Here is a 72,089-nt window from a genome sequence, read left to right as displayed (position 1 = left end):
AATAAGAAAATAGGATAGAACTACCTAATTATTTCACCGTATGAAATGTAAAAGAATAAAAGAAAAAACAGCTGTGCTGGATAATCACTCGTCTGGTGAATTGAGTACAATAGTCCACACAAGGACATAGTAATAATGCCAATAAAGTTATATTATAACGATAATTAGTACTATTATTCCTACTATTCACTTGGGCGCGTAAGGGCTGGCCTACAAGGAGAAGACACCCAAAAGTAAAACTCAGTTTCATGTAGTACACCCCTTTAACTGCAGTATTGTAGGCCAACGAGGTTCTGGCGCCTTGTCCCACAGCCAGCTTAATTCTCTGTGGGACCGTGTTGTTGTGTTCTGAGTACCCATTTGCAGCCTTAGCTTTTAACTAGGGTATGGAGATCCTCAGCAACAGTATTGTTTAAGTTCTATGGCTGTATAGGTTTTAAAAATTGACTAAGGAAGCTTTTGACATTCATATTTAAATTTCTTGTAAGGGCCCTGTCTTGAGTTTTGTTTTAGTTTAGAGCCTTATACCCGTATTGTGAAACGGGCATTATAGCCTGTGTGATGATGTGAATCTATATATATATATATATATATATATATATATATATATATATATATATAAATGGATGTATGTAGCTATGTTTGTTCCGGCATAACTCTCGAACGCCTGGAGCGATTTCACCCAAACTTGGTACACATATGACTTACAATCTGGAAAGAAATACTGTGGGGGTAAGACACCCCTGGCACCCCTAGGGGTGGGTGTGGGAAGCGGGTGACATGTAAAAATAATCGAAAACGACCGATATTAGTGTGGAATCCATAGCTTTCGGAGTCGCTAAGATGATTAGTGACACTCCCAATGCCGTTCAATTTATTTATTCTTACTCCTGGAGGTGAAACTAAAAATGTTGTTTATAATCAAGTTTTGAGTTCAATTAATATTATAGTGAACGTCGGCTAGTATAATATAAAAATCAATCAATCCACTTTTCAATTCTATGAGCCCCTCCTTACGAAAACTCCTGGCAACCACAGTGAACAAACAAATATCATACATGTTGATTTCGGCTTTGTGCTTGAGTAATGGGAGGGAGCACGAGCGAGTTTCTGTTGAAAATCAGGCTGCCTCATGCCTCGCTGCAAGAGACATTAGGAAGGAAGAAAGTACAAACAGCCCACCTGCTGCATCTCCCACTGACCTAGAACTAAAAAAGTGAAAGTTGGGTTCGGGATCCGTTGATCAGGAAATCGAGAGAAAAGGACAGGGTTATTCGCCAGCCATAACATGAACTTTACGCTTCAACGCAAGGCGGTTGGACTTGGAATGAAAGTATCGGCGTCTCAAATCAACCAGAAAAAGACGTTGGGAGAAAACTGGTAACGTTCAAGAGGGCTGTGTCGTACAATGTTCAATAAAATGAAAGAATTTCCTACATATTCTACAATCAATGTTTTGAAATATTTTAAATGCACCAAGTCATTAAATATATATAACGACCAGTGATATCTTCTAAACATTGGAGTTTTTTAGATTGAGTCTTAAGTCCGCTTTATGCACAGAAAGGTTAATCGGGACTGGACCTACAGTTTAAAGAGGGATCCGAACGACTATGTGCCTCCATCTAGAAATGTTTGTTAGGGGGAGGGATCAGGCCATGGAATAGTAGAAATAATAATAATAAGCAAATAACACTTATTATAATTAATACTAATCTATTATTTTACTGCCATTTATTATTAATATTACTTCTGCGTAGAGCGCTACTCGATACACCACATAAGTGAATATCCAACAACTGCTTTCTTTAATTTTTTTCAGATTTGATTTCGCTAAAATATTAAAATGGGTGAAAAGCGTATATACTTATTATATTTTTTAATTAACTTTTGCACCACATTCAAGAAAAATCTTGTTAAAACTTTAGTCATTAATTTAATATAAAAAATTCTGTGTTTGGAATTTTGAAAACTCGTTGTGCCATCTATTTATTTATTTCGTTTTGTTTCTCATGGCAAGGTTAAGGATGTAGAGCCTTTTCTTCCAGTTAACAATCTTTTTGAACTGTAATGTAATAAATATGTAATTTAGGAAATTACACGTATTAAACCGTTAAATAGACTAAGGATTTTTTTTTAAATTGTGGAAAGCATAAGGAAGAAAAAGTTAATGCAAGAATAAATAAAAGTCTAACCTGGAGGTTTGAATTTATACCACCCCGCCCCCATACACACTTTCTTCTAACAAAATATCTCGGAAATCTCTGGAGCAAATTTCGCGCAGAAGGATAGGAAGGATGTTGGCGGAGCGAAGCAGTACACGCTTATACATACATCTGGTAGCTGCAGTTGGTTTCCCCTCCACGCAATCCTTTTCCTTCGGAGCCCCCTCGAGTCACTACTTGCACAGAGACTTTCTTTCCTTTGTTTGGTCCAGACAATTCCGGGACAGAGTATAGAATATTGTGTGAATTTATGTTATGGATTTCAATGTTTTCCTACAATTAAAGCATTTGTAGTCAGCTTACATTAATCCGAATTGATGTTAATTACAAGAAAATGTCTTACCTGGGTCTTAATCAACAGCTATTTCAGATGATATTGTTCTTTGGATTAAGTGATAGAGTATGAAAACATGACATTCTGACGTCTTGCATTTTACACTAAATATTTCGAGCTAGTATTTTCATTCTTCATTCTGCTGAAATTCAAAGTGAATGAACTTTGCTTTTTCTCTTGGCTAACAATATGTAAAATATTTTCCTAATAGCAAAACAAATGCAGAATTTGCAGGAAAGTGGAATTTGAACAAGCATTGACACACAAACATTTACTAATAACAGTCTCATATTCTTTTTAAAGTGCGTGATAAGGTTTGGATTATAAGAACCTACAATGTAAAGTAACGTGCAATGTTAGTGCAATTATTTCACGGTCTTTTCATATATCCACTGTCTTTCTTTTTACAGGAATGGTGTTCCAAAAGCTAAAGGAGGGAGGGTTAAGTATTACAAACCACTTAACTCTCCCCCACCTCGAGCACGTCACTGTTGCCTGACACAACATAGATTTTCTATTTAAATCCTTGTTAATCCGAGTCACACATTTCAAGCACACAGAAATCCTACTTAACGCCCATATGAATAGTGCTTGAAGAGATAGCGATCGCGTTCAAAATGTGGATTTTCCCAGCCTTTTTTGCGTAATCCCACTTAAATTCTGTGCAAGCATTTTAATTGCATATTTATGGAAATATTTTTCTTTAGCGTATGCGTTAGTGAGATCTCGTGTGACTTATTACGAAATCTGATTTATGCAAATTTCAGCATCCAGTCCTCTTGCCTCGATATACAACTGATGCGATCTGATATCAACCCCTGATGTTGAAGCTTATGGTGAATTTTCACACGACTCTCTTTAACACTGGGCGTTGAATTGTTAGATATGCCCCAATTTTTTTCCATGCTCTCATTTCTTCACGAGTCGTGTGAGCGCTTCAGATTTTCTTCAGTGTGTTCAGAGTTCACCCACAGTCACGTTCGATCATTAATGTTACAGGCAGAACTATAATGAACACAAATGCAAGACAATTTGTCACGTATCGGCATATCAGATCTGCTCTTTCCGTTGTAAAGGCTCGATTGTATATAATAGAACAATGCAATTTTGATTCCAGAGATCTCACCGTAATATAAAGACGACTATTCCGCTAAAATAAGCCTCTCTAGTAATCAAACACGCGTTAACAAGCTCGGAAAATTAACTTCCACTTCTGTGCAGAGTAACTTGATCACAGAGATTGTTCTGAATTAGCTAATTAGTTGTTATTTGTTTGTTTTTAAGCCTATTCAGAAAGCCTGGTAACGACGGTAATGAGACTGGAAGCGCTGAGAAAAGCTGCTTGACATGCTTTGGTCCTCAATGGGCTGTTCTTCAACGGAGTTTAGTTATACACAGAGTAGAACCTGCTCGATGATGTAGTGGTGACGGTCTCGTCTTGTAATCAAGGGTGTTCCGGGTTCAATACTCTGTGCAAGCACATAGTGGTTCAGATCCCTCTTTGAACTTTAGGCCCAGTCTCTGTTAGCATATCTGATCATAAAGCGGACTTAAACTTTGAGAAATTAATCTGGATTGAGCTTACAGATTAAAATAATATTTAGTAAGGGACACTTCAGGTGTGAAAACACATCGATTGCTTTTAATGGAATCCTTACAACCAAGAGGTACGAGTGACTATATCTCCGAATCGAGGAATCGAACCCTGAACCGAGGAATCGAACCCTGAATTATTTTGTTCATGTTGACTTCGTTTATTTTACATCGTTTTTTTCCCACTTTTGACAAATCGATAAGGATGAACAGTGATAAGAATAAATTAACGAATGGACAGATGCACTGTAAGAAATGGCCGTAAAATGTATAATATTCTACCGTTAAAATTCAACAGTCTGCTTCTTAATTTTTATTTCGATTTGAATATTTTAACATGCATAAAGATAAGACACATAAATACATTTTAAAAACTAAATAATTAAAATTACAAATTTACTACGTAACGGCAGGTAATTTTTTAACGGTAGTGGAACGGCAGAGAAAATTGACGGTCGTAGAACGTAATTTCTCTAGTCAGCTTTTTACAGTGTGAATAACACAACCCAAGCCCCACACAGGACTATACTGGCTGTGGGTCCAGTCGCCAGAGCATCGATAACCTGCAAAAAATGCAGGCCGCGGTGTACTACGTGGAAAAGAGGTTGATATTTGAATTTATAGAAGGAGACTCCTACGCCCCAATTATTCCTTGTTGTCAATTACTGTTAAGCTGTACTGTTTTAGAACCTTCTCCAAAACACGTCAAGAATAAGTACTACTCACTTAACACAAGTTATAAAATGAATTGTACCCAACTTGCAGCGCTCACTCTTTTAACAATCCTATAAAAATGGGATTGCGTATGATGACTTGGTGAAGTAGAGGAACAAGCACAATCAAATGCCCATTCCTTACCCCAGGATTCGAACCTAGAATCCCTAGGTTCATAGCACTATACGGTAATCAGTCCGCCGCGGAAAAATGAAACAGACAGTAGCACCTACTTCGAACAAAATAGGGATTGGGGTAACACTGATATATGAACGATAATTTACTGTGTGTGTGTGTGTATAACGTAATTCATGTTAAGGCTTGGTTGATTGATTTGGTTTATCTTACTTCGCTTTTATGCCACTTTTGGCTAGTCGCGAAGATGAGGATGATTTATGATATGATGAAATTGATTAAGGGACGCTCACAAGTAACACCCATGTCGAGGCCTGGATTCGAACCCAGGACCCCTGACGTCGTAGAGCGCTGTACTAACCACTGCGTCACGGAGATCCGCGTATCCCTATTAAGGAATGTCGGGAGGAGGCAGAAATTACCCCCCAAGAAACGGATATAGCAGGTGATTCTCCGCCTTGGCACGCAACTGATATTATCCTTTTATTTATGTCTCTTCAAATGCACAGCAAGGTACAAACAAGGAATTATAACGGAAGTGGGGGTGGCAACACGGAAGACATAGATGGTGGGATAGAATCACTACAGAACCTTGAATCAACAATGCAACCTTGCAAGATCTTGTCAGTTCTCGAGAGCATCACCTAGGAACAGCTTTGAACAAGCTCACTGATATACTTTTACTCACATCTACGTTGGTAAAATAGAGCAATTCAAGTACTTAATTCGGCACTAATACGAGAAACTGTGTGCTCTATCAGAAACAGTAAAAAATTCACGGGTATGCTGAAGACAATTGAAAGCTGTGTAGAAGTTGGTCATATGAAACATTCAAGTTTCTTTTTTGATCGATGTTGACTTCGTGAGAAAATGGAACAAGAAAACAATTATTTTTCTCAGTACCTTGAGGAGCCGTTAGTCACTTCAAAACATGCAAGTAGTTTTTTAAAAAAAGTTTCCTTGAATTCGTTATTCATTTCTCCCGATTCGCAAGGGCATTTCTGAGCTGTTTCCACCGTCGCCGTCGGGTATAGAATCCGGTTCTGCACAATGCTCACTGCAAAATCGGCTATTTTTTTACAAAATGCACTAAGTTTGACGTTTTCGTTGACTCTGTACGATTCTACAATGTCAAATAGTGCTCTCACGAGCAAGAAACAAGTATACGCGTAATTCAAAGTTTTACAGAAAATAAATTCACTCTTCGCAACTCAACACCTTATTTGTTCGCCCTGATAATTCAGTCCTGAATTCGTAAATTTGACAGCATAGCACTTCGGAGCCAACATATAGTAGCCAACTGCAACAGTTCTTCTTTCTAAAATAAAACGCTCTTGTGATTTTGAAAACTCTTTCACATTCCATGAAGTTTGAAACCCCAAACATAATACATAATTAAACAAAAATCGCAAGTAGAAGTACGAATGTTGAAAAAATTATGATTCTTTGTTCTGAAATTGAAAATATGTAAATGTATGTGCAGTTTGAAACACTGAACAGGTTCTCTCCCACCTGGAAAGAATTGTCGTCAGATTTGAATGCAAAGAGGTAACTTTCTGAAGATTTTAGGTGAAATTTCAGTGAAGATACTTGCACAACACCAGACGATTCTGCAAGGTGCGTGTTTTCCTTGATCTGTGGCGGAAATGGTTCGGAACTCTGGTACATGTTTGTTTTCAAACATATAAGCGTGTTTTTCAAAGTTTCAAATTAGTAATATCATGGAGCAGTTGGTTAGACGGTCATCCTCTTACACTTTTTCGTCAAGAACGAAACATTGTAGATTCGAATCCCACCCTGTCCTGCTCTTTTTTTCTTGTTATTACTGGGTACAAAGTGTCGTAATAATGTAATATAAGATTATAATAAATAACTGTAAGTATTCAAGGATTCCTCGAGGAATGTCTCTGCTCAGCTTGCTTGATTTTTCTTTGGCGCAGTACTCATCACAAGTTCTGCAATACTCAATAATTGGCAGGATTTTAGGCAACACCTTTTATTTCATTCAGCTCACAAAAGTTATGTTAACACACATTAAGAATTTATATGTCATAAATATTTGTTCTTAAAGGGGATGTTGTAATCTAGGGGTCCTGGTTCAATACCCGCTGGAGGCACATTGTAAAGTGGTTCGGATTCCAGTTGAAACTGTAGGTTCAGTCCCGATTAGCCTATCTGTGCATAAAGTGGACTCAAAACAGCAACACAAATAAATATATATACAAACAGTATGTTCTTTGTTATTGATATTCACTGCAGACCTAAAATGTAAGTCGGATTTTCCATGACGGCAACCACAAATATGCTATTCAACGTTTGAAACTTCCCACCTCAGAATTTACTTCACATGTTTCTGCGCATTCCACGTTGCATCTTGCTAACTACGATTCAAACGTATTTCAGATATACTGGATGTAAATTTCATAAATATCAATGAACGGTAATTTCCCAGAAATGTAGACAGGCATTCTCGTCGAAGGCCGTTTACTTTCCTGAAAAAAGTTTCTGAAAAGAAGGAGTTTGAACCCACGACCTTCCACTCCGCAAAGGAACACTATCCCCTTACACCACACTGCTCATGTTATTTTAGCACTCCGTTCGAGATTTGAAGACAACACATTTCTGTAGTAGTGTAGTGTGAAGTGAAAATTCTTATATGGGATGGGTGTGGGGTTGCTCGAGTCTTTAGGATAGCTGGGCCCAGCTTGTATGATTAAACATTATAGCCATTGAATACGTTGGAGGGATGGCGGCAGCTTACGTAAATCTTCCTTGTTGAGGGATAATACAAAATTTCAATATTTCCACTTTATAATACAGAAAAATCAGGTTCATATTTCGAAAATGACTTTATAGTCCAGTAAAAGTAGGCAAAATGTCATCAAAGAATGGAAAAAATTCCAACAGAGATAAAATTGGTAGATATCACCAGTATGGTATTTCAAACAACATACTAAAAGTCCCCGACAATCCAAGTTGTGCTCTGTCCGCCATATTCGAAAATGGCGGATGAACGGTGACGTTTGATCATAATTGCTTTATTAACTAAAAATGGTGAAGGTTGAGCCGAAAATGTGTTCAGACATAAATTAAAGAAAATAAAATTTCCAATAACTGTAAGAAGATAAATTTTTGTGATTTAACCAATCTATCTAATAATGTTAAAAATAAATTTAACCAATATAATCCAATAATGTAAAAAATAAATTTAACTCTGTGGAAACTTTTCCCATTATTTTGTAATCAAATTTTCCTGGTGTTGATTGAAGTTTTACACTTTTATTTCGCGACTTGTAACGATTAATATATATTACTGACCAAGCTTCTTCCAATCCGCTTCCCCTCATCATGTATCCTATCGCTCCCATGTACGACATAAGCATGTGGAATCCACCTAGACGACATATCTCCGTTGTCTAGAGAAGCCGAAACAATTTCAGAGGCTTTCAGATATAGAGGTTGGTCGAAAGTAACAATACATGTCTTTTGACCATGTTTCATGTATTCTTCAACTACGAACATAAGGGATGAGTATATGGCATCTGGACTTGTCGGCAGCAGCTTTATAAATGGTAATATACTTATTTCAGAAATGTGATATTCCTTGCTACCTTCAGTGGTAAGCTCCATATAAATACTCCAACTTGGACTTGGTGACAAGGTAAGGTGATTTCCACACATCTATACAAAATCAAGAAGTGATGCAACATGCACTGATGGTGCTACCTGTTTGGTGTATTCAATTTCTTTAATCTTGATTTTCTCCAGGCCACGGACAGCAGGCACAACGTACGTGCGTAATGGAACATTACCAAATTTGGCAAGGTAACATTCTGGTGGTTGCTTCTTCAATCGAACAATTTATTTTCTGGGATGAACAGATCTTGCAGGAGTAGTGCACATAATGTTCCCCGTATTGTGGAAAGTTCCTAGTCTGTCCAAGGTCCGAACATTGACGTCTGCATTATCAAAAACAAACTGATTCAATAATTCCTTGTCAACAACAATTTCCTCATCACTTAACATTGCAGAACTAAGATACAATACGGCTTCATTGTACGATGCACATAAACCCATGCTTGATAACATATCAATAATATTTCTTGAACCAAAATATGTGGATGAACTGCAAGTCCAATCTGAATCATTGAATTGAATGACCGTGGTCTTACTGCTGATATAATAGCATACTCAATACACACACATTTTCTTTTGATGGAGTCTTCATTTCCTTTTATTCGTTTCATAATCACACCCTCTGAAAAGACCCTTAATGTCTCTGGAACCATATCATCAGCTGTGTTCAAGCATTCATGTGGATTTGGATACATATCTTCGGCATATGTTTCAGATCGTATATCTTCCCGAATTATTGCAGGAGCAGTTCTAACAATTCTAAGTCTTTCGTTCTTTGGATCTTCTTCTTTCTGTGTGTACCAACTTTTGGATATTTTTTTATAACCTGTATCACGGAAACATACTGTAGTGGTTTGCCCTTTACGTGTTTTATTATCATGTCTTCTCCATAGTGATCACATAGGTGTTTCTTAAGAGTTGTTTCTGAGACATCAGTATCTTGTGGAAGATATTCCTTCATCTTCGTCATAAGTTGATTCATCGAGTACTGACACTCGTCGTTATCATTATCAAGGTAGCAGCATAACTGCAGAAATGCTATAGAAATACACTCATCTACAGGCCTACCACGTTTTCCCGATGTAGGTGAGGATGTGTAAAATTTAGTGAAACAAGGATGGTGATACCTAGCCTCAACTGCAACTAGATCAATAACGGTATGCATTCGATCAAGCACTGTCCTTCCCCAATCATCGTTCCTCTTGATGGCAGCTTCAATGATTTGATCCTTGAATGTTAAGTATCGAACTTCAAATATTTTAACTCGTCTGTTCACATTTTTTTTAAATTTCTGCTTGAAAATCACAAACTTCACTGCAAGACAAGCAATTACATTTGAAGTGAAATATATGTACTGCTGATCGAAGGAGTATTGAATTTTGTGGTGAACAATTACTTGCAGCAGTAATACTACTCTCACGAGTATAGTCTTTACGACACTTAATATATAACCTCACATTCGTCTCATTTTCCAATTTCTCAAATATCCATCTTTTCGACGTAAACTGCTGCTCTTTATAGCATTTAAGCCTTTTATCACAACCACAGTGTCACCTTCACTCAACGTTTGTTCACAAATAATACAATATTGGTTTATATCCATTGTTGCCTTGCCAAAAAGGTTATTCAGTTTGTTTTCTGATGATCAGATCCATTACATCGAAGTTCCACAACGGGCAGCACCCTTAAAGAAATTACATATATTATTAACAGTGAAATGGTAGGTTAAATCACAAAAATTTATCTTCTTACAGTTATTGGAAATTTTATTTTCTTTAATTTATGTCTGAACACATTTTCGGCTTAGCCTTCACCATTTTTAGTTAATAAAGCAATTATGATCAAACGTCACCGTTCATCCGCCATTTTCCAATATGGCGGACAGGGCACAACTCGGATTGTCGGGGACTTTTAGTATGTTGTTTGAAATACCATACTGGTGATATCTACCAATTTTTATCTCTGTTGGAATTTGTTCCATTCTTTTTCCTAATTTGCCTGGACTATTAAGACCAATGACGTTTTCCACCACGAAAATAAATCATTTGTAGTTCGTTAATATGAAGTTATAAGTTTTTCCATTGTTTAATTTCACACATATTTTATATTTCAGAAGTTGATTATCCCTTTCCTCTTTCTTTCTACAATCTTTGGAAAGGTTGAAGTTTCTTGGCAACTGGGTGCAGGTTCAACTGCCACCTTTTCGCTTTCGAAACCTACTTTGAACACACAAGAAAATACTTCGTAACCAATCGATTGTTTGCTCAAAACACTGCATTTGAACACCATTTACGAAATGTGACAACACACTAATAGAAATGTTCATCACTCTTTCCTTTCAGCGTTTATCGATTTTTGCCTAATACTGTACGTTTAGATTTTAAAAGATTGTAATGAGGAAATTATAGACATAATATCACGTGTGCATTGGCTTCTTCAAACTGGCAACTAATGTGAGCTACTTGGAGAAGTAGCGTGCCTGATTCTGACGAGGGTGGTCATGGATTCTATACTCCATCGAAGCAGGATTTTTTTCAGGAGTATAAAAAGTTTATCCACCTTTCTGGTAAATTAACATTGGTCTGTGTATTTCACGAGATGAAAGGAAAGAGTCTGAGATTCAGCATTTCCGGAAGCCATTTCGATGGTTGGAAGAAATCATGTGCCACGTGGAATGCGCAGAATTAAGTTACGTAGAGCTAAGTCTGAAGGTGATTGTTTTGAATTTAGTGTAACGTTTGTTAGATCTCATACTTTATGTTGAAATAAGACAAGTATTTTGGATACAAAGCAGTGGCAAATTAACAATCATTCTCAGGTTTTCCTTTTTTTGTCACTCACTATAGGCTATAAAATAGTTGTTAGTAGTTTTTTATCGCATCAGCTCCGTCGCAATAACCATTTACTTACGTTAATTGGCGATTTACTATTACTTTTAGACGCATCAGAAGATGGAGGTGAGGGGATTAACAACAGTCATTACGACGGAACGAACAAAACATAACCAATCTTAGCAATATGAACTCATTAAACTCTCGCCTTCATTACAGTAATGCGCTACGTCACTGCTTAATATAATTGTGTGTGTGTTAGTATATAGAAATAATAAATATTTTAGGTGACAGTGAAGAGTATAAACAATACATATACTAAATAGCATTATATACAGCATCCTGAATACATGTATGTGATTTGCCAATTAGTCATAATGTGTGTGTTTACATAACTTATGAAAAATGACTCCGACTGCGGGACGGCATGGGTTCGAGTCCACCTGGCTTCATTCTCTGGGTTTTCGGCCTGTGTATAGGACCGGTGGCAACCTACCATCGTAAGGAAACTAGGGAGCTACTTACTTAAACACACTTGTTTTGACTTGGGTATGGAACTAAGGTAAGGTAACATATGTCTGGAGCTCATACGTTTTGAACTGAACTATGTACTTCATTATTTTTTAGAAACAGAGATTAAAGGGCACGCTGACACACAAAAACAGAGTCGAAGGAGGTTAGATTTAAATACGAAAGCGTGCAGAAACTGAGGGAAAGAGTAGTAGCAAGGGAGGGAGAATATAATAGTTAGACAAAGAGAGAAAGAGAGTAAAGATGAAAGAGAGAGAGAGAGATCTGAACGCAGAGAGAAAGAAAGAGGTACAGGCAGGGAAAGTAGAAGAAAACGAGAGAGAGGCAAGGAGATGGGGAAGGTGATGTAGACTCAAAGACTCAATGATCGAGGGACAGAGAAACAAAAAAGACGTCAGAGAGGAAACCTGAGAGATTGTGTGTATATGAGAGAGAGAGAGAGAGAGGGGACGAACAGGAAAGCAGGGCTAAACAGAAAGATACAAGGGGACTGATTTATGATAAGGCAGGGGTACATGTAAACAGACCTAACTTCCATCGGAAAAGCACGGATGTATATAATGTCACATGCAGTCAGTGATCGGTTAGTTCATTGAACTCTCCAGCCTAATTATTGCCTATTTTTGTGGGAGCAGGAAAAGGTTTATTATCCATTTTGCCTTGACTCATCTCACTAAACAGGTCGCTAGGTGCCGTGGCTTGCTGCGACTTGATAGCTTCTTGGAGATGAGGCCTTGCTCGAAAAGGTTTATTGTCCGGATGTAGGTAATGCATCAAAGGTTTTAGAATAGGCAAATGAAGGGGCATTGTGTATAAGCTATTTACCTCAGATTTTCTTTAATGTGCGCAATGACGATTGCAGCTTCCCAGTACTGAAACTCAATAATATACAAATAACATAAGTATTGTTTCGACTGGCCAAAGCTGGGAAGCTTCCCTCCTTGAAATCCTCCTAACCTTTCTCGACACAAATTTAATTTCTTTTTCTCTTTTTTCAAGTGGAGTTGTAGACTATTGGCAATTAAGCCCCAATATTGCAAGATAGCTACCGTGAACAGGTTTGACGACACAGAGACAAGGACAAAAGTGTCGCCGAAGCAAAGCCATAAAACAACCGAACACCTGCTCAAGCTCTCGTCTCTCCCTAAGGCCACTCTGAAAATCCGGTCGCAAAGTGTGATATCTGCGGATGATGCGTCTGTTGAGGATTCACTTGATCTCTCGACGGGTGTGGTATTGAGCTCTGGATATAAATTAAGGCTGCAGCGGTCAGTTCATTTCATTTGAACATCGATGCCAAAAATATCGAGCTAGAAGGATAGGTGTCGCCAGAAATTTCTGTGGGGAGAGGGGTCAGGTCAATTCAAAAGTTATAGTACAAATAATAACAATACTAATAATTATTATCATGGTTGATTATTATTTTAAAATAATATCTAATAAAATTTACAAAAATAAACCTATTTTATTTAAATTTATTATTCTTATCATTATTGTATTCTTAGGAAGGTTTTTCTACTCGATCCACCAGATGACTGAGTATCCACCACAACTGATTTTTATTATATTTTTTTTATTTCACTTAGTGTATAGTTATTCTGTTTTCTTATTGACTTTTACATACTTCGTGCAAGAACAACCTTTAAAAGTTGGAGAAAATTTGGGCATGAAGTTAATGTTGTTTGATCTCTTAATAATCCAATAGCACTACAGCCCAATATTGGGCCCTGGTTTACCTACCGCTTTTTTGTACTTTGAAATGAACGATGCCAATTTCGAAGTGGGAAGGGAAGGTGGTCGACGAACCTGTTTCTTCCTCCCGACGTCTATGGCTAGATGACAGGCCTGGACTGGGGAATTTTGCTTCTGCCTTCAATCTATAAAAGAAGATCTACTGGAAATGATAAATGACTGAAAATAACTGTCAAATATTATATACTGGAATGAAACCAGGAATCGGATTGATAACGGAGTATCTGATATAACAGAAACGTTATAAATTTGCATTCCGAATTTGTTGTTGATTATAAACATACAGTCGCGCTTCTTATATTCGACGCAGTGACAATATCATAGATGGATTTCCCTCACTTAGCAACTGACCCCTCCCCGGGGATGGTTCACTTTCAACTTTCAGATTTTTGAATTTCACAATGTGCCCATGCGTAAAAAAAATGTGTGCAAGAATCGAACAACTTACTCCAACTCAGCGAAAATAAACTCCTAGTTAAATATATACGTAAGTCTCAGTGATCATAGCTGGTAAGCTCTTTTGCCCTTTCTTCCTTCATTTTGTTCCTTTTCTTTTCTATCCTTTCTTGCTCTGTTTATGTACAGCTATATCTCCTTATCGCTTCCTCTCTCTTCCTTCAGCATTCTTTCTATCTTATTCTCTCTTCCTCTTCCTGTCTTTTTCTTTTTATTTCTTCCTATTTTTATATATTTCTCTCTCTCTCTCTCCCTCTCATTCTTTCTACATTTCCTCTCTTTCTATCTTTTCTTTTGTCTTCCTTGTTTGTCATCTTTCTTCCTCTTTTTTATCTATCTCTTTCTTTGTTTATCTTTTTCTTCCTATGTTTACATACATTTTTCTATCTCGCACACACTTTTTCTCTCTCGCTTCCCCTATCATTTCTTTTTTTATAATTCTTTCTGGTTGTTTCTATCACCTTGTCTCTTTGCCTTTCTCTCCTTCTGCGGATTCTTGCTCTACTATCAATAATTTGAAAATTTCTCATGTAGACTCTTTCGGTGGGCTAGACCGCATCTCTGTCCACTCGGTGAGTGGCGCTTCTGGTCGACAATGAACAAACGTAGACTCTATGAATATTAAATTGTGCACCCCTTATTTTTCTTCCGCACCCCCTTCAGCACTCCCTATCCAAAACCTATCCTACCGAAAATATTACCTCTTACAGTGTCATATTATGTCATGTCGTTGTTATATTGAGGGCCGAATGTTAGGTGCTGACGTGAGACTGCTGTTATTATTTACAACAGGCAACTATGGATCCTACTCTCAAAAAGATTCCGCATTTAATTTCCTGTATTGTTGCCAGTCTATAAAGATCAGCGCCCCTTGTCTTTATTTCTTCAGAATTGTTGTAAATAATTGTTTCCTGTTGTGTTTCAAGTAGTCTGTTTGTGTACCTCAGTGTGAGTTGTATATTTTCCTTTGTACTGTTAATACACGGTTTTGTTGTCCGCTTACTTGTTCTTCCTCATCAAGTCGCATTGGAACAACAATTTTAATTGCTTTCAAATATCAGGTCGTTCTTGTGAAATTAATTAACGCGAGTTGTATTGTGACGGTAGTTTCCATGTTAATTCGTTCTATTTGTTCTAGTAAACGTACCATTTCAGATTTTTCAAAGACTGTTACGAAGTCTTGTTGTAAGAAATGTTATAATTCATTGTTGGGAGACAGTGTGGCCCAAGGGATTTTAACTAAGAAGTTGCTGTGCACTAAACGTTTTGTCCTGACACCACAGCATCTGTGCAGACAGAAGGTAGCCTATGTATTATGTAAAACGAACACATATGTAAAGAGAGGCAACAAAGCAACGGAACATTTACAGAAAAATGAAGTAGTCCAAAAAAATTGAATTGATAATCATATGAAAGTGACTACATGATTTCGTATTTATTGTGTTATTTTATTTTTCAAATTGCAGAACGTTAGGTTGCATAGTAGCGATCTCTTTCTTTTACCCAACGCACACCAACTGAACACTCAGCAGTTGTTGCCACCTATAGAACGTATTTGACATTTGATTAATAACTGAATTTCGCCTTGTAATCAAGGGATCCCAGGTTCGATACCCGGTGAAGGCACATAGTGGTTCGGATCCCTCTTTAAACTGTAGGTTCAGTCCCGATTAGCCTATATGTGCATAAAGTGGACTTCAAACAATGGATGTCAATCTAAAAGTGTACATTTCGGTCACGGTGATTTATGTTTATAATTATAAGAGCGTTGCAGGAACATGGTAACTTCAAACTGGAGATTTTTTTTTAGAGAGAGAGTGAGCAACTCTCTTAGGGTGGAAAATATACCTCGACCCCTCTCCGTGGAAAAATGCCTTGCCTTGCTCGCCTCACCATGGAAGAAAAAGTTCTCCAGTCGTTCATATATGTCATTGGCCTGTCTTGAACAAACTTTTCTTTCAAATTTCCAAACGTCGTCGTTGTGTTAAAATCAGGCAAAAAATAAGCAAGTCGTTTCTTCAGCTTCATTAGCATATTATCTTAGATGCCTACTAAAAGTTGATTGATATTTGATTTAGGGACTAAAACATGCATGCATATTTCATGTTTTCTTTATTTTCAACGTAGCAACCCCTAAATTTCATTCCGCACCCCCTCAGCACCCTCAGATGATTAATCTTGGCGCCGCCGCTGCTCTCCAGGTTTCCACTCTACGAAAGCCCAACATAATGTTGCACGATACCTGCCACTGAAACTGGAGTTAACTTTCAAACTTGTTTTGAGCTGCTTCATCGCAGACGAAATGCCGATTTCCTTATTGAGTCCATGTGCGAAGGTCACTGAGGTGCTTTCGATGGTTGGATTGTCTTGAGCAACGCAATCTTGTGAAACTTAACTGCGAGTGGAAAAGAACCTTATGGGTGTCAACTCACTTTCTCGGTGCTTGGGACGTCCCCTGTTAGAATCGTATGAAGAGCAGGTTGATTTTTCCATCTATGCACTTCACGAACTTTGAGAAAGTTAGAGAAGAAAAGAAGACACTATGTATTCTGTGCCAACTTGATCTGATATATTGATATAGTAGCAATTTCTCTGGTTTCGTCAAAATCTAGTTATTCATTGTCACCAACAAGAACAAGTATCCTCTTATACAAATAAACTTAAAGCCTATTTTGATTTTAATATTCAAGCTGTGCATGGCCGTATTTATGCAAAAATAATGGGTGGGCAAGTTACTGCAGCCCAAGGAAGGAATCGTTATAATTTAATTGTTCCTAATTATTTATTATTAATAAACATACTTAAACTATAACCAATAACATTTTTTTTAAGCGATTTAGATTTCATTATCAGAAGGCCAGTAGCCAGAATTTTATTTCGGGGGGGGGGGGTCATCCCTTATCAGCAGTCGCCATCTAAAGGTGAAAAAATGTTTGGGGGTTGAAGCCTTGAAGATATTTTTTTTTAGTATATTCAAACTTATTATATAAAATGTTTAATCCTGCTAAGGAAATAACATTAATTACCACTACACACTATTTTCAAAGAAACATTTGTAGGATTTCTGGGGGGGGGGGTTCACCACCAGAGCCCACCCCTTAGCTTCATATACATTAATTATTTTAACCACAAAAAATGTTTCATATTTAGCGTTGTTAGAGTTGGGATTAAAATAACTTTGCAAAACTCATCAACCAATGTAGAGTTTTGAATGTTGCTTCACAACAATATATATACACAATCTTTCTGGTCTACTTTTCCGGACCTTCGGGCATTACTTGCACTACAATCTTGTCAATAACATATTTGTAATATTATGATTGAATTAGGAGAAGTATGAGTGGGAGGTGGGGGGGGGGGTCAATTCATAAATTTTATAACCACGGTAATTGCCTAAATTAAAATGTTTTTTCCCGTCTTTGCGTACTCATCTGGTATTGCATTTGAGTGAAATCGGCAGATGCAAACCAAGTTTGGGGAACGAGAAGCCGATTTTCTCTGTGTAACCATCGCTCCAAATTTATGCATGTCTATACCATAGTCCTCTAAATTTTAACGACAATGGTTCTACATTAGCGTGAAATGTTAATTGGGCATTATCCATTGTCTAGTGCTATAAACTATACTTATTCTAACACTCTAAGACGAGAGAAGAGGTACTCTCTCGAAACACAGTGTTAGAATAAGTATAGTTTAGAGCACTAGACAACGGATAATGGCCAATTAACATTACACGCTAATGTGCATATCACATTTTTGATGAGTAAGAAACGAAACTTGTAGAAATTTTAGCCCATAACCTGAGCCATAATTTTGCAACAAAAATACTTTGTAATATAGTGAGTGGTTTATTTTTGTCATCACCACGATAACTGCAGTAAATGTATAGGTTTTGAACCGAAATACAGTTTATAAAAGATCATATATTGCGTTCCCGTCCCTTTGAAATTACAAGTCAGAAGTATCGAGAAGAGGAGAGACGAGACATACCAATCTTCGTCTCCTACCGAGTTGTGTAAATGACTGTATCGTTCTTGGTCTCTTCTCAAGTCTTGAGGGGTCTACAATCTCAACTCTCGGAATACTATATGCTAGTATGAACAATATATACAGCGTGTCATACCACAAACCTTCACGGTGTACACATGGGAAACAAATTTGAATGAATCAACAAATCACATTTGGTTAAGCTTTTGTGATAACCGAAAACAAAAAACTTGGTAACCTTTACTAAATTTCGTAAATTTTGATTGAATTTCTTAGTAACTCTAAGCAAATGTTCACATCTAACCAAACAAAGATTTGGTTATGAGAAACACATTTTTGGTCATTACAGAACCTACTTTTAACTCTGTGTATAAAGGTCAATAAGGCAAACAATTCTTCTTGATGTTTTTGTATTTAAGTCCTCGTTTCGACGCTACGAACCTTCGAGAAACAGAATTGTATCCTGAATGTATGCAACCACGCTGAACAGGCTCACAATTACCAATAATATTTTTAATTTGTAGTTACTACAAACAAAATAAATGAGTTATCATTAAGTAATTGGTTATGTATGAAGAAGTATCATGGTAAAGTAAATTTGGTTTAGGTACAGTCACCGGCAATAAAAACGGGACAACTAGATGAATAGATTTTAAGAGCAAATTTCCAATGGCAACTTCTACCATCGCCGTTGAGTTAGGCAACACACATAACGCCATGGTGTGAAGTGAGCATTTCAGAATCTAGGTGTTCCATTTCTATTGGCGGTGACTGTACAAGGCGTTTCGGCACCACACTTTGTCAATGGGGCTGTTGAAACAACTCAGGATGTCCGTATTTCCATGTCAATTTATGAACATCACTTGACCTGTCGCAGTACCTCAGAAACTGATAATACTGCCTAGAAAACATCTGATTTCCTAAACAAAGGCAGCAAATCGCAGATAAGCTCGTTACAGACATAGATTTGTTCCATAACAGTAAGAGTCAACAAACATTACCACTCGTCATTTCGAGTTTGATGTTGAGTTCTAAGTCCACAGATAGGCCAATCGAAATTGGACCTACAATTTAAAGTGGTATCCGAACCACTATGTGCCTATACCGGGAATCGACGACGTTACCACTACGACATTGGAGAAGCACGTGGCATTCCGATATTTAGGAAGCTAATAAAGAGAGCATTTGTACTGTAAATATTATCCCAAATTTTCCACAATTGATATCAATCAAAGTATTATTAGAAAGCAGAAAATGAAAAAGAGATGCGCTATAATGCATATATATGCATTTGTTTGGTCTTAGAAAATGTAACACATTATAATTTATAATGTCGAGGTTGGTACGTATGTCTAACAGGGCTAGTTTCTGCATGCTCTCTTTTTTACATGTTACCCACCATCTCCAAATGGTCGAGTGTAAAGTGGAAGAACTATTATTTTATGCAGGGTGTAAGGGGTGCTTCTTCCACATAGTGCACCCAATAGTCAACCTCACTTCCACGTAGTACACCCTGGACTGCAGACTAACGAGGCTCTGGCGACTGGCCCCATGGCCAGTATAATTTTGTTTGTGTTGTCCTGTGTTTTGTCCTTATTTGTGCTGAGTGTTCTTTGCAGCCTCGGCTTTTAACGAAAGTCAGAACATTTTAATATTTTAACATTTTATGATTTTAATTAAGCAACGTTAGAGTTGTTATGTGAAACGGTAAGGGGCTGGACCCCGTATAGTGTGACGGGTGCAAAATAGCCTTAGTGCTGACGCACCCAAAATTTTAAAATCAAATCAAATCAAATTATTTTATGCACGCAGTCATGGAAGTGTTGGTGCATATGTTCTTGCACGCTCTGCACATTACAGCCGCGTATCTCCTTCATGTTTATATTTTAAGGTCAAGGTCATTAAACTGTTCAGCTGGACTGGTTTGGATAGTAACCGCAGATTCCACTTTCTACGAGCAATAAAATCTGAATAGGGAAATTGCTATTTCCACGATTGTGGCTATTTCTAATTAATGACAATATAATCGCACGTGTACGGTAAAAGGTGCACATTCTCGACTCAGCCATTTAATGCAAGTTGTGTGGTACGTATTCCAACTGTGCGAATTAAGCTTTTTGCTTGGGGGGGGGATGCCACTCAGTGGCGTATTTGTAATTTCACTTCGGAGGGTAGATTTTTGGGAGGTATGCAAATTCCTACAATGTTGCCAGCCAGTAAAATAAACTAAGAGGGGAAAAAATAAGTTTATTTTGCCGGGGATAATTTTTTTTGTGGGGGGAGATCCCCGGCATATCTCCCGTTAATTCGCACACTGCGTATTCCTTTCAGACTTCTTAAACCTCATCTGAACATATTACAAACCCCTTGAGTAGTAATGACGAGGAATATTACCTGCACCTTTTATCCTTATATAGATCACATTATTATTTTTCTAACTAACTAACTAACTAACTCTCTAGCCTTCTTAAACCCGAAGGTTCATGGCTGCAGCAACACAGGCCTTCCATCTGTCCCTATCTTGAGCAAGATCTATATACTCTTTTCCATCCCTACCGATTTCCTTTAGGTCCATCTCAACGTTGTCCCTCCATCTTCGTCTTGGCCTTCCTACAGGTCTCTTACCATCTTGTTTCCCAACAAGAATCCTGTAAACTCCTCTTTCCTCTCCCATTCGTGCCACATGGCCTGCCCACCTAAGTCTTCTTGATTTAATTATTCTAATAATATCTGGACATGAATACAAATTATGTAGTTCTGAATTATGTAACCTTCTCCACTCACCTGTCTCCTCATCCCTTTTAGGTCCAAATATTTTCCTAAGGATCTTATTTTCAAATACTCTCAATTTATGTTCCTCTTTCAATGTAAGGGACCAAGTTTCACACCCATATAATACTACAGGCAAAATTACTGTTTTGTATATTTTAACTTTTAGTTTCTTAGATATTAAACGAGAAGACAAAAGTTTATGAAGAGAGAAGTAACATGCATTTCCTGAATTAAGCCTACTTTTTATTTCCTCTTTAATATAATTTTCATTTGTTAATATTACTCCTAAGTATTTGAATTTGGAAACTGGTTCAAACGAGTTGTTATCAATAATTAGATTTTGATTATTACCTAACACTTGGTTTCGGCCTGTAAGCATATATTTAGTTTTCTCTTTGTTAACTTCCAAACCTATCTCTTTAGCAGTTTTGAAAAATATTTTAGCATTATTCTTAATCGTATTTATATCATCCCCCAGTAAGTCTACATCATCTGCATATGCTAACAACTGAGTCACACCATTTAATTTTAGTCCTTCTTTAGTTTCTTTTACCTTCCTTACAGCATATTCTAAGGCAAAATTAAAGAGCAATGGAGATAATGCATCTCCTTGTTTTAACCCATCATGAATTATAAATTTGTCAGACATATTATTACCCACACGAATTTTACTTTCTGTTTCACTGGTGCATATTTTTATCATACTAACAAGCTTCTTAGGTATTCCAAACTCTACTAATATATTATATAATTTATCTCTTTTGACCGAATCATATGCTTTTTTGAAATCAATGAATAGCTGATGGACATTTTGATTATATTCCCACTTTTTTTCAAGTGTCTGTCTGATGTGAAAAATTTGATCTGTAGTTGATCTGTTACGTTTAAATCCACATTGATAATCACCTATAATTTCATTAGCATATGGGGTTAGTCTTGTTAAAAGAATGTTAGACAATATTTTGTATGTTGTTGAGAGTAGAGAAATTCCACGGTAATTATTGCAGTTCATTTTATCACCTTTTTTAAACACAGGAACAATTATGGATTCTTTCCACTGTTGAGGGATTTCTTCTTTATTCCATATTAAACAAATTAATTTATGAATTTGACATATTAATGAATTTCCACCATATTTAATTAACTCAGCTGGTATTAAATCAATGCCAGGTGCTTTGTTATTCTTTAGCCTTTTAATAGCATCTTTAACTTCAGTCAAGTTAGGTTCTGGAACTAAAGGTTCTGCTGTGTGTACTTCATTTACTTCGGATTTATCTCCTACATGGACATTTAAAAGGTCATTAAAGTAGTTCTTCCATCTATTTAGAATATCGCTTGGGTCAGCTAGAAAATCACCGTCTTTATCTTTTATCAAGTTTACTTTAGGTTGCCACCCCTTTCTAAATTCATTTACACCTTTATATAAATCTCTGATATTTTTATTTTTGCTGTTTGTTTCAATTTCGTTAATTTTGCTTTTCAAGTAATCTCTTTTTTTACTTCTAAACGTGCGGTTAACTTCTCGCTTTATTCTATTATAATTGCTTAGATTTGTATCATCCGAGTTATTTAACCACCCAAGTCTAGCCTGATTTCTTATTTCTATTAGATTATGACATTCATTATCAAACCATGGCTTACTCTTTCTTGGTTTATGGTATCCTATACTTTCTTTAGCTGCTGATTCTATTGCATTACGTATGTGCTCCCAATTCATATTTACGTCTGTTTCATTTATATGTTCATCATCATTTAAATCCTGCAAAACATCAAATCTATTTGACAGTTTAATTTGGTAATCTTTCTTAATTCTTTCATCAGTAAACTTTCCTGTATCAAATTTTATAACTTTTAGATTTTGTTGCTTATGATTTATCACTGAGAGTCTTTCTCTTAATTTAGCAATTACTAAATAATGGTCACTGGCACAGTCAGCACCTCTATGTGTACGAACGTCAATTATACTAGTATGCCTTCTCTTATCAATGAGAATATGATCTATCTGATTATGAGTTTTACCATCTGGAGAAGACCAGGTATATTTATGGATATCTTTATGTTTAAAAGTGGTACTTTTCACAATTAAATTCTTTGAGGTTGCAAAAGTAATCAATCTTATACCATTATCATTACTTAATTCATGAAGACTTTCTTTACCAATCGTGGGTTTAAATGTATCTTCTTTGCCAATCTGTGCATTACAGTCACCTAACAGAATTTTCATATCATACTGAGAAAATTTATCAAAGACCTGTTCTAACTCTGTATAAAAATCATCTTTAGTATTATCATCTTTATCTTCCGTTGGTGCATGTATGTTTATTAAAATAATTTTACACCACCTACCCTGTAAAACTGCATATGATATCCTATCATTAATAAATTCTACTGTTTTAAGAGCCGCGATAATTCTATTATTTATGAAAAAGCCTGTTCCAAAATTATGATTTTCAGTACCACCATAGAAAAAAGTATAATTTTTAGTTTTACAATTCCCTTCTCCTGGCCACCTAACTTCCTGGACAGCTACTACATCTAATTTATACTTGACTATCTCATTAACTGTACACTGAAATGCCCCAGGCCGGTAAAGGCTCAGAACATTCCAGGTACCTAATTTAATATCCTTATTCCTAACGTAGATCTTATCCTTAGTCCAGGGACCTCCCAAAGTAGTCCCCACCCGGAGATCCGAACGGGGGACTATTTTACCTCCGGAATATTTTACCTTGGGAACATCCATGGCCTTATATTTCTGTTTCTTGACATGTCTTTTTACAGTGCAGAGTTGTCAGCTCTACGCCTATTATTTTTCTGGTTATTATATCTTCTGCGATATGAAAATTAATATAAATATACTAAACACGTAATGGTCTTGGGTTCGATTTCTGGAGGGAATCCCCAATTGTAATTTTGACCCAGTATCGAGAATGTAATTAGGGAGTAATTTGAGAAGAAGTGGTAGACACAGTAAGGCTAATCGGGACTGGACCTACAGTTTAAAGTGTGATCCGAATAACTTGTTCCTCCACCGAGTATCGAACCCGGGACCCCTTGATTACAAGGCAACAACGCTACCACTGCGCCATCGGGGAGGCCCCAGACTTCCGTTTAGAAAAACAGATAATATCTATGGTGGGTCTTTGGCCTGAATGGACTGTTTTGTCACAGATTTTGGTTTTCAATTTATTTTGGGGTGCTGATGTTTGTGGTATTTGAGGGGGGATTCTCACCTTGTGGTTACTGAGTCCCATGGCCGTTGGCAGGAAAAATTTTCGGGGGGGGTTCATTCATAATTGTTCCCATGGGCATCGCCAGAAATTCGAATAATATAAATAATAACAATAATTATACAATAATAATTAAAATTTCATAATAATAAAACAATTTTATTCCAAAATAATAATAATAATAATTATTATTATTATTATTATTATTATTATTATGAGTGAATATCCAGCATAAAGGTTTTTTTTGTTTTTTTACGTTTCATACAGTGTGTACTGAAATGCCCAATTATTATACTTTGTTATTAAATTTTAAGATACCTTCAAGAAAAAGCTCTAAAATTTAAATGGAAATTTTAGTCATAAAGTTTTTGTTGTTTGACCTTAAAACTTAATTTTTGGAATTTTGAAAAGTGTGGAACCAGTTATTCTCTTTGAAAACTTAGCCTGGTGCATGGATTGTAACCTCAATCGTGAACGTAATGCGCTACGAAACTGAAGATCGTAGGTTTGAACTCCTATGAAGGGGGATTTTTGACTTTATCGGACAGGGAATTTAAAAGTTGGAAATGGAATATTGGGACAATCATAAGGGAATCTTCAGTCTATATTCCTTGTGACGCAGGAGCAACACTGGAAAGATGACAGCAGAAGTGATAATGGAGGGGCCGCGGGTGGGCTGCAATTCCGAGAATAAATCCTGTTTCACTCAACTTTCAGAATTCCAAATGTATGAAAATTCTAGCTCGCTCGTTTCAACATTGTCTCCTTGTATTTTTGTAATCCTTCAAAAAAATTTTTGAAAAGAGTTACAGATTTTGGTTTCTGAACTTCCATTAATAAAACATGTCAGATGTTTCGGGGGGGGGGGGTTGAACCCTAGAAACCCCCCCTCTAAATACGGCCATGCTGAGTCCCCTTTTTGATTGCAAATTTTAGCCTTTTGGGCTATATAATATTCTGAAGCTTAACTTAATAAGTTAGTGGAATTTGCCCTCCAACGGATATTTCTCAAATAACATGTTTGTCTAATGTGTTACCCTATCGCTGTGTACTCAACAGATACCGAGTTGGAAAAATTAAAGCAGATAATTATACCTTGTCTCTTTCGGAATTCAGATATTACTGACATGAAGTTTCTTCGAAAAGGAAGGTGTCAAAGGGTGAGTGTCTATGGCTTCCTCCGATGGGAAATAAATTTAAGGTGAACATTTTTTTTCAATGGCAATACCAAGGCCTGGGATATATATATGTATGTGGTGGCCAGTGGATAACACCATTGTGAGCCCATTCTATGTACAATTTCAGTTATAACTTTAGGCTCAGCTATGTCAGATGGTTATTTTTTTTTTAAAAAAAAATTATGCCACATTTCGAAGATCACATTTTTTCGCTTTTTATAGAATTGTTTGCTCGGAGTGTGCACAAGGCTGTAGTCCAAGAACCACTCTTGAATCGGAAACTGGGCATTACCATGGATTATTATAAAGAGCTGATAATTACAAGTAAGATTCAGAAAGGTTCCTCGCAAAAGAAAAAGAAACAAAATCTAAAACTTCATGCAGGTTTTGGTGGGCACCAGGGAGAAACGAGGCAGTACAGTTGGATGCATAAGTATTTACCAAGCAAATTGTTCACCACCATGTTCCTGCACTTACTTTACCCAATGAGAGCCTCATGAATTGAAACAAAATACTTGTATCAAACAAGCTGCTGTTTGATTTTTATTCTATTTTTTAAAAGCACACATGATGCAAGAGAAAACAATATAAGAATTTGCTGAGCAATACTTGTGCATCTCACTGTACAAGGAGGAAAAAATGCCTTTCCCTGGCAAACAATCCCGTAACAGGCACATGAGCATAATTCAGTTTTTTTTCCCCACAAATACAAAGTTTGCACATATGACAGGTATTAGATCAGCAGTATGCGATTTAAGTATCCCTGGGGGTTAAGTGGTCGTGGAAATCACACAAACACACACACACACACAAAAAAAGAGCAGAGCGTGAAAAGTTGGAAAGCTAAGGAAAATTTAGGTTACTCGGCCATCAGGATCATCGACTCATTTTTCTGGTAACAAAACGCCGGTGAACAAGCGTGTATTTCCTTCCCGAAACTTCCTATTTTTCCACGACATGATCCTGCTTGGCTCCTTCACACGCTTCATCATTGTCTTCCGAAGGAACAAAGATCTATCTCCCCTCGTTCTTGGTAACATCTTCCCGAAGTTCTCATCGTTGATAAATATCTCACAGAATACTCGCTCGCCACCCTTGTTCGTCCCAGTTTCTTGCACATCACCAACACACAGACGTCAGAGCTTCCTCGGCCAATGAGAAATCACGATCTGTGCAGTGAAGAGAATCCCTGCAGCTAGACACTACAAAACCAGTCGAGAAAGGGAGCTGGGTTTAGTTCTCGATCTGGTCACAGTGTGGCGTGGTAGGACGCCAAAGGAAAAGAAAAACAGAAGTTGAAGATTCAGTGGGGCATCAGGACAAGATAGGTGACCGAAGTATCTGCCTACATTTCAATATGGAGTTTAGAATGCTTGCTTTAGCCTTAGCGGCTCTGCTAGCCACAGGTAAGATTTTATAAATATTATTATTATCGTAATTGTCACGGAGGAAATTCTGCACTTAGGTTATATTAGGAAAAAAGGCAATATTCGAAATTCCTGCACACTAATATAGTTTTGCTGACAGTCTGAGATTTTTGACCAGTACTTTATTTTCCCAGTGTTGTAACTGCAACACACCATTCTATCTAAGAATAAGAACTTTGTTTTTAGCTTAGAATACTAGAGTATTATCTCTCTATATCTATAGGGTGTTCCCGATGGCGTAGTGGTAATATCGTTGGCTTGTAATCAAGGGGTCCCGGGTTCGATGTCCGGTGGGGGAACGTAGTGGTTCGGATCTTATTTTAAACTGTTGGTCCAGTCCCGATTAGCCTATCGGTGCGTTGTGGACTTAGAAAGTCAAACAAACTCTCTATATCTATAAATTTCGTGCAAAATCATACAATTTGCCTCTTCCAAAAGGAATTTGCAGTAACAAATATCAAACGCGAAATGTATAACGGATAAACTATTTCTGTTTTTATTTGAATTCGCTTTTCTATTTCTCTAGGATAATCACGACAATGAGAATGAGTTGATGAACCGATAAAATAGGATTGTGATACCCTGTCTTATACACAATTCGAACCTAGAATCCCTGGCGTCGTGGAGCTATACTCTAACCACTTCGTCACAAAAGAGCGGCTGTAATGACAAAATGCATTTCTAACGTTTTTAAGTGTACCAAAGAAGATAGAGAGACAATGATCCGAAAGTTAACTTGATGCTTATAAGGTAATGCCTCTTCTGATATAAGCCTTCCTACGTTTCCTGCTACATAAACTTATATTTACGTAACACCACTAGTTTACGTAATGTCAACCACATACCACGGGTTACAAATTAATACCGTCTCTCTCTTTCATGTAACACAACATTAAATCGCAATCAAGGGTATTTCCAGCTGTCACTTGATACATTTTATTGGTACAGGAGCAATACTAGGATTCGTAGAAATTAAGGGAACACTGTATATTTTGAAATTGTTAATGTATTGAAATAATATTACCTAGAAAATATTTTGTTATTTAGTAAAAACACTAAATTCATCAATTATCTGTAAATTGTATGTGCATTTGGTGGACCAGATTCGAACTTGGAGCTTAATTTTGGGTAGTCACAATCAAAAGTTGTCAAGCCCACAAAAATATCATCAATCACTATTTTGATAAATAACTGTTGCATTTGCAAAATCATACAAATTACTTGTTACTTTGCTCCTAGGGTTCCAGTAGGTTAAAAAAAGTACCATTAAGTTGTAAATTTACATAAACCTGAAAATTTGGGCTCCCTTGCGCCGACAAGTTACGCCTATGTATGTGGGAAATACAGAAAGATGGCAGTTAATATACTTAAGCTAAGGTTGGAACATTCCGTCATAGAAAAGTTCCTATGCCGCAGTAGAAACTATTTTCAGTTCACTAAACTTTTATCAATTTGTTCTTCTTCACTCAGAGCAAAGCGCTATGGATTATATCTCTTCATCTGCTATAAACTAACGCATCTATTGAAATATAAGAAATATGGCATAAATGGGTCATAGTAAGACTGATTTAATGGTGCATAAGTCATTAGCACATCGTTTACGTGAACTGTCTATATCATTACAACTTTCTCGATTTCGTGTTCTGATGTGCTCTGGTGCACATATTACGGGGACATCAAGCAGCTTGTATCTCACCATAGGTTCGTCTCGATTAGGTTGTGTGCATAAAGTAAGTTCTAGAAGAAACATAGAAACCTATTTGCCTTTGAGAAAGTGCGATATTCAGAAAGGTCTTATCCTAGGTTAAAGGAAATACTCAGCAATAAAGCTTCTTGTAAAAGGGATAGAACCTTTGCCTCGACTCTGGTTCAACTCCGCCGTGTTGTAGATTAGAACATAACATTATAAGACTGAAGAGTAGAAATCTAAGAATAAAATATTGCAGCACAGCATAGCATTGTTTGAACTCAATAAATTGTTATTCCTACTCAAGGATATACACCTTATTTGTCCATATATGTATCTGCTCCAAAGTCAAGGCGAGCCGGTGGAGGGGCGGTTGAATTCGCTTGAAATGACCTCGAAACAATGAAACAACAATAGTAATAATACCGGATGATACTTTTTGCTTTCTCTGCCTAGTTCTGTTAAATGTACCGTACCTAGGTACATGGCAAATAACTCATTATTTCCCTCTTATTTATTTTTACGCCGCTTTTCTACCACTCTAGGTTTAAGATTATCAGGCGGAACACCTGCTTTTTTACCACTGAGTAAACCGCAACGTCACGAACAAGACTGTGCAAGGGAACGGGGACGCTAGGTAAGGTTACTGACCTCCCCCCACCCCACGACTTGACTTGGGTACCCTAAAACTCAAAACGACCCCGTATGTACAGTCAGCGGCAACAAAAACGGGACACCTAGATCCTGAAATACTAGTTTCCCTACAAGGTGTTATGTGTGTTGCATAACTCTTCGGCGATAAGTGGATTTTAATAGCAGATTTTCAATGCCAAGTTCTGTCACCGTCGTAAACTTAATAGTTTGATAACGCTAGAGTTCAATATACTATATTTCTATAACGTGGCCTTTCGAGAATTTGAAAATCCTTCGGCTACCTCGGATGTGACTTGATTTCTCGGCATGCTGTACAAAGTATGTCATAGCGGTTAGATGAACTCAGGTCTGACTTGTGCATAGCAACTGATTGAATTCACGAACTATGTTTCCACGATAGATATATCAATTTGAAATCAATATGGACTGAACTTGCCGTTTTTGCTAGAAGGGATGGCCGAAAGCGCTAACTAGAGATACATTTATGGGTTGCCGAGATTGACATTTATATATATATATATATATATATATATATATATAATCATCTGCCCCTCTTCAGGAACTTTAGGGAGTGCAGAATATACTTTGCCGTTCGTCTTAAAGTCGTTGATTATGTTTGTAGGTTTGATGTTCAATATTTCCACAAGCAGTTATTGTAGTTCTGTGCAGTAATGAAAAAGTCGACAGTAAAAGTTGATTTTCTTCAAGTCTAAATAATAAAATTACAAACTTTTCGCCATCCATACGCTTGAGAACTTCCGCAACCCGTGAAGAATTTCTCCACAGTTTTACGAAAGAAAGCCTGCAACTCTTTATGAGAGAAAGGCATGTTTCTTCGTCAAAGGATACATATAAGAAGAGTTTTCTCCGCTAGGAGTATGCCGATGGGATTGGAAAGTTTATTGTGCACACGTACTAAAGCAAACTATGCTGTCAAAACATAGTTATTTATCAGTCATATATTACCACGGTTGTAATTTTTTTTTTTAAAAAAAAGGAGGATGGTGACCCTGAACGTGAAGACTTGGAAGCACTATTATTATTATTAATCTTTTTTGCTATCCTTTCCACATGTTTATGGCACGTAAGCTCAATTAATTCCTCCCAAGGACACGGGAGGATGTTATTTTACGTCACTTTTCAATCTCTTGGGTTAATCGCAACGATGAGGATAAACTGATGTAATAGATGGTAGAACAAACACATGCCTTGTCCAAGCTTCTGTCCCTTTCTCCAACGTCGACCTCCGTGACGGAGTTGTTATGGCAGTACGCTACGACACCAGAGAGTCATGTGTTCGAATCCCGGCCGGGGCATGGATGTTCTCTGTTAGTGTCCCTTCATCAGTTTCATCATTCATCCTCATCTTCGCGACTAGCCAAATGTGGTGAAAAACGAGGTAAAATAAGCCAAATCAATTCATCAATTTTTCTCTCTGCTTCGTAGTATGTTAAGGTAACCACTCTGTCACGAATGTCGCGGCTACTGTCATTGTCTATAGTCAACTACAGAGATAAGAGTAGGGAAATTTTCCGGGTTTGAGGTTCAAAAATTGAAACCACCTTACTGCTCCCCAGCAATAGTAAAATTAAGTTAAACAAGTAAGTGCCTATTGTAATCCTTATCTCCAATTGGATATGGAATCATACAATGATAAGTAAATGCTAATTGCCTACCTACTAAGGTCAAATTTAACTTCGCGTAAATATTTTTCATTCTCATTTCGTATAGTCATTGTAGTACGCCCTACCTACGGAAGGCAGATCATAATTTATACAAAAAATTGTTAACGGTAATCCATAAATAGAATTTGAAACTCGACACTTGTGGAAAGCGCGTTCATAAAACGTTACCACTATTTCAAGCAGCATCTTCAACACGTGTAAGGTCAAATGAAAATAATTTCTCTAGTTCTTTACGAGTGACCGGCAATTTAATGATCGCTCTGTAGTTACGAAGACACGTTATGTAAACCGCGTGGGCTTACGTAAAGATAAATTAATCAGGTTTTTAAGTGCGTTGACTAAAAGCAGGAAAGAATCGTGAATGGAATGTACACTCTTAGGAACAGCCTGAGAGAGTGAGAGAAAAATATGAACACCGCTTAAAACTCGGTTCAGTTCTCTCTGTCTGCATGCAATGTTCGTTGAATGTGTCGCAACAGTGACATCTATCAAACCGGTTGTGATGCATCCATTTCTAGAAACTACCACATACACATGGTCGATAATTCTGGACTGTGAATATTGCAGCGTATAAATTGCCCTGAGATATATTAAATACAAGTCATAATAATAAAAATATGAAATGAAATGAACATTTCTCTCGTATTACTTAGAACACGTAGGGGCATCGCCACTGGGTGAAGAGGAGGGGGGAGGGCTCTAGCCCACCGTGAAAATGTCTTGGCCCAAGTAATCACACAAATAGCTGAAATGAGATATTTTCAGAACCAATGGATTACAAACATAAAGATAAAGAGGGAGGGGATGGGATGAAAGAATGAGACGTGAATTGATAGAGGAAAAGTAAGGCAGAAAGCAAGCAGGAGATAGAGAAAGAATGAGACGTGAATTGATAGAGGTGAAGAAGAATACAGAAAGAGAGAAGGAGATAGAGGCACAGAGAAAAGGAGAAAGAGAGGAAAGGAGGAATAAATAAAAGGAAAAACTAAAAACAGAGGAAGAAAAACATAGATAAGGAGTAGCGAATAAAGACAGAGAAACAGAGAAAGAGATAGATTAAGAAAGGAAAGGAAGGAAAAGAAGAAATAGAAACAAGTAACGAAAAAGTGAAACAGAGAGAGAATGCGATATATATACACGGCCACCAGAACACCTGCAAATTGTCTTCTCCACCTTTGAGCCTGCCCGCACGAAATTTTCTCACAGTCACTGAGAATGCTTCTTAACGTAGAACGAATGTACTACATCACCGTGTGATCCACATACTCCGGTATATACTCCCAAGAAATGTTCATCCGAGGAAGAAAAAATATCTTACAAAATGTACATGTTTATTTAGGACAGTGTATTCTTTCCGAGCAATTTCCCCATTTCTTCTTCTTCTTCTATTCTCTTCACAGGCTACTAAAATGGACCCAGGCTTGAGAAACAGACTTTAAGCAAGAATCCATCACTCACATCCTGTTTCTCAGCCATAATTCCACTGCGCGAGCATTATGTTCTTGCAGCATGTCTACTGAGGTTTTTAATTGGTGGAATTTACATGCAAACTCAATTGTATGTAGAATGATTACGTCATGAGAATCAGGTTATCTCCGTTCGAAGCCCTCACATCGTTTGGCCTGATTTAACTCTTTTTCTCCTCCGGTACAAAGAAATGCAATGAAGGACAGTTCAATTGCTCAGAAAACTAGGATGTGTCACACTGAAGGACCTTTTTATGTCAGCTCTATGCTTCCATTGCACGAAACATGCTGTAGGTCAGATGTTCTCGGATGCATGACTTTGTGCATTACAGCAATTCCTTTCGGAACTTTTTTTTTTTGTATTTGCAACATTCTTCACGTTCCCACGCAAATCGTGGCGGAATCGAATGAAGGTTCCCTGATCACATACACGGAAATAGATTTTGGCAGAGTATAAAAAGCTGACCGGGGATATTACGTCTGTCACCGAACTACCGTAAAAAAAGTTGTGGCCATTTTAAAAATATTCACTTCTACTGCACAGTTTAAGGTACTAACTGTCATTTGAATTGTACCGTTTTAATACAATACCAGTAGTGTAGTCACCCTCCTATTTGAATTGGTTAGGAAACCAGTTATATTATTATCTTTTTATGTTATTGTCTTTTTTCACACTCCATGTTTCGGACATTTCTGTATTTTGCATATTATACATTAAATAAAGTTTAACATTACACTTTTTATGTATAGGCCTATATCCACACTACAAATAATAATAATAATAATTTGACCGTGAGCCACTCTACATGAAACCAGAAACACTGATTTCAAATAAATTTTAGGGGGACAAGATTAAAATAGATATTATTTTATATTTGCAAATATGTAATATCAGATCTTATTGAGAAATTTTGGCAGAGATTGCCTTGCTCCCCCAAAACTCGGCGCCTATGAGACTGTGTAAATGTCGTAATCTTTCGATAGCACCCCTAGAGCCTCCCCGATGTTGTAGTAAGCAAGGGAGCCAGGGTTCGATACCCGGTGGAGGCACATAGTGGTTTGGATTCCACTTCAAACTGTACATCCAGTCCCGATCAGCCCTACTGTGCATAAAGTGGACTTCAAACACAAACTCACTCACTCCACACCCCTAAATTGCATATATTTGCTTCCACTTTGCTTGTGGCATACTTGGTATCTCTCACAATGATTAATCGTTTCTTTTACCAAGCATTCTGAGACACTCCCCTAAATATTTGCGTAAGTGACTAATTTATAATAAATTCACTACTAAATTTATATTTCAACATCCATAAAACTATCCCCCCCCAACAAATAGGTATGGATAAATCCTTCTGTTCCTTCACAGAACTTGAGTCCTTCCATAATCTCCAGATCTTCATGAACCAAAGATTTCTTTCTTCCCTTGGCGTGATATTTCCAGAACGAAATCACCAGGCGCTTTTATCGTCCTACTTTGGCCTTGAAAAGAACAAAACGAAACGCTTTCTGAAGATCTTCAACCGCGAATGTTGGCTTCGGAGGACTGCGAGTTCATGAAGGAATGCGACGTCCTCGAAACATGTGTCCCTCAGTCTTGCTGCGTTTGCATTCTATTCAGAACCGCTTCACGTTCAGTTTCACTTTACAAGCGCCATCCTCTGCCACCTCCTCCATGAACTCTTTCGGAGGGCAATGATCCGTCTGTTGAACTTGGCACTGTCTACCTGAAGGTCAGACCTACTACATTTGATTCTGCATAGCGACTAACATTGGTCGAACGTCAACGAAATGTATAATACCATAAACTATCATTGTTCCATCAGCATTGTGCGAATTAAACTTTGGGGGATATGGGCAGTCAGTGGCGTATTGATCTAGTGTTTGTTTAGCAGGTCTTTGCGAAGAATCTTCAGTCAATATATACATGCATTCTCAGCTGATGATCACAGAACGCAATCGTTGAGGAACCCCTCCGCGTTTAAATGTCCTGAGTACCATTTGGAAACGACAGCAATCCTCGCGCTTTGTCTGCGTAATGTTACATAATTATAACGATGTGGCAAGAGTTAAACGCAGAGCCATGTATGTTTATCGTTTCTTATCCAGGAAAGAAGACAATGAACGTGACTCTTTTTTTAAAAACTAAAAATCACATTCTTGGATCGCCCAATGAAGGGCGTTTGTTACAAAATCTCATCGCTTACTGTGACATTTAGAACGTGTTGTGTCATTGGGATTACAAATATTATATTTCTATAAGCTCTCTCTCACTTCAATGGCGTGTCTTCTGGGGTTAGGCTCCCTAAATATACTCGAACAAAAAATAGACTTATTACTTCTTGGCTTAAAACTATCCTTGTATAAAGTAGTACAAGCATAATATGCACTCCTACCTCCGTGGCGGAGTGGTTAGCACGACGTTCGACTCCTGACCTGGGTATGGGTGTTCTTTATGAGTCTCCCTGTATCAGTTTCATCATATCATTACTCATTCTCATCTTCGTGATTAGCCGAAAGTGGCAGAAAAACGAACTAATAAGTATAGCTTTCTTAATGTGCGTTATTGTTATTAACAGTAATAATACAATCCCGCAATGGATGACACTCCTTGGTATTTCCCCCCAAAGGAAAAGTCTACTTCAAGCATTGCTAGGGCGTATGTAGAGTCCAAAATCTGGACTATTTCACTATAACGCCTGGTCTTAGGTTATGGAGGAAGGGAGAAGACTATGTTCCGGTAAACACCGTAAGTGATTAGACATACCCACGCCGCTTGTTCTTGGCGTCTCCAAGGAAACCATGTTGCCATGCCAATGGCAGACAAGTTGTTAACTTCAGAATCACCATCATTATTTTCATTGAAATGAATAATTTTATTAATAATTTCTAATATATTTTTCTTCTGGGTTTCAGGCTTCGCAGAAAGCCTAGAATATACGCTTCTTATACACATCTCACAAATAGTGAAGATCATATTAAGCAAAACCAAAGATAGGACACGCGTTCGCCTTCCTTTACAAGAAAAGTTGCCACGAAGACTCAGAACCGAAGGCTGAGAATCGGTACGGTCGTACGGAAGACTTGTTTTCGCCTGCCACGACATTTGTCGTTCGGTAGGAAGTGAAAGGAGACCTTGTATGTCGTGCATTGATGATGCCATCTTCATTTTCCTCCCTCCTTGTCATTCAATTGTTTTCCCCGAGGCGAGAAGCAGTTGTAAATTGAAATATGAGCATGCTTTCCCATGCATGCAAAGGATGAAGCCAGAAATGGAAAGGGGGCAGGGCTGCCACTTCCGAGTGTTGGTCACGCCTTTCCTTACACTTTCCCTATTTGCAGTTCTTTTGCCTCTCGCTGGTCTATCACAGAAGTAGGTCGCACAAGGGGAGCGGTAATGTTGGCAAATGTTTCTGCATGTGCAGCAGAGTTGCCAGCACTTGCACAAAATCCACTAACTTTTGATTTTTTCTGCAAATTTCGTGTTGATCAAAATTTCCTGATTATAGTTGTACTTAGTAGTGGGATTTTTATTTTTAAAACACAACCTTTTGTAGGAGAAATAGTGAATGGTTACTGTGGTTTGGAGTCAAGTAAAGACTCAAGATTTAAACACTAAGTCAGTTTTTAAGTTGACTAATGCCGTACCTTAAGAAAAAGAGAGACGTCATATATACAGGGTGTCTGTAATGAACGATACATTTGATGCGTACCGGATTTACGTGGGGCACCCTGTAATTTGAGTTCTTAAGTCCACATTATGCACAGAGAGGCTAATTGCGACAGGACCTACAGTTTAAAGTAAAATCTGAACCACTATGTGCCTCCATCGAGTATCAAATCCGAGACACCTTGATTACAAGGCAGCAACATTACCACTTCGCCATCTGAGAGGTTGTCGTCATATATAGGAAAACATATAAGAATTTAGGTTGACTGCTGAAAGATTAAGGCATAACCCGCAATTATTTCATTTATTCGTTTATTTATTGACCTTCAACAGTTATATAAATCTCAAATAGTTGAGGAGGGCTTATAGCGATATCACTTAGATTCGTTGATTGTATTGGTGTGGATTTGATGTTATAAGGCTAATGTATGCTTGCGTGGCTCGAAAGTTTCACGTAGCTTTGTCAGTGGTTACATCATACCAGAGTAGCCACAGCTGCCTCCAAAAAGTACTCGAACACGCCGACAAACAAGACCGGTGGATCTAGCTACACTAATTTAATTAAATCTCTTGCATATCTTGAGAATCTTGATAGTTCGTACGGTCAAGCAGAGAAACTCGGATATTATTTATGGCATGAGCTGATCTCTGAAACTACTATTTAACTTCCTACTTAAATAATTTCCAAGCATTTCAATACCTACTGATATTTCTTAAGAACTGCTTAAATACCGTATCATACTAGAAGTATGTATAGTTGAATAAAACGTGTAACTAGAAGGAGTACTTCTTCAGCTTTCAATTGACAAGTGACTATATATATACTGTTATAAAAATCTGCTGTGCAGATACAAACCTATCTATGTGATATTTTGCAACAATTTTAGTCTTGAGATATAATGATGAAACGATGTAACCACGTGTGTCTCATTTATGAATATTGACAGAATAAGATTTTATAAAAGGAGAAATAATACAGGAATAAGCTTCTGTGTGTCACCAATATTGAAATTTTAAACTACATTTAACATGCGGAAGGTACATGTTGATTTCGAAAATCCAGGAAGACATTGGCTGGGTAGCGTTTTCATAGGTTCACGGCATATATGCAGTCGATTCTTGAAGTGTTTTTCAAGGACATTTATGTTTTCCATATCTGCTTTGACAGGTACCTCTCTACGAAGGTCACTTTCCTGTCATCAATAACAAGGTCTCATCTATATGATTAAATTCAAATTATTATAAAGAAACAGATTGACAATTGATTGAATCCGTTGGAGAAGGAACAGATAAATTCCGACCTGTAATAATTTATGCCAACGGAACTTCGGCCTTCAAATCAAGTCCGATAGAGAAAGGTAACGATACCCGTGGGGTCCAAAGGAGCCAGACACGGGTACTTGACAGCTTTCACTCTGTAACCTAGCAAGTTGAATAACTGAATCTCAACACCGAAAGTTCTACCTTCCACTCTTGGCATGAACACGGTTGTTCCTTTGTAAGTTTTCCTTCGTCAATTTCAATCCATCGTCATTTATCCTCATCGTCGTGATTAGCCAAAAGTGACAGAAAAGTGACTGTTCTGAAGGTTCGCATGATCCCGTATAATATAGTGCAGGTTGGGTTGCATAACTTCAAGGGTGAAGATCAAGCCCGATGTATCTCTCATGCAGGAATTTTGCACGCCGAGAATACAAGAGCATTATTAATTTGACCTTTCTCCTATACATAGACCGTAACTGAAGTTCATAGTTACAAGGTTATAATATGCTATATAATATTGCCGAAGAAATGTAGTTTAATGTGCTTACAAAAAATGGGTTGTTTTTGCCATGTACATTCCTTGAGTATGAAAAATTATAATCTAGCTGAAAACGAATGGAAATATTACCTTTGATTATTTTGAAACTTGTTTTGTTAATATATTCAATGGGTTAAATCATTGTGATTATTACGTGTCCTTCAGTGAGTTCTACATTTTGTTCCGGCAACACTGACATCAAAAAAGAGAAATGATCCAGGTAAAATACACACACACACTTCCTTACTCTCTAGGAAGGAGACGCACTATCATACCACACACGGAGTTTCAAAAAGCTTTCGTCCAGTCGAACGCATAATTTGTTCGTGTTCGCTAAAGCAGCGAGAGAAATTATGTCGTGAGAGTCAGTTTGCTGCCTCGGTCAATTTCCTGGCGAGACTAGTCGTGCAGGAACCATAAATCCCCCGCCAAGTGACCGGTTGGCGAACTGGTTCCTCTGAGGGAGGAATCTTTGCCTTAGTTACCCAGATATACAATTTCTTGGGTCTGTTTTTTGCGTTATGTCGAGGCTTTTCTTTTATACGAACTTGAATCGAGTATCCATACAATTTTAAGGCCAAATATACCTCTGGGGTGAAAATGAAGAGAGGATTCACGTCCTGACTCAATGACTCATTTGTTGTGGAAAATTCCATCCATTTAGACATTGTGCATTGTGTTAGATTTCATAGACATTTTATCTTTTGGGTTACTTCCGTGACTCACCAAGTCTCTCATCCAGGGCTTAGTCCGCGCTACGACAGCAAGGGTCCCAGGATCGAATACCGAATGGTTGTTCTTTGTGAGTATCCATTCATCCTCATCGTCGCGACTAACCAAAGTGGCAGAAAAGCGACACTAAATAGCAAAACTAAAAATTAAATCAAAGCTTCTGAGGGCAAAAGCTCCGGTATCGTTATGCTTATCACACCTTCTCTGTGACCGAGATCGAGAATGTTTGAGCCTTGCCTGCACGACCCTTGCACTCCTTCATGACTCTGCGCAATGCATAGAGAACATATTTTGTAAAAGGCAACGATTAAAAATCTAATTACATTGTTCAATGTCTTGCCAAGATCTATGCTGACTTGTGTTCGTGTTGTGTGGTAACATAGCGCCACAACTTATATACATCTACTTCAAAACCTTGTGAACAATAATATGTGCAGACAGATACGTTTCAAATATACAGGTACGAGACATGCTTGACCAAGAGACCCTATTCGACTTTGTGCAGAGAGAGAAAAAAAGAGATTCTGGACGAGACAGCCTCACCATTCAAACCCTACAGTCCACAATGTATGTCAAAGGGAGCCAAGAAGACATATCCACAAAGTGCGGCGCCTTGATCTGTAAGAATATGCAACTATAAATGTAACTGCACATACCATCAATTAATTAAGTACTCCATCTAAATGTAGAATAAGAAGATCGGGTCTACACCTGTATATCTCTGACTTTGTAATGCAATGCGTAGAGATTCTCTTTACGTATTGTTTAATAACCTGGTTATGCACCACAGCGATTTCTTTCTAGTAACACGACAGTTGTGTGAAAGAAGTGTTTCATCAAGAATGTCTACGAAGCAAGACTAAAAAAGGCCAAAATTCGTAACTCGAAGGCAGGGCTGAAACTTCAATTTAAACAAAACCGCCACGACAGTCTTGATCTTGATCCAATTTTAGTTTCTGGTCGTAGGTAACGGTTGTGTGGCTGCCACCATCATCCCTCAATCATTGGGTAGGCCTGTTCGCTTCATGCAGCAATTGGAATAGAATTCCCAGTGCCTCCCAAGAGCCGAACACGCGTAATAAAACACCAGTGCGAGGAGCCTCGGTAATGATAACAGGTGGACAGCGATGAAGTTGATGAAATGATAAATATTTATGCCATACCTGGGACACGAATCCGCAACTTAATTCCTACCTTACATGCCCACCTTTTGCAATTATCGTAGTATCTGTCACACGTCACTTACAAATTCACCGCCTGTATCATTGCAACTTACAACTGATAAGTTTTCATAGCTACCAGATGGCATTGTTGAACGAACAAGCATTATGTGTATAATTGTTATGAACTTACCAAAGTTATTAAGGCTATTATACATATCCTCGGCAAAAGGGTCCCTGTTTTTTTTTTCAACAATAACCAGTGAATGTACAGTACTCATTGTTATGTACTAACAAAAATATGCATGGTGATGATGACTATTTTATGGATAAACAAGAAAAAAAGTTTAATTAAGATATGGAATACATACATACATAAAGATAGAACCATGCGAAATATTCAAAGAACACGTTTGGATGATGATATGTTAAGGTACGTGCAGGTTTCAATTACACATGTAAAGCATAAAAATCGAATTATGCTTGCAAAGCCTTAACTGAAAAATGAACTCTCGTTTTGGGAAGCACCTTAAGTTATAGCTCAGAAGCAAGAAACTGACATATTTATTTATTATTTGGTTGACCAAACATGATACGAAACAGTAAGATTAAACATAGGGGCACATAGGGGATGTGTGGGTAGGGCCACACACATTCTCGACCTCGACTACAGTAAAGATGGCGTGATTAGCAGCATTCTCCAACCGTCTCTACCCCATAGGATTGCCCACAGGAGCCCATTGATTAGGAGTTGGGTGAACCACAGAGGGAAATTGTTGGAAAAATTCTCACTTGAATTCCCCCACCCCAGGAATAGAATCCGAGTATCCCACGTAACAGACACCCCGCCGATTGGACGCGGTTAATTTATAATTTATATATGTGTATATATATATATATATATATATAATATGCACCTACAGCTTAAAGTGGGATGTGGGATTCGAACGACTGCGCAGTATGCTTCCACCTGGGATCGAACCTACGAACTCTTGATTACAAGGCGACAGCTTTAGCCATAACGGTTATATGTTAACCGTTTCGTTATCCGAATACGTTTAAGGATCGAATCACAATCTCAGCAACGAAGGTTTCTGGTTCGAGTTCCGGTCTGACCATGGGTAATCGTTTGTGAAGTGTCCTTTCATTAATTTCATCCAGTCATTGTTATCATTGCCGTCCTCGTTTATACAAGAAAAATGCCAATACTAGTTTCATGTGCTGGCATCATTATGTAAAATCATTGCATCCCAGTGCCTTCTTTAATCTCATGCAGGAACTGCAATTTTCTTTCAGGAAACGTAGAAGTTGAATTTTCCATTCCCTACTTTAAAAACGAGCTAATAAGGAATAGCAACGGAACACGGGAAAACAGCAATTCATTGTTTTTCGATCTGTTACACTGACCCACATCTTTTTTTCTGTGTGAAGAAATCGCTCCGTACGATCCAGTTTGGAAGTTCTCTCCAGAACACGACGACCTCGATAGAAGTGCAGCGGTGATATCCGCAGATGTGATGAGACAGTTGCATACCTGCGTCGAAAATGCACTTGCCCAGAAGAAACTTTCGTGGTGTATTTGAAAGTTGCTCCAATTTCAAAATTGTGGAAAGCGTGGTTCCAGTACAATTCATGACCGGATAACTTTTCTTTAAAAAAAAATAACAATTTAAAAACGAAAAATGCAACTGATTGCACAGAAATTGAACACTACCACCTTAAAAGACATTTATGAAATCCGTATTGATATATTTGTCTGCAAACTTTACTAATTGCTGAAGTCTATCATAACGAGAATTAAGAAAAAATATTTCATTATAAAAACAAGGGCAATACAATGATATAGCACAAATATCTATCTTGAAAGTTATAACCTCCCCTAAAAAAGCAGAAAACCGGTTTTTTTTCAATAGTAACACTTACTCTTTCTTTCTTTGTGAAAACGTGACTCAACACTTAAGCAGTCCAAAATATTCATGTCCACATCAACTGCACAGAGGGTAATTTCTAGTTTGTTTGTTTTTTACCGCAATTTTATATCTCACCATCTTCAAGCACGTGGAATGATTTCGCTAAAATGCAATACCAGACCAGTCTCTCGAGGTATCTAGCTAAAATAAGACTTTAGTCCGAATATTCCAATTTGACGTCAGTTAGCGTGGTAGAAACATTGGTGACCTCTAGACCCACCTCGCAACCTTGTCAAGTAATCAATATTTCTAACTTTTTGATTCTGTAGCTCAAGTTTAAACTTCCTGCTATATAAGAAAACACTATTTTTGTCCATCATCTTGAAACGTGTTGGACGATTTAGTTTAATTGAAATACCAGGTGAATAATCTGGTGTTGTGGAAATTTCACTGTCATATAATATTTGATTCATCCCTCTTTCACTCTCTTTTGTACATATCATGATCATGACAAAGTTATTAAATTGTCAAGAGATGTTCCAACACTTCTGTGAATTTTTGAATTTTGTTCCTTCTGTCTCAGAAAGATGGTAAAGAGAGGTTTGAAATTTCTCAAATGGGCAAAAAGTGAAAATAAACATATCTGTTGAAAAAGTAACATACAACATTCAACATTGTGGTAGGAAAATGTCTTTCAAATTAATCCCGAGTCTATGTATCTAGGCATTTGTAGGAGATGATTGTTTAATTGAATTGATTTATTTTACTTTGCTTTTTGTGCCACTTTTGGCTAATTTTCGAAGATGGGGATCAGTGATGATATTGTTGAAGGACACTCACAAACAGGCTGGGATTCGAACCCGGGACCCCTGGCGTCGTATCGCGATGTGCCGGCGATAAAATGACACATGCACATACATATGTGTAGGATTTCATATTTTTAACAGTTAAGTTGAAACCCCATCCAGTACAGTGGATGGAATATCCAACAAAATTCCGTACATATTATTCTGCGAGGAAAACCAGTTTTTACTATTGGCCAGACAAGTATGTTTAGCTTCTATAAAAATGATTTGCCTGTATGATATGTGGTATGTAATATCATTTTGAACAGTTATATCACGATCTGTGCGCATATATTCTTTTCTCATGTGCATTTCGGTGATGTCAGGACAAATAGGTTATATAATTATCCTGATTCGACCATTTTGCATCCTCAAGGAATTAAACAGAAGATCCGCCTTTCCTTTTCTGAAGGTTGATCGAACGGTACTTCCAAGGCCGTCCATCCAGAGCAGCTCAGGAAAAAAAAAGACTCGACGCGGTTTGAGGTCTGTGAAGGTTGTTGCCAGGGAAGTTGGTAATCGTGAAATGAGAGCGGATTTCATACCTTTATTTTCTGGGCGGAAATTCGTTTATTGGAAGGAAGTCAGAAGAAAAACCTGTCGACGCTCCTGGGAGGTTATTACTTCTTAAATTTCCATAGTGAAGTGTTCTACTTGACATCTATTGTGTTCGTCGACTTAGGGTGGTTAAGAGACAACATTTCCCAAAACTTTCTTTCGTTTTCAAAAACCACGCCAATTCTGAAAATATAACTTAGGAGAATTGTCACATGAGTTATATATACTGATGTTTGAATTTTTATAATATATAAGAGGTTCTCAAGACAAAATATAAGAGAATATCATGCCGATCCAAAATTATGCAATTTTCTACTTTAAAAGATACGCTTTTACACCTGCTCAACTTTTCGCCTTTCTTGATAATTTGTTTTCAGAAAGTAATCGACACAGAGGTCAAATTAAACGTAATTATGAGACAAATACATAATTAAGCAAACAACATTCTCCATATTTTGGTAGTCCCGGGTTCGATACTCGGTGGAGACACATAGTGATTCGGATCCCACTTGAAACTGTAGGTCCAGTCCCGATTGGCTATGCATAAAGTGGACTTAAAACACCACATCAATCAATCAATTAAATTCATATGTTACTATAATGTATTCTTTGGTGATTGTAGCAGTATTTTATCTGCAAATCCGTAACAGACCGCCGTCTCTGTGGCCAAGCACGTGAAGTGGTCGATTTACGATATAGCTGTCGAAGTTCTGGGATGTGCATGGATTTTTCTTTCGTTCGTCCCCTCATCGATTCCGTCTAGGTATTAGACATTCTCATCCTCGCTCGTAACATAGCTAGATAGAAAAGTAACATGAAATAGGTTACTGCAGAGAAACAAATCCTTAAGTTTCCCGCAACACAGGACAATTACATGCAATGCGACTTTTTCACATCCTAGGCACACGGTGTTGCGTAATTTATTTTACGAGAAGGACTATAATTAAAATATATTATTTGACTTGGGAACAATTAATATATTTCCAATTTCTAACTTCAAAAATTATTATAATAACGCAAGTAGTATAAACCTAATTGATTGATGGATTGAGAAGGAACACTCACAATGAGCACTCATGCCAGACCGAAATTCGAACCCGTGACCCCTGGTGTCGTGCTAACCACTCGGTCACTATATAAACGTCATCGCAACTGTTCTCATTAAATTCTTTATATCTTGTATATTGCACGTAAAGTGTACAATTTGGTATCAATAATCTTCATTTTATGTTATTTTCATTGATTCATTCAATCCTAATATTTCTGTGAATCGATGCTATCTACGATTTAACTAGTAATAATAACTATTATTAATATCATGCACAGTAGCGGCGATTAGGAGAAGGCGAGGGGTGGCAGTTGCCCCCCTCCCCCACACACACTTTTTGCCACTTTCGCTCCCACAGTATGCTAAACCTTATCTACCAAGAGAAAGTAAACTGTACTTGCACCTCCCAGTTTTGTCACCTTGCACCCCCAGTTTTGTCATCTTACCCCCAAATTTTGGTACCTTGCCCCTACAGTTTTGGAACCCAACCGCCGCCACTGACCATACAGATAATAATTGTCGTTTAGTTTTTGTGATCGCGGATTTAAATTTTTCTTAGATAATGGGCGTGGTGATAACGTCACCGCCTTGAAATATAGGAGTTCCGGTTGAGGAAAATAGTGGTTCTGACTTCTGATAAAACTTTAAACTGTAGTTTCAGTCCCGCTTACCCTATCTGTGCATAAAGTGGGCTTTAAAAAAATCACATTCCTAGGATAAAGGGGGAAAATTGTGTGAAAAAAGGAATTTTCAGTCACTGATACTGGCTTCCGCTTGTTTAAAGTTACCTTGAGAAATTACTTATAAAGAAAATGGACACTTACAGACCATGCCTGTAATGCTTCCGTGGGTTTGAGAACTAGTGCTGCAAAATGATTGGAAACTAGCTTTGTTCAGATGTTGGTATTTACGGAAGGAATTTCTACTTTTCACTTAAACTGCCACATGTCGGTGGAGACATTAACTTGGTTATTTATTGTTCGCAGTGAATATTCTCTTATTTGAATTGTTTTTCATTGTAACCGAGAAGGACCTGCTGTCATACCGTTCTGTATACATGTGACACCAATCTATGATAAAATATTATCATATGAAGGATAGGCAGAGAAGAACAATTATTATTGTTATTGTTAGAAGATTTGTCATTTAGTGCAGTAGTGCAGTATTAAAACTGTATATTGTTAGAAGTTTGTGGAAATCGCTGAACAATACTATAATACTGCGTAGCAACTACGGAAATCAATCTAATTGTTGTAATTCCAAGGTTATACCAGTAATTTACTATTAGTAGACAAATGAAAGGATGAGGAGACAGGTGAGTGGAGAAGGTTACATAATTTAGAACTACATAATTTGTATTCATGTCCAGATATTATTAGAATAATTAAATCAAGAAGACTTAGGTGGGCAGGCCATGTGGCACGAATGGGAGAGGAACGAGGAGTTTACAGGATTCTTGTTGGGAAACCTGATGGTAAGAGACCTGTAGGAAGGCCAAGACGAAGATGGAGGGACAACGTTGAGATGGACCTAAGGGAAATCGGTAGGGATGGAAAAGAGTATATAGAACTTGCTCAAAATAGGGAAACATGGAAGGCCTGTGTTGCTGCAGCCATGAACCTTCGGGTTTAAGAAGGCTAGAGAGTTAGTTAGTTAGTTAGACAAATGAAAGTATTGGAAAACTGTGGCCGGCTTCTGGATATACAGCATGAAATTCGGGATATATTTACATGATTTATAGAACTTTCTCAAATGCTGTGGCACGACTTCCTGCTATAAGTTATGAAGCATTATCAGGTCAGGATAGTGTAGACGACCTTACCCGAATTCAAACGCCAATCAACATCAATTGCATCAAGGTAATATGAACAATTTATTTACTACTGTATCAATATTTTAAGGTAATACCTACGTCTCTATTTGCTTACCATTTTAATTACAACGTGGTTATCATTCTAACAGATACATATTTCATCTGCAACCTTCAATACTTTAGGTCTTTTGTACCACAGTCTACAATACACATACCAATCTGCCTGCTTTCGTTTCAAAGAGAAACCGCTCAAATGTTGAGCAAAAGGTGATAACTGTCCTTTTAGAATTCATTTCTTGTTGATGTGATTTATTCAGACATCATACACTGTTAAATTATCCCCTTGTCAATGTTAACTGAATAGCCTTACCTCCAGCAGTCATTACAAAGTAAATGATGCACATATTACCTTTGTAATTTTGAAGTTTAAATAAATATACATCTATACGGGACACGCCATATTCGTTTTTTGTGTTGTGTCTATTATTAGACAAGGAAACTGCAGTTAATTAATATCTCCAGGTTCCCACCGACCGTTATTTCAGAAGTGAATATTCCTCCACGGGGCCTTGGTTTTGCAACAAACAAGCGACTTTCGTCTTTCGCCTTATCATGAGAAGATCTAAACGGCCAAGGATTCCACAGCTAGACTTTGTTGTCAACAATGCGGCAGCTCCTCTCTCTTGTCAGGAAGTTACTTTTCCTGGAAATCACGCGGGAATCCAGCAATGCCAAGGACCGTCATTAGGGGTTTCCTTCTCAGACAGCTGATTCATTCTTTCAGTACCGTTTTCTTCTTCCGGTATGGTGGATGACCTACATCACAAACAACTAATAACAGAAAGGGTAAGATGAGTCCATATTTGAAACCATGAATCTTGCCTGATCATAGTTAGAAGAGATTCGAAGATTTCAACACTGGCGACTAGGATAGAACTTACGATATTACATCTCTATTATATACGCCTATATATTAAATGCAACTACGGCACGTAGCTTAGCTATATCACTATAAGTTTATGCTATTACATCCACATAAATAGAAAGTTGTAAGAGTTTAAATACTGACCAACCGTGCACAAAACGATTATTTTCCTTTACATCTGCCATATTTTTTATTTTCCTGGCAAAACAAAAAACAAAGTTACATCTACTTCTGCTGAGACAGAATATTGCTGCCCGAGAACACTAACTTCTACACCAAAAATACTTTCTCGTTTACTGCCGACCATGTAAATAGACGCTGGACAAAATGTAGCGAATGACTTGTATGTTTATAACTTGGTCATTGATATGCATTCGTGTACCAACTTGAAATCGTGTAATCCAAAGATTTGACCTTAATTCGAGTAGATCTGTTGATCTCAAGCGTTATTAGAATAACCAGGCCATGTTTGTGCAAGACGGTCCTTATCATGACTGGCAATCTGAACCGAAAAACCTTAATTAAAGATGATGAAACGAATCCTACAACTTCTCTTATTATGCATTCAAACAAAGGGAAGAACTCTTCAGGAAAACTAACAAGGAAAAAGGAACATTAACTTGTTCATCGTGTCCATTTGTTGTAGAGACCATTGTTTGTGTAACTTAAAGTGAAGGTTCACACATCTAGATTACTAGGTTAGCATTATGAGTTGTCATGGGAATATTTTCCGGCACAATTACTTGACAAAATGGAACAGTAGTAGCAGTAGCAGTTTATAATACGCCTTTGTCTTCTGAAGTATTTTTTGTACCTCATTCATTTGTTTAATGAACGTAGCATACTCTTGTGTGTTTTACAGTAATGTCACAAACAACGAACGTCCCAGATCTTACGGAAGCCAAAAAAGATAGCAAGGTTTTATATGGTCGTAAATCAGTGTCGTGGTCTTTTCGACAGAGCGAATCTTTCGTTCAACAAGAATGTATATAGGTAAAGTATAATTCTTCAGGGGTTGAACTCTTGGATACTGGGTTCGTATCCCAGGCAAGGCATGGACATACTTGTTCTTTTATCTGCTTCATCATCACCCGTTCATCCCGTATCAGATTAGCCTAGTGGTAGAAATACACGACTGAAAATATGTATGTTACATACAACCTTTTAAATCAGTTTCCACCTTGTTATAGGTTCATCAGCAAAACTATCGTAAACTCACATACACACAAACACACACACACACACACACACGCGCGCGCTCGCGCGCACGCACGCAAATACATATTTAGAGAGTGTGTGTGAGAGACTGGCAGTTTACGCGCCTACAAGTTAATTTCTGCCTTTAATGCTAAATTATAATCTTTTATTGCTCCTATCAAACCAGAACAGCTTCCTAGCTGTTGCAATTAAGTGCAATACAGGGGACTAACCGACAGAATACAATAACTTGTTTTTTAAGTATCCACCACTGGTTAGAGATGGTTCAGAAACATAGGCATGGCAAACCAAGGACAAACCGGAGCGTAAAGAATGATAGAAATAGAGCAATTCAGATCTTACTTGTAAAGTTTCACTGCAAGATATCAAACATTTTTTGCAAAAGTTCGAAATTTACATATTCATCTGCTTGAAACTTGAATCACGTAGAAAGATATAATTCTTCTTTTGTACATATAAAAGAACCAGGAATTTGGTTCAACTCAACTAGAAAAGAAGTTTCAAAATATAAAATATTCAGACTTTTCAGCATTTACTATTTCGGCATATGTTTTCATCTCTAGCTGTCACCGTGTTTATTTCTATTTATCTCACTGTCTTTAAGAATACAGTGTAGTGAAATAGTTCAATTAAAAATTACAGCTAGCTACAAACATATCTCTCCCATTTATTCCATATGCTAGAACCATTTAATATAAGCTAAATGTTTTCATAATATTTGCAATTTAGTCACAATACTTACCGAATGTGGTTTGAGGGTATCGACCACATGTGAAGAATGAGACACTATTTCAATGTTATATTGCAATTAGTCGCTTTACATCGAGCTATAACTTTATATTAGGAATCACGCCCGTATAGTTTACTGTGCAAAAGCAATCTAGGGACTGTCGCTTAGGTTAGGTTAGGTACCATACTGGTAAATTTAAAATGTGCAGATTGATTGTAACAATTGTGACATTTACACCACACTTGTGCTGTTAATTTCAGCAGCATACTCTATCTGGGTAAAAATGCATTTCTTATGACAATTTCTAACATGTTTTCATCCTGAACGAACAGCAAGTGGACAATACGAAGACCCATGCAAGAGTAAATATAAAACAGCACCTCACGAAGCACACTGTGACAAGTACTATGACTGCTACGAAGGACGCGCCGCACTATTCGACTGTCCTAACGGTCTGGTGTACATCGGCAAAGGGGGACGGAGCGGGCTGTTCGGCGTCTGCGACTACGAGTTCAATGTCGACTGCACCGACAGACCCAAGAGAAGTAAGTGGCGTATGGTAGCGTTCTCTTGTATAATTGTATATTATATTAATGGTCTCCTTTCTTCTCTTTCTCTGTCCTTTGTCTTCTGGAACAACCAGGATATGCACAAAAGAGGGATCAGGACGACCCTTGTAAGACAAAATACAGGCTCGTGCCAGATGCAACCTACTGCGATAGGTACTGGGAGTGTATAGGAGGTCAACCCGAGCTCTTTGACTGCCCCAATGGATTAGTGTACGCAGGAAAGAACCGAGGGGTGACAGAGGGCTGTGACTACCCCTGGAGAGGAAACTACTGCGAAGGAAAACAGCTTGCCAGTAAGTCCAAAAGACCTCTTGCAAATCGCCATGGATGTGTCTGACACCGTGCTTCAGAGCTTCCTCATTGCTATACGTTTCAAAACCTTTAACAGGCTTTCATATTGTTTTTCCACCCACTTTTGTACCATATTTCCCTTTCATTTCCAAATTACATATAGCCAATATTCAGGTGGAAGTGAAAGTATATTTTTAATTATGTATTATAATTTAGTTGGTTGTATTATAGTTGAAGAATTGAGAATTACTAACACTTATTAGTTGCAAATGCCTACTGACTTTACAAAATAGAAATAATCTGATAGAACAATATTATCAATTTGTCTGCTCGCTTCATTCAATGGGATGTCGCACGAAAAATTAGCATCCATTTATGTTGCCAATCAAATTCATTCTGGCTATAATATTACGTTCATACCAATAATTATTTTATTCACATACTAGTAGGATAGCATGTACATCATATCAAATTAAATTATATGAAGAAAATATTTAAAAGAAATAAGGTTGAAACAGATATAGATGTTTTTCCCCATTCTAAGTTATAGTATATAATTTCATTCTTTAATTTGTCCACTATTCTGCATAGAAGCTTATTATATTCACATACTTTCACGTAAAAATAATTTAGTTTCTATTTAACTTTTAACATTTACTTCATTAATTACATCTTTGATTTACCAAGTTTTGCCTAGTAGTAAACTATGAATATATCTTAGTGTTAATTACTTAACTGTTGCATGATACTAAATTAAATGGGTATTCAAAACTGATGTTTGTAAATAAGATTAACGATTAATTTATTTTGAATGTTTACTCAACACGACAAACACTAGAAGTTTCAAGTAGCAAATTTCTTTCTGATTCGGATTTTTTTTTAAATTGATAAGATACGTATAACTAGGGGAGATTTGCTTCTATCTTACTAATATTTGTAAAAATAAATATTTTCAATATTGTATACTTAATGCATAGGTGTAGACAAGAAATATGTAAAAAATTCCATATCAGTAGAGTAGACTAGATAATAGTAGGCCTGTAAGGTGACAAACAGTATATATTCTACGAATACAAGTATATTGTATTTCTTCTTACATATTCTATCCACGATGAATATTACAACAGTAAAAGTAAAATATTTCTATAAATCGAGGTATGTTGACTTTATATGTTTATCTATATGTAACATATAATGCTAATATACATGCTAAAAATTACAATATGGATATTTCTCATCCATTTTCTTCCATTTCACAACAATTACACTTTATATATGTAAACACAGTTCATGGAAATAATGTATATAAAATCTTCACACACAATCTATTTTTTATTGTTGTTTTTCTAATGCATTGCTTCATCCAATATTCTTTTTGTAAATATAAAATCAATTTGCTGTTCGAAACCTATCTTAAATGAAATGGTGATAAATAATGTTTGAATTATTCCTCGCACAGACCCGCCCATTTCTACTGAGCATTGTGATTGGCTTTACGGAATCTTTGGACACGAAACGTCTTGCACCAGGTACTGGACTTGTTGGAATGGCACAGCCACTGAACAGCTGTGTATTGGAGGACTTCTTTACAACGAGAATACCCACTCTTGCGATTGGCCAGAAAATGTAGAGGGCTGCCAGAAACATCGTATGTACACATAGCTATTATTTACTTCATGACATATGTGTAAAACATTTAATGTAGATCTTTAATTATCATGTGACTGATTTAGTTGCTACCGTATTGTGGTTAACAAGTTAATATTCATTTTTTCATCCTCACTCTGATATTGAGTAGAACATTTATTAATATAATATTCTGTTTCAGTTGTTTGATTTTATTCTAAATACACATTAGTGCAAATGCAAAAATATGTTCATATCAGAAAATTTAGTTCACTGTGGAAATTCAACGAACCGTTTTCCTCTAAAACATTGTCTAGGTATGATACTCGAAGCACAATTTCACATAACAATAATAAAATTACATTGTAAATGTATTTTTGAAGTGAACCATTAAAACTTCACTTTGATTTACATGTAATTTGGTATTTTAATGCTTGAGAAATACGATAATCCTGTCATCAGTATGTTAAAAGAAGCCTCAACAATCTTTTTGTGCAATATTTTATATTTTGGCATTAAAATGTACATTTCTTGCATTCATGTTTTTTAGACAAATTAAGCACCTATACTGTGAAAAGTAATTCGTTGTTTTACATTATTGTATAAATACGGATTCGAAATATATTTTAAACGTCCATACTTTGCGAGGGCGCATAAATTATTATTAAATAAATTTAAATAAACGAACAATGATAGTTAATTAGGAAATAAAGTAGCAGGATCTAAAAAATAGGGTAACACAATGAAAATATCGGATACGATATCAATGCAGTTGATTTAATAAATCTTGCACACTTAAGCAAACTGATCAGAAAATTTCTCCTAAAAAGTTAACTCAGTGGAAAGCGGACTTAACATTTCGCAGAAATTGTTAATGTAGCTCTGCAAAATGAAATTTAATACACAATCAATAATTCTGAACGTAAAGTATCCCACAAAAAATATTGTGATGGTAAAAAGAAATAATTAGCACACAATTTTTTCCATTCTCAAGTATGGAGGAAGAAGGAAACAAGGTACCCTAATTACAAGTAGTATTTCACTAGATAGAAAAGACAGGCAATGTTTTTACATGTTGGTTAATTAATTAGTTGCATAAAAATATAATGGTCATGCACCATACCCAGTTCGGAAATGATTTCATAGTAAAGGCTCAGGATGTCAGGATGGGGGTTACAGTACACTAAATCGGCTTGCCAAAACTTCAGATACGTATTAAGCTCATCAAACAGATCTGTACTCAGTGTGATTCGATATCATTTCTACTTATAGAGTATTTACACTCAAGTTCTCACCAAGTGAAAAATCTTGGTTTCACAATCAGTGTAAACTTCCAAGTCATACATATGTGTGTGTGTGTCTTAATCATACATGCCTACATTTATAATCGACAAATATATTTCTTTGCACAAAACATCGAATACTCATCATGCAATATTGTGTAGGTTAATGAAAGTAAGTATATAAAATAAGTAAAAGATGTAGAAAAAGAGTTAAATTGTACGTATTAGTCAGCAGCTACTCTTATTGGTCATCGACATTTCATCAATAAACATTTTTTTTCATGTGCGTCGAAATTTACGTAGCTATAATTATGCAAATTATTTTACAAACACTGATAGCGGAAGGAAGATAAATTAATAGTTTTCTTATTGAAAGAATATCTTGAAAGAAAGAACTATATAAATGGTATGTTTAGTGAACATTAACACTTACAGAATATTGGATATTCATATTACTGACCTCTCTCACAATTGCTCTCACAATACTCTGCTGTTCTTAATGCTTGTTTAGGCGGATAAGTAATAATGCAATAATTAAAAACCATAAACAACGTCACAACATTATTTCTTATATGTGCTAAAATATCATACCAAAGAAGATACAGTTTTTAACATTGTAATATAAAGTTGACATAATTATTTCATTCTGAGGAAAAGACGCCACGTCATTTTTCTTCCAACTTCCATTAAAGCCTAGCAATATTATACATTGTTTAAGATTGATTGATTTGGTTCGATTTTCTGCCACTTTTGACCAATCGCCAAGATGAGAATGAGTGATGAAATTGATGAAGAGACACATGCCCAGGCCGAGACTCGACTTGGGACAATGTTTAAGAGATGAAATTGTTATGAAACGATTTAATGAATAATTATAAAAGTATTTAAGGAACGTTAATGGAATACACACACACACACACACACACAGACACAATTTACAAACAAATATTTTTTTTCTTCAGTATAAAACACTGAATGTGTACACTGACAAACATTATTGTTGAAAGCTACTTAACACTCAATCCATTCCAACTTAATACATGCACTTGTGCGATGGTGAACTAATTGTACACATTTTAATGGGACCATCTTATCTAGGAGGTAATGTGCATGCAAGCCAGGCAAAATTTAACATGAAATGGGTTGCAAATAATTCTCAATGTGACATTGCTTCAAATTTCTTCAATCATATCCACCTATACAATGCCTACATCCTTGGCGGAGTGGTTAACGCAGCGAGCTACAACCAGGATTCCCGTTTTCGAATACCGGTCTGGGCATGAGTGCATTTCATCATATTCTCATATTCGCTATTAACTAAAAGTGGCAGAAAAGTGAAGTAAATCAATTATATTCACCTATGGATAATTACGCTTGCATGTATCCTAGTCCATGTACTTTTCCGTTGTCTGATAATTACAGATTATAATCTGTGTACATTCCAACAATACTTCTAGCAATTGATATCAAATGTAAGGGTTTCGCCGTGTGAAAACCATCTTATGCACATGCGTTTAAATCAAATATTTGTGTCGGTATTTAAATTTCTGTCGAATAGTTGTACTTTGTTTCAGTAATTGCATATTTTTCTTACTAGAAATGGTAAAATTAAATGACTAATATGGTAAGTTTAGAACGTTTTAGTCTAGAACATGCTTACTCTATTTTTTGGTCAATGCCTGTCAATGGTACTTGATCATGACTTCCGAATTCTTTGGTTATAAGGGTAAGGGCACTTGACATAAAGTTGTTTTCTTTAATGGTAATGAACTGAAATGTGGTTGGCCTAATATTAACACAAAATTTTTCATATATGTCCAGCACTCTGCAATGACGACCCCAACGGCAATGTCCCTCTTGGAAAGTCCTGCAACCGTTACTGGCAATGCCAAGGAGGCTACCCTCGACTTCAACGCTGCCCGGCCATGCTGGTTTTCGACAGAAAGTCCCTGAGGTGCGTGGTCCCACCGACCGAAGACTGCGAGGTCCCCACCACCCCAGCCCCGCCACTGGAGGAGGAAGAAGAGAACATCCCTCAGAACCTGAGACCGCGACCCCAGGGTGACGGCCGACCGCGACCATTCCCAGGCAACGACAACAGAGGCCAGCAGGGAGGCGGTGACCTCAACATTCCACAAGGAGCCCTCCCAATCAACCTCAGAAATAGGCCCAGAAATTGAGGTGTGATATTACACCTATAGACTTGTTGACGCGTTACAAGGAAATGTTCGCTGAACATTTGTTTTACAATGGAGAGACACTTCTATAGAGGCTCAGTTCCCTTGAAAAAAAAATATATTATCCCATCTTTCGACTGTAAGAACAGAATGTAGAGTGCTAAGATTCAGTGACACAGTGGCAGTGAACATATTTATCTATATTACTACATTCTCCATGTATCAAAGTAATTTTAAAGCATATATTTAATATTTTATTAAACAGGTTGTTATTTTAAAGTCTTTAGATATTTCCTTAGCATTCTGAGCTAATACGTTCAGTAATTGGTTACAATTTTGTCTCCAGATATCAGCATGTTAATAGAGCAACGAAAGCTGTACTGACACTAGAATAAAGTCTTCTTTTGCCTTACGTGTAGAAACTAATATTTCTACTATTTATAAACAGATATTGTATTTAAATTCACAGGGAAAGGTCTAATATATCTGCAGTTGTTGAATAGTAAAGAAATGGTGAAAAGATGAGGAATGGTAAAATGGCTGACACATACCTTGTTTGCGTGTTGTGGAAGTAGTTACTGCATAAATGGAACTAGCGTTTGACCACCAGTTTTACAATCATGTATTAATGTTTACAACACCTCTACACCGAAATCTTAATCTGCTCTTCTATGAAATACTCCAAATTGATTTTAATGAACATGTAATGATCACATCCTGCTGATGTAATCCCTTTTGTATCTTTATAATTTTTACTTTGTACTAAGAATGTAAATTTTTATATTAAATGTATAAATATATACATAAAATGTGTTTTTTTCTCCTTGTATATCGTTTACTTTAGTAGGTTTTTCTAATGTAGAATACAGATGGTCATTTTTCAATTTTCTCAAAGAACTTCGCAACATGGAATTTTCTGTCCTAATTCTTTCTTCACTTGAGAGATCAGGACTGGGCCTACAGTTTAAAGTGGGGTCCGAATCACTGTACAACATGCCTCCACCTAGGCCCCTTTCTTTAAAAGGTAACAGCTTTACCGCTATGCCATTGGGGAGTCCCACTACATTTAACTGTATGATTAAATGTCTTACTGTACTTTGAGAGGTGTCGAACATATACCCAGGTATGGAAGTTACTGTTAAAGCATAGCAGGAATTCATGAAACAAGTGAAGAAATAAATAAAAGTGTGATAAAGTCAAGGGGATGTGTGGGATGAGAAAGTAAAGACAATAGAAAAATATAAAATAATGATATTAGCAGAAAACGAGAAAGATAAAAATGTAGTGAAGCGAACGATGAAGACTCGAAAAGGTAAAAAAAATAATGATGAAAAAGCATGTAAGAGACGAGAATAGAAATTGAATATGAGAGAGGAATGGAAGATGATCAAAAGATATGTAAATATCCCTATAGATTGATTGATTGATTTGGTGTTTTAAGTCCACTTTATGCACAGTAAGTCTAATCGGGACTGGACCTACAGTTTAAAGTGGGATCCGAACCACTTGTGTTTCCACCGGGTATCGAACCCGGGACCCCTTTATTACAAGGCAACGACCCACCACTGCGCCATTGGGGTAAGGGGTATAAGGAGTAATTTTCTTCGTGGGAGTTTCCTGGGCTCGGTATACGTAAATCATGTGGGGTTCGATTTCTGATAAGGCTCTAAGTTCGGATTTTCCTGATTATCGTCTGTGCATTAAATCAATTTTCACCACAAGTTTCTTGCCAATCTAGAGATACAAAGAAACACGATTTACAAGAAATGGCAGGAACTTGTTTTATACAAGTGTATCGTTACAGAACATTTACATTAAAAGTAAAAACAATACATATAAATCAAATCGGCACAAAACATTGTCGTACTTGGGATTCAACCACAGAAATATGTAGATTTTTTTACACTACACCTACATACATTCCACTAATTATTTTCGCAAGGTTGTCAAAATCAAAGCTAATTATATCCAGCCAAATATATCAATCGAACAGAGAAAATCGAGAATGTACTGTAACACAATTATTTAATTTGCCCAGTTTTAAGCAGAATAATTTGAATAATGAACTAAAGAGGCTGAAAGCTGTATCAGTAAACAGAAGTGACGCCAGGAAAAAATATTAGAATGGTAGGAGAGGGCAACTGGCGGATACACAAATATTCTCAGAAGTTCCAAGTTTAATACAGAATATTATATACTGTGTTAATGATGCCATTATATATTGCGTGTCAAAATATATCTTTTTTGAAAACTGAGGGAAACGGGAACGTTTTCCTAGAAGAGCCATGGCCCACCCTAACCCCCCCTTTTTAGCGTTGCTACGGTCATTAGGACTGGCGTGGCAGAGAGAGAATAAACTTGTTCTAAGTTTAGGTAAGACGTAGAAATTGAATGTATAATAATCTAAGATAGAGAATCACATGAATAAGTATGGGAAAATGCTAATGAACCTATTTACCTATTTACTAGATCAAGCGCGATGTAAAAGTTGACAATCCTAAGTTTTAGCCTGTTAAAATTAGCACTGTAAGTACATCTTCTAACGTAATTCCGTATCTGAAGATTTTACTGCTATTCAAATGAACAGTAGCTCCACAAGAACACACAATATACAAGAAGTGGAAGACTAAGATTGTGAAATCGCTGGGAACCAGTCACTAAGCAACGAATGCATTTCGACTATTTTGAAATAATGTGAAGACACAATTGTCTCCATGTCATTTGTTGTCACTGAACCTTGTCCCACAAACCGAACAATAGGAAACTAAATGGACAGAGTCTTGATACGACACAATTAATCCCACAACTTAAAAAAAGGGAAAGTAGGAGGAATTTACGAATAAGTAGAACGCAGGAAGCTAAGTAACTTCTTTCAAGACAGCAGTACACGTTTGTGACAGTTCTGTGAATCCGCACAATATAATTATATGTTTATTGAAATTATTAATTTCATATTATAAAAATCACTTTATATTAACGTTTAAAAAAATGTATAATTATTACTTTGTACAACGTTAATTATGTTTTATGTTATTCATTGCACTATACACTGTATAAACGAGATATTTATAATTCTAACGTTGCTATAGCAACGAGAATGAATAGTCATTATGTGGTAATGTGTGTGACTAAAAATGGAAATATAGGTAATAGTGAACTGCATATTGCTCAGTTATTTCACTAATAGAATAGACCCATAGAAGTTGTATCTTCACCTTCGCGTTTTAGTTTCAAATATATATGAACGAAATGTAATCGTGCAAATGATTGACTTGTGAATGTCACAGTATAATTGGTGGTCCAGTATTGTGGATCTTGAGTGATGTGTTTTGCGTAAGTGTTAACTTACACCATTGTTCTCGTGAATCTAGTTTGTACATAAATTTATATTATGTACGCATCAAGCAATCCTTATAATCTGAGATCCAAAACAAGTCTTACAGCTAGATCTATCAATTGTGGTGATGAACCTGATGAATCACAAAATGAGAATGGTGCCATGAATATGGTGAAGTGCTGCAAAGACCCCGATAAGGAAAGGTTGGTAGCTTGTGAAAATTGTGGCCATTGGTATCATTTACAATGTTTGGGTTTGTCCGATAAGCATTGGGAATTATACCAGTTAAATGAAAATTATTTCTGTACAGATTGTGATCCTTCTTATGATCCGTTCAGTATTGAAGCTTTCGTGGAATGGAAAAGAAGTCAAGAAAATGTTCAAGAAATTGACATTCGTCCTTCTGTGTTGGCAGAGACGTCAACGGGGCAAAGTAATGTTCCTTTTCAAATGTTTGATCTGCTGGCAGAGTTAAGAAAAATCAGTGAGTCACAACATATGGAATTTACAAAAATTAGGGAAACTCAAGAGTCTCAACAGCTTGAGTTTACAAAAATGAGGCAAACTCAAGATTCTATGAGGCAAACTCAGGAGTCTCAATAGCTTGAGTTTACAAAAATGAGGCAAACTCAAGAGTCTCAACAGCTTGAGTTTACAAAAATCAGGGAATCTCAACAGGAAATTCAAAATTCACAGCAACTACTCAAGCTTGACTTCCACGAATTGAGTACATCGTTACGAAAGGAATTAGCTGAAGTTGCCGAGTCCTGCAAATTAGCAACACGTTCATTACATCAGGAAATGGAAAGAGAAGTGCAAGGACTAACAGAGAAAATCGAGGAAGTCAACACTACTTGTACAGAGAATTCTGATAAACTTGCTGGATTGACTGATCAGATTACAGAATGCCAGAACAATGTTTCAGGGTTGTCTCGGCAAGTTCAAAGACTTGAAGTCGTTGTGAGCAAGGACGAAGTAACTAAACGCGTGGAAGCATGTGAGGAAAATATTGCTAAGTTGACATCTAATATTTCGACTAATGTTGAATCAAGTAATCCTGTACAAGTTTACAGTTCTCATGTGAATAGTAACTGTCAACCTGGTATTCCTGCACGGAACCTAACCTCTCCTAAATCATCTGATTCTTCAGCGTGTGATGTTTCTGATGATGAACACAATCGCATTTCTTCACAAAGACACAAACGTTCTAGAAATAATCGAGTGAGAACTAGTAATACTAACAAGTTATGTCAATCAACCCGTTCCTTATATTCTGATGGTTCTGGTCAGGAAAGAAAGAGGCAAGTAAACCAAAGGTCAGCAAATCCGCAGAATCATCGATGTGATTATCCTGACAATTGTATGCGTTCGCTTACTCAAGAACCTCGACGGTTGGTAAGATTGAATGAACTTACTGTTCTTCCTAAATATTCTGGAGATCCTGAAAAATCAAGTCCACGTAAGTTTATTAAAACTTTAACGTCCTACTTAGACTTACTGCAAGTTCCTGACATGCAAAGGCTTGAATGTATTACTAATTGTTTTCAAGGACCTGCAGAAGGGTGGTATAATACTCATGTCGATTCGTTTACATCGTACAAACAGTTTGTTGACGAATTTCTGAATCACTACACGTCTTATTCGTTAACTCAGGCTCAATTATCTGAACTTAGAAGTCGTAAATATGATCCTAAATCGACGAGTAGTATGGAAGTTTTTGCTATTCGTACGCATTCAGCATATTATAATTTAGTTGATCGTCCGAATGATGCAGAAGTTATTGATATTTTAATCAATCAGTTGCCCACATCTATTGCACAAACAATATTAGCTGCTAGATTAGTTAAAATGGATGATGTAATTGCGTTACTAAAGAGGTTGGATTTAGTGAATTCAAGATCAAACAAGAGTTTTAATGTTCATGATAATGTACGTGAAAAAATTTTTCCGACATGATGGGAATAATTCTAAAAGTTTTACCGACAATAATAGTGCAAAGGCAAAACTTAGAGTTCAGAGTGTTGCTAAAAGTTCATCGTTTGTGAACGATGATGAACCTAATGGAAATCAAGGTTCAAGACGTAGCGTAAGACCTAATGATACTGTTCATTTTGTTTCTTCTAGCGATGAAAATAAAAGAAATAAGATTCCACGTACAGATGTTCCGTTTGTTGCTGAAAACCAACAATCAAACTCCAGCCAGAAGACGATGATATTTAATAGAAATAATAATTTTGGGAAACCTAACCTAACTAACAGACCATATAATCGTTACAGACGTAATGGTGCAGGAACTCAAAATTTCCGGCAGAATAGAAGTTCACAAAGCTCACGATACTTTAACAATAATGGTAGATTTATGAGCAACAGTTTCAATGCCAGAAACGAGCAAGAACAACAGCAATTTACACTGCGTCCTCACTCTCAGTTCTCTAACAATAATTTCCACTCATTCCAACCATGCAGTGTATGTGCCAATTGCGGATATTCGTCTTCTCAGTTGTCAACGGGAAACAGTTGCAATGCAACTGCAGTGGCGAATACTCCATTAAATGAAAATGCTCCATCTTTCGATCCAAGAGAAACTTCTTGTAAACAGTTCATTTCTTCTGTCCCTGAAGCAACATTAAACGAACGTCGCGGGTGAACGTGGACCAGTTTGCTCGCACTAACATAATGGAGGGTCCGTCTAAATCATATCGTAGTGATAATATAGGCACAACTTGTCAGTATGCTGTATTAAGTAATTCCGTTTTACCTGAAGTTGATCATTGTTATCCACTTTCAATATTTTTTCAATTAGATTGGTACGAAGATAAACCTACTTGGATTTTAAATGATACTGGTATACCTACTCCTATTACTGATCAACCTTTGATCACAGGAACAGTTTGCGGTATTACGATACAGTGTGTCATCGACAGTGGAAGCCAGTGTAATTTAGTCAGTTATGAATTATGGTGCAGTATAAAATCAATTATTCCGAGTGCCAAACTGGATACAGTGGATCAACTTAAGTTATTGCCGTTTGCAGGACATCAGAAGTTTCGTGTTGCTGGTCGGAAGATTATAAGTATTTCAATTAACTCGGAAGTTTTTACTTTGGAGATGTTCGTATTGAAGCAACTGCATGCTGAATTAATTCTCGGAATACCATTTTTAAGGCAATACAAAGCTGTACTCGATTTTAGAAGAAACGAAATTAGTTTGATGGCGTCTACTGGTTCCGAATTGGTTCAGCCATTTAACTCTAGCAAAATCACAACTGATAGGGATCGCTGCCAGATGCAGGAAGTTACTATAGTCAAAGAAGCAGAAAATGTACTTGTCGTTTCTCTAGATCAGATCACAACGAAGGTGCGGTCGTGTGAATCACTCAACACGGAGCAGCAGTCTCAGCTTGAGAATCTAATAATAGAATATCATAGTTTGTTTTCTGATCGACCCCGATCTGCATTCGTAGAACCTTATCAAATTGAACTAGACACAAAGGAACCAATCAAGGCACCTATATATCCGGTACCGTTCGCCAAAAGAGCAGCGTTAGAAAAGGAACTAGAGAAATGGAAGGCCTGGGGAATAATTAAAGAGATGTCTTCGCCTTATTTAAACCCAGTACATATCGTCCCAAAATCTAATGGTGAGTGGCGTCCAGTGGTGGATTTTCGTCGCCTAAATCAACATGTAATTTCACCACTTACCCATGTTGAACCTATAAACGAGCTACTTCAACATTTTAAGGGTGCAAGATATTTTTCTTCGATTGATCTCTCCTGTGGATCTTTTCAAATACCACTTACGCCCGACTCATATAAGTACACAGCTTTTTCGTATCGAGGACGACAGCACGTGTTTTGTTACTTGCCATTTGGTATAAAATCAGCTGTTTCTGTTTTTGTTGAGAGGATGAATAAGGTGTTTGGACCGGAGACTCATTCATTTCTGATGATATATGTGGATGACATTTTAATATTTAGCCCAACAATAGAGAAACATTTTGAACATCTTGATTATGTTCTACAGACATTGCAGAAGACGAACATGTCCATAAAATTTGCCAAATGCAAATTTTTCCAAACGGAAATTAAGTTTTTGGGTCATGTGGTGTCTGGTTCCGAGATTAAGGTCGATCATGATAAAGACTCAGCTATTCTACAGTTTCCTGTTCCTCAAAACAAAAATTCACTTCGCAAATTTTTGGGACTGGCAAATTGGAGAAATCGTTTTATACAGGGATTTTCAGATATCGCTAGTCCATTATATTATCTTTTACGCAAGAATGTGCCATTTTATTGGACACCTCAGTGTCAAGAAGCTTTCTTGTTATTAAAGAATGCTCTAATTTCAGCACCAGCATTGAGTCAACCCGACTTTGAGTTGAGGTTTTGTGTTTCTGTTGATGCAAGCCAGAAAGGATTAGGTTGTGTACTTTGGCAAGTTGATAATGATGAAATTCGTGTCATACAATACGGCAGTCGTTCTCTTAGAGGAGCAGAGATTACATATAGTACACACGAATTGGAATGTTTAGCTATATTATTTGCTCTGGAGAAATTTGCTATATATCTTAAAGGAACTGATTTCAACTTATATTCAGATCATAAGTCGTTGTCTTGGCTTAAAACTGCACAATCACTTAATTCTCGTCTTACGAGATGGGCTCTCAAACTGCAGTGTTTTGATTTCACGTTATATCATGTTCCAGGAGTTTCGAATAATATTGCTGATACGTTGAGTAGATTTCCGCCTTGTACTACTTATTCTGCACTTGATGATAAATTATATATCAATCAAGTAATTATGGAAGATTCACAAGATGATACTTCTTCTATTTGGTTAAAAGCTCAACGAGCAGATGAAAAATGCAATAATATAATTTCTCACCTGGAAGATAGTACAACGGATAAAGACTTTACAAAGTATCTTCTTCACAACAAAATTCTTTTTTATAAACCCAATTCAGATGAAATTTGTAAACTTGTAGTGCCACGTGAGCTTATACCTTTGGTATTGCACAAAATGCATGATTTAAATGGACATTTTGGTTATCAGAAGGTTTTAACAGCTTGTAGAAGAGCATATTTTTGGCCGTACATGAGAAAATCAATTAGAAATTACCTGAAACATTGCTTAGAATGTGCACGAACAAAGATTGTAGGTCGGCCGTTGAGGAGAGATGAATATCACGTCGTTTCTCACAAACCACACGATTTCCTCTCTATTGATTTAATCGGAAAATTACCAAGATCACGTACATATGAATATCTCCTCACAATTGTAGACGTTATGTCAAAGTTTGTTATGATTTATCCGTTAAGAAAAGCGACTGCCAGGGAAATTATCAATCGTTTTGAAGAACAATATTTTAAACATTACCCTGTATGCAATGTATTATTATCAGATTGTGGAAGCCAATTTACATCAAATGAGTGGAAAGCCTACATGGATTCAAGGAAAATTAAGCATATTACTACCACTACATACAATCCGAAATCTAATCCTATTGAGAGGTACAATAAGGAGATTGTTAGATTACTGCGATTATTCTGCAATGATAATCACACCACTTGGTATCCAAAAATAAATTCTATTATTCAGTTATTAAATCATTCATGCTCTTCAGTTACCGGATTATCTCCTAGTGAACTTTTCTTACATGAAGATATGAAGGACTCAATATTTGAAGAAATCGGCTGGCCAGAACAAATTAAATCTTTGCCATGGAAACGCAAATGGTTTTTAGCAGAAATCAGGACTAGACAATCTAGAAGAAGTAGAAAGATTAAGAATGCATTGAACTCGATCAAACTTCAAACAGGAGATTTGGTTATGATAAAAAATAGGCAAGTTAGTTCTAAAATTAACAGCCAGATTCATAAATTGTTCAACTTGTATATTGGGCCATTCCTTGTCAAGGAAATTAAGGACAATAATGCAATTCTTTACACAATGAACCAGCAATATTATGACAAGGTGAACTTTTCAAATCTTCGAGTGTTTAACTGTTCGGAAGAAAAGAGGAATCAACTCTTGTCTGAAAATTAAATTTATGAGAGTAGATACTGGAAAAAGGAAATCATTCTGTTTATTATTTTGTACAATTGAATGTTCTATTATGATCTGATTTGTTATTACCTATTAGGCACAAATCTGTTTATGTGCAAGTTGTTGTCGAATGTCAGATAATATTGTGCATTTGTAACTTTGTTTTAGTTATGTTGATAACATCTGACTGATTTATAAATGAAAACTCCTCCTCGTTGTTTCGTAGTTTAGTTTTCATTTTCCCGGAGCAGGGGAATGTTGTGACGGTTCTGTGAATCCGCACAATATAATTATATGTTTATTGAAATTATTAATTTCATATTATAAAAATCACTTTATATTAACGTTTAAAAAAATGTATAATTATTACTTTGTACAACGTTAATTATGTTTTATGTTATTCATTGCACTATACGCTGTATAAACGAGATATTTATAATTCTAACGTTGCTATAGCAACGAGAATGAATAGTCATTATGTGGTAATGTGTGTGACTAAAAATGGAAATATAGGTAATAGTGAACTGCATATTGCTCAGTTATTTCACTAATAGAATAGACCCATAGAAGTTGTATCTTCACCTTCGCGTTTTAGTTTCAAATATATATGAACGAAATGTAATCGTGCAAATGATTGACTTGTGAATGTCACGCGTTATACAAAAATTGATTTCTGAATGGTAGACCATGGGTTAATTACAGATTGCATACGGTAACTAAATTGGTTAGGAAACCATGTTGCAAGCAAGAATTATCCCACACAAGCAATGTGCTACAGTTACAAAACCAAACTTTCTCGTATTCTATCATTACATTGTGCTGTCAAATATGTTCATTTCCTTGCTCAAGAAACAAATCTTTTTCATTATCAGACTTCTCTTTACATCAAATGCAAGAAAGCTACCTTTATTCACCCACACGAACTTTTGTAAAATGTGATAGTCTGAATCAGGCAATAATTTTCGCTTAGCATTTGTTTCTGGTATCAGATTGATAAAATCCGTGGCTAGAATTACGATTATGTGGATCTTGAATAAATTTGACCGGAAACATAACTTCATAATATAAATATGTTCATAATCCCCAGAATAAACGATACCAAAATAAAGCACAAAATCTCACTATACCTAGGAGCAGAAAGGTCTATAATTCTGAAAAAGTGACAATTGAGGATATAAATTCTTGAGTAAAGTGAATAGCATACAGATTACTTTGCTTGGGACAAGATCAAAGACAATAAAACCAGTACTCGGCAACTTTGGCTAGAAATCGCTTCAAAGCGATGTGAGCCAAAAATAGAAGAAGAAGAGAAGCCTTTTACGAATTAAGTGTTCATGCATCTGAAATGCCCTATTCTTGCACAATAATTGATTACCTATATTTTGTGCAATGGCGAAATATTTCAGCTACGTGTAAAGTAGAATTACGATAAACGATATTGGTTGTCTTGCCTACATTCCTTGGCAATAACCAACTCAGAAAAACTTATTTAAAAACACTGGTATATTTTTGAGTTTTATATTCGAAGACAAATCCAACATCGATATTATTTGTCGAGCTTACTTCACGTAAGAATTCGAAATTCTTATCGTAATTCAAGTAAATTCAAATATACATTAAATAAGAAACATTTGAAACTTACCTTCTTGGACACTCTTCTGTAGGTGGCGATTTATTTTAAAGAAAGAAGAAGAGGATGGCGCAGTGACCGATCGTTGTCGTCCGTGGATTAGCCTGTGGTTGATGGAAACTGAGCTGTTTGTGTAATATTGTGGTAATATTAATAGTTGTTAATTAAGTGAGTGCTGTTTATAAAGAGATAATTTTGTTACTGGAATTGAGTGAATCCCATATACTTATTTAAGTTGAAGTTTAAAACTACGGTAAAAGGAATTATACTCATTAATGTGATTTTCGTAAGGCAGTTCTTGTTAACGTCATGGCGGATGCCATAGGTTATATGGAACTTAATAATCAAGTAGAAATTATAACGAACTTGGTAGAAGACAATGATATTGTTATAGAAGATAACATTATAGAAGAAACATCTAGAAAACAAGCTAAAAGAGTCAGATCTTCTGAAGATGATCAAGTTCCAGCAAAAGCGGTAAGGATAGACAGGTTAGATAATAGAGATAAAGTACACACGTTTGGAGAAGGTCGAAGAGAAAATAATGTAGACAAGTGTAAAATGTATTATGATACACATAATGGGCCATATTTAGTAATAATGACTAGTACAAAAGGTGCAGAAAAGAAATTTAACTCTATGAAAATAGGCAATGAATTGCGAAAGAAAGATATAAGGGTCAGATATATCCAACCAAGTGGCTTATATAGAGCAAAGATTTATTTTTATACCAGGAATGAAGCTAACAATTTCATGAAAAATATGCATTTTCATAAAGAAAATAATATTGATGTGTTCATTCCAGAATCCTTATTGGTGAAGGAAGGATTGATATATGGTGTACCCACTGAATTTGAAGAGGAGGAAATTAAGGAAAGTATTGAAGACCCGACAGTAATATCAGTGGAAAGAATGAAAAAGAGAATTCGAAGAGATGATGGTTCATATTATTTTGTTCCTACTAAGCTAATATCAATCACATTTAGATCTCAAGAAATGCCTAAACAGATTATAGTGGTTAGTCACATTTTCGATGTTACTCCTAAAGTTAGAAATGTGATGCAATGTAAGAAATGTTACAGGTTCGCACATTCAGCAGCCATATGCAAGGATAAAGCTAAGTGTGCTAGATGTGGAAGAGAGGAACATGAAAATTGTAATGAAACTCCGAAGTGTTTAAATTGCGGAGGAGAACATGTTGCTACTGATAAGTCATGTGTAAAATGGGAAATGGAAAGAGAAATCATGAGAGTTATGGCATATGATAATTTATCCCGGCAAGATGCAAGAGAGAAAGTAATAACAGGTAATGTTCCAAGCAATTATGTTGTTCAAGGCAACTCATATGCTGATCAAATAAAAAACCATATAAACAAAAGTCAAATAAGTGAAATTAACACAAGAAAGACTGGTGTTGTAGGAAATAGCATAACAATACAAAACAGATTTGAAGCCTTAAGTGATTGGGGTGAAAGAAAATCAGATACATACTTGGAAAATGTTTCATGGAAAAGAGTTCCTCCAGAACATCATAGAGACTATTCCAAATTTGAAAATAAATATGGAAAAAATTTCAGACTAAATTCCTATTCACAAACAAAGAATTATAATGGAAATTCTGAAGGAGAATCAAGTAAAGGTTCTCTAAAGAAATTACAAAGTAATCAAAAACAATTAAATGGAAAGTCTACAGGAACTGTTATTAAGACAAGGAATAATGAGGAAGACGTGGATAGTACAAATAGAAGCCTGCAGGAGGTGAATATCGGAATCTACAACAATGAAGAACAGAAAAAAATCGTGTACTTCCCTCACATAACATCTCAGAAGGATCTTATGTATAATTTGTTACAATTAATGGCGAAACTTATGGCGACATTAACTAAAAATTCTGACTTATTAAATATAAAAGAAATACTAACAGAATGCTCACAAATAAATGGCCAGGTGCAGAAAATTATTGAGGATTTGGAAATTTTTGGAGAGACACCTTAGGGTGTGGAAGGAAAAATAATGGAAAACATTCGTGGGTGTACACTGGAATGTAAGATCACTGAAAGCAAGAAAGCAAAATCTGGTGAAATTAATAGATGAATATAGACCTGAACTTTTATGTTTATCGGAAATCTCTGTGAACCCATCAAACATAAATTATTTTAAAGTAAATCATTATCACATGATTTATGAAAAGATTAAAGATGATAGTAAAGGAGTTGCAATTATGATTCATGAAAGCATTCCATTTGAACCTATATCTTTTGATTATACATTGTCTATATACGACACATACAAAATTGAAGTCGTAGGAATTAAAATTGCTTTTATGAATCAAAAAGTTAGTATTATATCTATATATATTCCTACAGGTGCAGAGTCACAGAAATTAACGACAAATACATTATCGCAAATGTTTCAATGCATAGAAAAGCCTTTTATTATAGCAGGAGATTGCAATTGCCATCACACAATATGGGGAGATCAGGATGAAGATAAGTTGGGGAAAGTGTTAGTAGAATGTATGGATTTGTACAACTTTACTGTAATTAATGACGGGTCTGCTACGTATATAGGAAGATTAGGTACTCGGCCAACAGCTATAGATTTAACGTTAATGTCAGATGATATATGTGGTCAATTTCAGTGGGAAACAGACAGTGATCAAAGAACCAGTGACCATTATCCATGTTTCTTTTATACTGATACTAATTCAGTGAGATCTTTCACTATTCCGCTCAGAAAATGGAAAGTTAATGAAGCTGATTGGAATAAATATTCTAAATTACTTACAATCTTATTTAAAAATACAGATTTAAATAATATTGATAAGAGTACATATGATTATTTTGTAGATTCTGTTAGTATTGTTATGGACAGATCATGTACAAGGGCAAAAGAGGAAGTTGTAAAAAAGTATCCAATAGTACACTGGTGGAATAAAGATTGCCAAAATTTTAAAATACAGAGAATTGAAGCTACTAAAGTTTATAAAACAATACCAAATCAGGAAACTTGGATTAATTATAAGAAAGCAATAGCGCAGGCCAAGAAATGTTATATCAGTGCAAAAAGACAGTCGTGGGAAAAGTATTGTGAAGACATAAATAACAAAGAGAGTATCAGTACTGTGTGGGCTAAATTTAAATCAATCCGCAAACCACATACCCCTCGATTAATACCACTCAAAGAAACCTGGAAAGATGAATTTATTATGAAGGTAACATGTAATAATAAACACGAACCTGCAGATGCCCCTGATGAAATTTTCTCTTTCAGTCCTAAAGATAGACATTCACAAGGATTATACACCAATATCATGATCGATGAAATAAGAGACATAATAATTAGAACCAAGGACACAACTCCAGGAAAAGATGGAATAACATACTCGATGATTCAAAATTTACCGGAATGTGGTATAATATATCTTTGTAACATCTACAATTATATAATGAATTCAGGAAATATACCGCAATCGTGGTACACTCAAATGATTTTACCAATATTGAAACCTGGCAAAAGTCCACATAAAGGAGAATCTTATAGACCGATAGCTTTGTCTTCAGTACTGGGGAAAATTTTTGAAAAATTAATTCTAAAGAGAATAAGTTGGCATATAGAGGGACAGGAATTATTTTCAAGGCTTCAAGTTGGATTTAGGAAGGGTATGGGGTGTACAGATGCCTTGGCAATGTTATCATCAAAAATTTATGATACAATGAAAAGGAAAATTACTCTTATTGCTGCTTTCTTAGATATTAAAGGGGCATATGATAATGTCAATATAAATAAATTATTAAACATTCTACAAAATCTGAAAATACCTTATATGCATCTAAAAATAATTTGGAATCTATTAAAAAATCGTTGTTTATATTTTTACTTTCACAATAAAGTTGAGGGACCTAGATGGATAACAAGGGGACTTCCACAGGGAAGCCCTTTAAGTAATTTACTTTTTAATATATATTTAATGGATGTTCAAAGAATATGTCCTGAGCCATTTGGATTTATACAATATGCAGATGATTTATGTATATATGAGAGTGTCAAGCAAGTAGATAGAGTCACCAACATGGAAGCGAAAATAATAGAGATAAAGAAATTTCTTGAGAATAGGTCTATGAATATATCGTCAGAAAAATCAAAGTTGATTATATTTAGTAAAAACGGAGCTCCGAAAAATGTGAATCAATACACAAAAAAGTTACACATTCCCATAGAAAATTCAGTGAAATATTTAGGCGTTATATTTGATAGTAAATTAACATGGAAACCTCATGTAAAAATGTTAGTGAAAAAGGCAGAAGTAATTTACAATGTATTTCGTTCTATGGCTACAACAAAATGGGGAAGTCATCCTAGTACCATGATGAATTTTTACAAAAACTATTACAAACCAACAATAGAATACGGGATTATAGTCTTTAATACAATTTCAGAACGTGTATTTTGTCCTTTGGAAGTAAAGCAGAGGAAAGTTCTACGAAAGTGTCTAGGACTGATGAAGAGTACTCCTAATGTTGCTGTATACATGGAAGCATGCGAATGGAACTTAAGTTATAGGAAAAGGGAAATGTCTATTAAATATCTGTTAAAAACAATGTCAGAAGTTAATCATCCGTTTAACGACATTCTATTCGACTTGGTTGAATTATATGATACAGGCAAAATTAATAACTGCGAAGATATAGGATGGGTGCAATTATATAATGAGTACTATGAGGATCATCAAAAATTATTGAAAGTAAGGAGTAAGCCCATATATACTCTAGATTTTCCTGTTTGAGAATATAGAGATATTTATTTTCCTGAACAATATACCAAATATGATTACATGGAAAGATGGAAAGATTATTACTTTATATATACAGATGGTTCAAAAAGTAGTCAAAATGTAGGATGTGCTGTTTATGATGTACAGAAGAAGGAATCAATTATGATACATTTACCGGAAGATTTTTCTATTTTTACAGCTGAAGCTTATGCAATTTATCAAGCACTAATTTATACATATAAATTGCAAGAAAAAAATATATTAATATTAACGGATTCCAAAAGTGTATTATATTCAATTCAGTCCAATTATGATTTATTATTTAAATGCTCCCCATACATTATAAACTGTGTAAAAACTTTACAAAATTTAAGGAGCAGGGGAAAGATAATTCATTTAACCTGGGTTAAAGCACATTGTCAAAATTTAGGAAATGATATGGCAGATTTGTATGCAAAACAAGCTAGGGTAATTCAACCTGTACTGGAGTTGAAAACCTGGTACACAGACCTTCTACCGAGGGTGAAGAAAAAGTTGAAGGAAAACTGGACGGAATGGTGCAAAGGTGAATTTCAAAATGCAGGCAGCTTTTATCAGAGGATAGCTAATTTCAATAGAGAGAGGCCTTGGTTTACAAAGGTTCAAGGTTCACGGAATGTGATAGTATTACTAAATCGTATTAGGTCAGGACATACAACTACTAAAAGTCATTTACAAAAGATCCGGATTCTACAAAACCCAAACTGTACATGTGGCAACAAGGAAGATATACACCATATCCTATTTGTAATAATTTGTGTGTAATAGATACACACAAGAAAGAGAGACATTCTATAAAACTCTTATAAACTGTGAAATTCCTTTTCCTCAGTGTTTGGAATCTTTGATTTGTGAACCTAACCTTACAGTTGGATATATATTGTTATCTTTTTTTAGAAAATGTGACTTAACTATTTAATAGAAAAAAATGTTCATAGTATCTTTTAATAATAATGTACTAAAAAATGTAAGTTTATGTACAGTACATATATAGATATGGGAAAAACTGCTTAGCGGTAATCCCAAGTAAAATGTAAATAAATAAATAAAAATAATAGTTGTCGTCCGTAATTTAGTGAAATTTAAAGTGTTATCTTTCATTGTAATCTTGAAATATGTTTAGGATAAACTCGTAAGTATTTAACATTGTGTATTGTATAATAATTAGGAAATTTTCATTGTATCCTAAAACAACACTCATGATGATACGGTATAATGCACTTTAACACACATATTTGCACGCTAACAAAATGTAAAGAAACGAAAAGGTTGGAAAGCTATCTTGGAATGTGAACTTTTTAATACAGCGTTGTTGGAGCACAGGATCCATGTACGAAAATGAATATGAGTGTCTGCGTGGAGGGTTCGAAACCTATATCTAGGCAGGACATAACCTCTAAAATACAGTGTAAAGAGTGTGCGTGAAAAAAAAAACGGAAGTGGAATATCTATATGAAAGTTTCAAATAAACTCTAGCGTAAAAACTGTCAGAAAACAAGACACTGTAGTTCGCACCTTCAAAATGCTTTTGATACCCGTCTCAGATTCCTCTGTTCCAACACTCGTGCATCTGTATTTAAACTGTTTGAAGAAAGAAGTTACTGAACTAAGAATG

At 36.3% G+C, this 72,089-nt stretch overlaps 1 protein-coding gene across 2 annotated transcripts; it reads left to right on the top strand.

The window, feature by feature from the left end:
• Positions 1-26,584: 26,584 nt before the first annotated feature.
• Positions 26,585-55,452, top strand: LOC145998905 (protein obstructor-E-like). 2 transcript variants are annotated; one of them, XM_083135651.1, is made up of 4 exons: positions 26,585-26,780; positions 49,036-49,248; positions 51,023-51,211; positions 54,294-55,452. In XM_083135651.1, exons 1-4 carry the CDS (start codon positions 26,732-26,734, stop codon positions 54,650-54,652), a joined length of 810 nt encoding a protein of 269 aa, XP_082991777.1. In that variant the 5' UTR covers positions 26,585-26,731; the 3' UTR covers positions 54,653-55,452. The 2 variants fall into 2 exon arrangements, with proteins under 2 accessions (XP_082991777.1, XP_082991776.1); XM_083135650.1 differs by lacking the exon at positions 49,036-49,248 and adding an exon at positions 49,347-49,565 and having other exon boundaries at positions 26,589-26,780.
• The last annotated feature ends 16,637 nt before the right edge of the window (positions 55,453-72,089 follow it).

This window comes from Lepisma saccharinum, chromosome 14, assembly GCF_977018435.1.
Source record: "Lepisma saccharinum chromosome 14, izLepSacc3.1, whole genome shotgun sequence".
NCBI classification, from domain to species: domain Eukaryota; kingdom Metazoa; phylum Arthropoda; class Insecta; order Zygentoma; family Lepismatidae; genus Lepisma; species Lepisma saccharinum.
The sequence above is the reverse complement of the archived record's forward strand: the minus strand, read 5'-3'. Positions and strand labels throughout refer to the sequence as shown.

Bases quoted from the DNA above. Each gene is read 5' to 3' on its own strand.
- LOC145998905 (XM_083135650.1), top strand. From the start codon at position 26,732: ATGGAGTTTAGAATGCTTGCTTTAGCCTTAGCGGCTCTGCTAGCCACA. The intron at 49,566-51,022 runs GTAAGTCCAAAA...TTCCTCGCACAG, and splicing joins CGAAGGAAAACAGCTTGCCA to ACCCGCCCATTTCTACTGAG. The intron at 51,212-54,293 runs GTATGTACACAT...ATATATGTCCAG, and splicing joins AGAGGGCTGCCAGAAACATC to CACTCTGCAATGACGACCCC.